The sequence below is a fragment of the Anabrus simplex genome, chromosome 7, assembly GCF_040414725.1.
Source record: "Anabrus simplex isolate iqAnaSimp1 chromosome 7, ASM4041472v1, whole genome shotgun sequence".
NCBI classification, from domain to species: domain Eukaryota; kingdom Metazoa; phylum Arthropoda; class Insecta; order Orthoptera; family Tettigoniidae; genus Anabrus; species Anabrus simplex.
The window spans coordinates 248,474,398-248,542,571 of NC_090271.1; the positions used below are offsets into that span (position 1 = coordinate 248,474,398).

Below are 68,174 nucleotides of genomic sequence, written 5' to 3' on the forward strand. Positions count from 1 at the left end.
GATTCAGACCTTGACAATTCTGAGCTACAAGCCCCTAGGTTACAAATTTACAATTGAAAGTGGTATTATTTAGTTAGGGGGCAGAAATCACCTAATTCAAGAGCACTTGCTCCCTAAATTACAATATATATCTTCCCAAAGGCACACTTTACTGTTACAAAACTTTTACAAAAATCTAACAGGCTCTCCGCTTTCCCGGCCTACTCAAGGCAACATTACATGAAAATCTGACAATGTCTGGCCTCTCAAGGCACTATTTACAAATTGAAATATTATTACACAGAAGTATCTCGTACCCAACCTACAGTGCCTTTGCGAAAAAATAACAGGATAAATAAACTGCCCGAACACAAACTGAATGGAAGCGAACACTGCGCTCCAGATAACGAAACATTAAAGCCTGTAGGGCTCTCGGGTGATGAAACTGGGGCTATTCCCAAACTACTGAGATGGCTCGAATGGAAATAACTTTAATACATGACCGAAACGAAAGGTTACGAAAACGTAGTCACCTCAAACCAAGATGAAGGGGAGCGCGAGATGGTAACTCACTCTCTATCCCCGATTTACAGTTAAAACTTAGTGAAAATTTTACATTAGCCAAAAGAAGATTTACATTTTAGAAACGTTTGTTACATAGTTAAAGATTCGGACCTTCCCCTCGAATAAAGCTGCGGAGGTAACAAGGAAGATAGAATTTACGTGGCCATTACCTTATAGATGTTCTGCTGACCGAAGAAAGAGGCGGTTCCGCCTCCTGCCTTAACACGCACACTTATCAAGACGGCTATAATTTACAAGGAAACATGAAAAGCCGCAGTTTATATACCCCCAGGGAAGTTTCGAGAGGATTCTGGGCTAATCCGTACACACCCTCTCAATTTTATTGGTTAAGTTCAAAAGTTACACTCAAAATCAAACATGAAGCCTGTGTGTGATAGGTTGAAAATAAATTACAGGAATGTTTGATTGGCTAGATTCAAAACGGGCGGAAAGAAAAAGAAGTGTTGCCAACCCAAAAATATATGAATATAGATTCAGTTATGGAAAACCTAGGAATATGAAACTTCTTTAAGTTATAAGTTCTTCCACCTTGCACCAGAGTGCATGATCAGAGTTTTTTTGGTAGTGACATCTGTGGAAAAATGTCGAAACTTTTGATATATAGAAAAAAAACAAGAAAAAAAAACAAGGAGAAATTCAACAGCTTAGAAAACTTCACAATAACACAATTCCTCAATATTTTAGTAGGGACATCTTCTGATTAAAGTTTCAACTTCGTGTAGTATCAGTTTCACATTTTGATCGATAGAGGAGTTTTTTTTTTGTTTTTTTTTTTGCTAGGGCTTTACGTCGCACCGACTCAGATAGGTCTTATGGCGACGATTTGTTAGAAAAGGCCTAGGAGTTGGAAGGAAGCTGCCGTGGCCTTAATTATGGTACAGCCCGAGCATTTGCCTGGTGTGAAACCACGGAAAACCATCTTCAGGGCTGCCGATAGTGGGATGCGAACCTACTATCTCCCGGATGCAAGCTCACAGCCGTGCGCCTCTACGCGCACGGCCAACTCGCCCGGTAGGAGTTTATTAGGGCGGTTACTTCAAATAAGCGGTGTTGAGGTGTACCTCTCGGTACAGCTACCATAAATAATGAATTCAATATGCTACTCACGGTATTACACCATTTGAAGAACATTTTGAGCACTCTTTATTCAATAAGTGAAAGTGTAATTCTTTAATAATGATGAAATGTAACATTAGAAAAAACCTAGTCATCATTAATCATTAAACGCTGTTATAAATTTAACGTGACTTTGTTCAACATCAACACTACCGAGCACGTTGACCGTGCTGTTAGGGTCGAGCCGCTGTGAGCTTAGGTTAGGGAGATAGTGGTTTGGAATCCCACAGCCTGCAGTCCTGAAGATGGCTTCCTCTGGTTTCCCAATTTTCATATTAGTCAAATGATGGGGCAGTACTTTAATTAATTCCACGCAATCTTCCTTCCCTCACCTAACTCTTTCCTATCCTATCGCTGCCATAAGACCTATCGGTGTCGATGCGAAGTACAGAAAAATCATCATCACTATTATTACGTGTTACCAGTTGTTTCAGAAACAGCAACAGAATTCTCTCTCTAAAATATATTTGGAAGTTTCTATTAAAAATAATCTTTTTGTGGCGATTCATTTCTTATATCTCAAAATGAACATATATAAATTATAGTTCCTTTAGTTGTCTGCAGGATTTCTATTTCTTTCAATCCGTTTACGCTAAGAGTAAGGTTTTCCCTCGGACTAAGCGAGGGATCCCACCTCTACCGCCTTTACGGCAGTATACAAGAGCATGAGATATTGGGAAGGGATACAAGTGGGAAGGAGGAACAGTGCCTCACCCAGGTAGCCTCACCTGCTATGCTGAACAAGGTCCTTGTGGGGGGATGTGAAGATTGGAAGGGATAGATAAGGAGGAGGGAAGGAAGCGGCCCTGGCCTTAAATTTGGTACTATCACGGCATTTTCCTGGAGGAGAAGTGGGACACCACGGGAATTGAACCCTCTCTGATCAACTGAACTCCCGAGGCTGCGTGAACTCCGTTCCAGCCCTCGTACCACTTTAAAATTTCGTGTCAGAGCCGGGAATCGGACCCGGGCCTCCGGGGGTGGCAGCTAATCATGCCAACCACTTCACCACAGATGCAGACAATCATTTTATTAGTATCTTTATTATAATACAGTGTACTTCCTTAAGGAAATTCTTAAATGCAATCCTTATAGGTCGGGCCTGTTTTCCTGTGCTGTAGTCAGAAGCGTAATCTTAAACAGTTTCATTCATTTTAGTATAAGTCGAGTGTGAGGCGGTGATGGATGAGCACCCGGTTTCACACAAGCAAGATGAAGAACTTGGGAGGCAGCCAGCCGGGCTTGCGAGAGACAAGTTTATTTTACTAGCAAGCACACCCCGTCCGTTTCCGTAGTGTAGTGGTTATCACGTGCGCCTCACACGCGCAAGGTCCCCGGTTCGATCCCGGGCGGAAACAATATATTTTTAACTTCCTTATGACAAAATGCTTGTTTCAATTCTCGATATGAATGATGAATTTGAAATAGGAGAGCGCTCCTGTTCCCAATACGTTTCTTCTCTGGTACTTCTGGGTGGAAGCGTATTTACAGACAACCTTCCTAACTAATAGACGGAAAAATTATGTTTTTTTAGTTATTTGTGTAGTCACTATGTGTTTCGTTACTTCCGTATGTTAGGGTTTGGGGTATATTTTTTCCTGGTTTTTGGTAAACAAATGCTCATAAAACACAGAATGTAATCATGTCATAACAGCATTCCTGACGTTACCATGAACAAATAATTATACATGCTGTTCATGGTTTTCCAACATTTTTTAAAATAGTGTTATTGGCTTTGCGTCCCACTAACTACTTTTATGATTTTCGGAGACGCTGATGTGCCGCAATTTAGTCCCGCAGGAGTTATTTTACGCTCCGCTAAATCTAACATGGCGAGGCTGACGTTTTTGAGCCAGTATCGAACAAGCCAAGCTGGGGTCAGAAGACCAACACCTCAACATTCTGAGCCACTCAGCGCGGCTTTCAAATATTTAAAGGAAATTTTTGATCACTCATTTATTTAGTAAATGAAAGTAAAATTCCTTAATAATGGTGCAATATAACATATTTAAACATCGTAGTCATAATTTATTATTATATTTTATTAACACAATAACGTGACATTTTCAATACCATCACTATTATTGCGTGTTCCCTGTTGCTTCATAAACAGAAACTGGACTACTCTCTCTAAAAGGTATTTGGAAGCTTCTATCATAAAGAATTTTGTTCGTGGCGCATTCGTTCCATATACAGTATCTACAAATATACAATTATTTTCTTTAAGTGTCGATAGGATTTACTGGCACGCAAAATAATTCCTTCCCGACTGTCTACCAGGAAGAGGCTGACGAAGTTGAGCACCATAAAAATCTATCAGTAGCTGGCACACCCGGATTATTGTGTTCCATTCCCAGTTCTGCCTCCGAAGTGGGTGGGGGCGGTAGAATAAAACCCAGGGTATCACTTTATTGTCATAAGAGGGGTTCGTAAATAGGGAGAGTGCATTGGCTGTCATGGGACACTTAGCTGAGTCCTGCCATTTCTTCCACTTGCTTGGGCCATTTTTGTCACTTTCCTTTAGACTATCCGACATCCCTTCGCAACTCTTTTATTATTTTCCAAACCCAACGGACTTAGGTTAGTTTGCGAAGCCTAGGGTGTCTTTCACTTTCACCCCCTTCGTGATCCTGGTCATTCTTTGGCGGGATCTTCCTTTTCCGAAGTGCCGGATCACTTCCTTTTTGCCCCTTTGATAAGTGTTAATAGAGGATTGTCGTCCGGTCGTACTTCGTCTTAAAACAATAATCACACCACCAAAAAACAAACGGCTCTGACACGAAATTTGAAAAGTGTTATAAAGAGTGGAAAGGGGTCCACTCAGCCTCGTTAACTGAGTAGAGGGAGTTCGATTTCCACCACAGCCATCCTCGAAGTGGTTCTGTATGATTTCTCACTTCTCCTCCAGGCGAACGCCGGGATGGTACTTCACTTAAGGCCACTGCTACTTCCTTCCCTCTCCCTTGCCTAACACTATTTTTTTACGTTGGGCCCCCGTAGCCCGCTCCCCCGGCGTGGCAATCGACACAATCTACATTGCCTCCGACATGCTATTAGTTCTAAGTAGAAAGAGATAGCAGGGAGAGTGGGAAGTGATACAAGGACTATCTGCCTGTTTCCATGTTAAACACGTTACCAGGCGATTTTGTATTGGTAGGATGGTGTTAAGGTATGGTATTGAAGGGTCAGGGAAAAACCACATAGGCATAAAATAGAAAGAGCCTACATGTAAAACCAGACATCTTTTGATAGCACATGCAAGGATGTGGGCTGGAAAAGTCCAGATGTTTTGTTAGTTAGGAGTATGAGTCGTGCAATCATAACCATTTACCTAGCTTTTGTCAATTAGTATGGGGAATCAGTCCTTCTTGTCACTGCCTGGTGCGGCTAGGGTCCGCTGGCGTCTGGACTTTGGGCCACAGGTTAGTCCCTTGGTCCAGCAGCCAGCAGTCCCTGGTGCCAAGTCTCCTTTTAAGGAGAAGGGGAGTAGTGCCAAGCCTTACTTATTGTAAGGGGCATCCTCTTTCTCGCCTGACGACGTCCCTTCTTTGCGGTGTTGTTGGCACACACTTGTCTCTGTAACTATATACACATATATACACTTATCCTATTATATATACATTAGTACTTTTCCTCTGGAGAGTGCGGGTGTTTTTCCGCTCTCGTGTCCTCTAAAACAAGTTGAAATCTTCCTATCCTCGCACAAGGCACCTGTTCAGCACAGCACATGAGGCCGCCTGGACGACGTACTGGCCCTCCCCTCCGGTTGAACCTTCGACCCAAAGTCTCACGCTCCAGGACACTGTCCTTGAGGCGAAAGAGGTGGGATCCCTCACTGAGTCCGAGGGAAAAACCAACCCTGGAGTGTAAACAGATTAAGAAGAAGAAGAAGAACAAGGAGAAGAGGTGGATCTGTCTTTCCTGTGCTCTACTCACTATGTAACCTTCAAGAATCGCTTTCATTTAGGTGTAAGTGGAACGCAGCTGTCAGGTTATCGCTGAGCACTCGGTATCACGCAACATGGTTGAAGAACTAGGAAGGCATTCAGGCTTGAGAGACACCAAGGGTTCAGTGCCATTTCCTCCAAGTGCCATTTCGTCCAGCAACAAATTTCCTTGAAAAACGTGTCATTTCGTCCAGCTCGGTTTTACAAATTATCATACAAGTTTATGAGTGCCATCTCGTCCAGACGAAATGTTGACAAGGGTTGAGGCAGTGCAGGTAGTCAGAGGTCAATGACCCCTGTGCTTACTTGTACAATCACAGGTTGTGATATATCCACAACTGGTTGTGGGATTTCACATCCACCCCTGCTGTGAAATTCCATTTCTCCCCTTCCCACCTTTGTTTATGAACAGATACTTCATTCGTTCGAATGATCTCTATGAATTAATATCTTTGTTAATTATGGAGTTTTCAACCACCACAAGGGACCAACCTAGTTTATTACTTAACGGGTATCGGTATACGGTTAAGAATGAGAAGTGCGGTGAAGTTTTGTGGCGTTGTGTTAACCGTTCTGGAAAAGTGTTGACTATAAACCGTGAAATTATTAAAGAAGAGATCCATAATACGTATGTTCCTGATGTGGCTGCACAAGAAGTCCACAAGGCTATGGCACAGGGAAAGATGATGATGATGATGATGATGATGATGCTTTTTGTATAAGGGGCCTAACATCTATTTCACCGGCCCCTGATGGTACGAAATGAAATGACAAATTAAAAGCCCAAAAACATCCACTGATCACAATTCAGAACATGAGGACGAAGATTGGATGGATGGATGGATGCTAATCACAAACCTATTTGGTACCCAACATAGTAATACTACGCGCAAGTAAAAGCGACCCATGGTGTTCCCCACGTGGTGGTACTAAACGCAAATATTTCATGGTTCTAATTTGATCATCCCTTGGTTTCCGCTTTTAGTCGCCTCTTACGACAGGAAGGGGATACCATGGGTGAATTCTTTGTCTGCGTCCCCCACCCACAAGGGGTGCACCGGGAAAGAAAGAGCCCACGAAGGAACTGATAAATCCATTTCACAGGTAGGTTTATATTTTTTATTTGTGACAATATTTATGCCCCAGACTCTAGGACTGCGCCCCACTTCCTTCTAAATAGGCATATATTAATTTAAATTGAGTTTGAACTCCTTGCAAATCCTGAGGCTGAAGGCCGAAGGAAGTAAACTAGCGAAGCGAGTTTACATTCTGCGAGTGATCTTGCTCGACAGACAGACAGAAATTGAGATAAATTTCGATTCGGCCTCTACGATGTGTAATACATGAAATTATGCCAAAATTTCACTATTCCAAGTAATATACAGACATAACTCTTATTTTATTTATATAGATAGTATAGTTAGTTCCTTTTGGTTTCAGATTTTTTACGACGAATTCAAACCTCTTCTACAATCCGGATTTGAACTAGTTACCAGAATTCCTCAGTTATATAACTGCAAGTCTTCTCTGCATAGACAGCGAAGGGATGCTCAGGGAATTGAGGCTGAACCCAATCATCGAGATGAAGTTGAGTTGGATTCAGAACGTTTGAATATGGCAGATGGAAATAATTTCTTACTAGCTGACGACTGTGATGGTGAGCGGATACTTATTTTTGCCAGTTCCACAGAAAAAACTGCATTAAGAGAAAATAAGATTTTTTCCATGGATGGCACCTTTAAGAGTGTTAGCAAACAATTTTCTCAGTTATACGGTACACCATCCATGTAGATTTAGGAAGCACTGTGGAAGAAACAAACGTAACCCCCGTAGTTTTCTCATTACTTCCTGACAAGAGAAAATCAATTTACATTCACCTGTTTAACGCCATTCTTCGGGTGATTCCAGACTGGTCCCCTGAGACAGAAACCGCAGATTTCGAAGCTGGAGTGATCGAGGCAATCGACATTGTATTTCCTGCTGCAGAATTTCATGGGTGCTTTTTTCATTTTTCACAAAGTCTATGGAGGAATGTACAAAACCTTGGGCTTGCCAAAGATTACAACACACGCCAGGAAATACGAGACTCCGTGAGAATGTGCGCTGCTCTGGCCTTTTTAAAGACGACAGATGTGGAGGAAGGCTGGCTACACATCCACAGTGTTGCTGTAGCACATGAGAAACTCAATAAGGTTTCTGACTATTTCATTGACCATTGGTTAGAAAACCCTCATTTCCCAATTGATGCATGGAATTGTACCGGAAGGCGGCATCGTACCAACAACGCTGTGGAAGGATGGAACCTTCGCTTGAATGCAATCGTAGGCAAACCACACCCTCGAATAAAACACCTAATTATGACACTAAAGAAAGAAGCAGAATATTCTGCCAGGATAATTATCAGGATTGACCTAAATTTAGAATGTCTAAAGAGGAGAAACAAGTACATTGTAATGAACAACACAATAGAAAGAGCCATTGAAAAAATTGGAGAAGTCACGAGAATTTGAAAAGTTTTTGAGGAACGTCTTCAAGATAATTAAAATGGATTAAGAGGGACAAAAAAGTTACTGATTTGCATCATCGGACAACGCATTAGCTGCTGCATACATTGTACTCACTGTATATATTTGTAAATAGACACAAAACTTGACAAGGCTGAAAGGCCGCTTTACCGAACTCGATAGCTGCAGTCGCTTAAGTGCGGCCAGTATCCAGTAATCGGGAGATAGTGGGTTCGAACCCCATGTCGGCAGCCCTGAAAATGGTTTTCCGTGGTTTCCCATTTTCACACCAGGCAAATGCTGGGGCTGTACCTTAATTAAGGCCACGCCCGCTTACTTCCCATTCCTAGGCCTTTCCTGTCCCATAGTCACCATAAGACATATCTGTGTCGGTGCGACGTAAAGCAAATAGCAAACAAAAAAGGCCGTTTTTTGCATTGGCAGATTTGGTTTGTGTTTTTATTCAAATCTTTGTAGTAATGTGAAAATTGGCTGAACGTGACTTCATAACAGTCTCCAGGAACGCAGTTAATAGTGAGTATATTGTCTTATATTTAATTCCGTTAGGAATTTCTTGTCCCGTTAACTACTTTTTAATAATAAGTCCGATTTTGATGACTGAGGTGTCAAATTAAAGGGAACTTTCCATAGATGTTTTGAAAGGACATTATTTCCCTAAATTCCCTTAGGGCTACCTCCCCAAAGCCCTTCAAAGTCCCCATGTAATTTTTATGAACCAGAGGAGCGAGTAACGTCCATTATTACAAACATTACAAAATTACTTATTTCTAACAAGGAACGCAATGAAATGGAACAGTTATTGTAGATCTGTCAAACTGTCAATCATAGGTGTTTGGACGAAATAGCACTAGTGGGCTGGTAGAGAGTTAACCACCTGCCTCTGTTCGTGGAATTTGGACGAAATGGCACTTGGACGAAATGGCACCTGGACGAAATGGCACGACACGACGCCAAGTTCCACCATTTACTGTAAGTGTGCCAACTACGGTTTCCGTAGTTTAGTGGTTATCACGTGCGCCTTACAAGCGCAAAGTCCCCGGTTCCGTCCCGGGAGGAAACAAAGTAATTTTTGACTTTTTTGTGGAAACCTGCTTGTTTCAATTCTCGAGATAAATGGTGAATTTGAAAGAGGTGAGCACTCCTATTCGCAACATATTTCGTCTCTGGTGCATCTGGGTGGAAGTATAGTTACAGACGAGCTTGCTAACTAATAATGGGAGGAAATTAAGGAGTTTTTATTATTATTATTTGTAAAAGCACTATGTGTTACATACTTCCATGTTTTAGGGTCTGGAATATATTTTTCCTATTTTTAGTATATAACTTAAACAATTCATCAAATGCATTGAATGCAGTTATGTCATTACGGCATTCCGGATATTAGCATAAATAATGATTTAATATGCTGCTCATAGTATTATATCATTTAAAGAAAAATTTTGAGCACTCTTTATTCAATAAGTGAAAGTGTACTTTTTTTTTTTTTTTTTTGCTAGTTGTTTTACGTCGCACCGACACAGATAGGTCTTTTGGTGACGATGGGACAAGGAAAAGCTAGGAGTGGGAAGGAAGCGGCCGTGGCCTTGAATAAGGTACAGCCCCAGCATTTCCCTGGTGTGAAAATGGGAAACCACGGAAAACCATTTTCAGGGCTGCCGACAGTGGGGTTCGAACCTACTAAAGTGTAATTCTTAAATAATGATGAAATGTTACATTAGAAACCCCTAGCCATCATTATTGTACGGTATTATAAATTTAACGTGACATTGTTCAACATCAACACTACCGAGCACGTTGACCATGCTGTTAGGGTCGAGCCGATGTGAGCTTGCATTCGGGAGATAGTGGTTTGGAATCTCACTGCCGGCAGTCCTGAAGATGGCTTCCTCTGGTTTCCCAATTTTCAAATTAGGCAAATGATGGGGGCAGTACTTTAATTAATTTCACGCACTCTTCCTTCCATCTCCTAGCTCTTTCCTATCCTATCGCCGCTATAAGACGTATCTGTGGCGATGCAAAGTATAGAAAAACATCATCACTATTATTACGTGTTCCCAGTTGTGTCAGAAACAGCAACAGAATTCTCTCTCTAAAATGTATTTGGATGTTTCTAATAAAAAAACTTTTTGTGGCGATTCATTTCTTATATCTCAAAATAAACATATATAAGTTAGGGCCTATAGTTTCTTTAGTTGTCTGTAGGGTTTCTTTCTCTTATCAATCCGTTTACGCTAAGAGTTAGGTTTTCCCTCGAACTAAGCGAGGGATCCCACCTCTACCGCCTTTACGGCAGTATACAGGAGCATGAGATATTGGGAAGGGATACAAGTGGGAAGGAGGAACAGTGCCTTACCCAGGTAGCCTCACCTGCTATGCTGAACAAGGTTCTTGTGGGGGATGTGAAGATTGGAAGGGATAGATAAGGAGGAGGGAAGGAAGCGGCCCTGGCCTTAAATTTGGTAATATCACGGCAATTTCCTGGAGGAGACGGCGGAAACCACGGGAATTGAACCCTCTCTGATTAACTGACCTCCCGAGGCTGCGTGAACTCCGTTTCAGCCCTCATATCACTTTTCAAATTTCGTGGCAGAGCCGGGAATCGGACCCGGGCTTCTGGGGGGTGGCAGCTAATCATGCCAACCACTACATCACAGATGCGAACATTCATCTTATTAGTTTCTTCAATATAATACAGTGTATTTCGCTAAAACAATTCTTAAATGCCATCTTTCTCTGTGGTGTAGTGGTTAGCGTGATTAGCTTCCACCCCCGGAGGCCCGGGTTCGATTCCCGGCTCTGCCACGAAATTTGAAAAGTGGCGCGAGGGCTGGACGGGGTTCACTCAGCCTCGGGAGGTCAGCTGAGTAGAGGTGGGTTCGATTCCCACCTCAGCCATCCTGGAAGTGGTTTTCAGTGGTTTCCCACTTCTCCTCCAGGCGAATGCCGGGATGGTACCAAACTTAAGGCCACGGCCTCTTCCTTCCCTCTTCCTTCCCTCTTCCTTGCCTATCCCTTCCAATCTTCCCATCCCTCCACAAGGCCCCTGTTCAGCATAGCAGGTGCGGTGACCTGGGCGAGGTACTGGTCATACTCCCCTGTTGTATCCCCCGACCAAGAGTCTGAAGCTCCAGGACACTGCCGTTGCGGCGGTAGAGGTGGGATCCCTCACTGAGTCCGAGGGAAAAGCCGAACCTGGAGGGTAAACAGATGATGATGATGATGATGATGATGATGATGATGATGATGATGAAATGCAATCTTTAGAGGTCGGGCCTGTTTTCCTGTGCTGTAGTCAGAAGCGTAATCTTAAACAGTTTCATTCATTTTAGTATAAATCGAGTGTGAGGCGGTGATGGATGAGCACCCGTTTTCACACAAGCTGGATGAAGATCTTGGGAGGCAGCCAGGCGGGCTTGCGAGAGAAGTTTATGTTACTGGCAAGCGTACCCCACGTTTCCGTAGTGTAGTGGTTATCACGTGCGCCTCACACGCGCAAGGTTCTCGGTTCGATCCCGGGCGAAAGCACAATATGTCTTTATCTTCCTTATGAGAAAATGCTTGGTTATATTCTCGATATGAATGATGAATTTGAAATAGGAGAGCGCTCCTGTTCCCAATACGTTTCTTCTCTGGTACATCTCGGTGGAAGGGTATTTACAGAAAATCTTGCTAACTAATAGACGGAAAAAATATGTTTTTTTAGTTATTTGTGTAGTCACTATGTGTTACGTTACTTCCATATGTTAGGGTTTGGGGTATATTTTTTCCTGGTTTTTGGTAAACAAATGCTCATAAAACACACAATGTAATCATGTCATTACAGCATTCCTGACGTTACCATGAACAATTAATTACACCAGCCAACATGATTTTGCGGTTAAGTAGAAAATATGTAATTATTATGGAAATCGCTGCCCTGATTCCGAAAATGATGCTATTTTTTTCCTATCACGTCTAGTTTTGAAGCAATTAGGTGTTTTAGTATCTGCATGAATTCGTAAGATGTAATGTTGAGAGATGTTCTCGCGCAACTTTTTTTAGAATACAATTATGTGATTTGATTTGTTATTGTTTGCATTTGTCCGCCTCTGTGGTGTAGTGGTTAGCGTGATTAGCTGCCACCCCCGGGGGTCCGGGTTCGATTCCCGGCTCTGCCACGAAATTTGAATATTTGTACGAGGGCTGGAACGGGGTCCACTCAGCCTCGGGATGTCAACTGAGTAGAGGTGGGTTCGATTCCCACCTCAGCCATTCTGGAAGTGGTTTTCCGTGGTTTCCCACTTCTCCTCCAGGCGAATGCCGGGATGGTACTTCACTTAAGGCCACGGCCATTTCCTTCCCTCTTCCTTGCCTATCCCGTCCAATCATCCCATTCCTCCACAAGGCCCCTGTTCCGCATAGCAGGTGAGACCGCCTGGGCGAGGTACTGGTCATTCTCCCCAGTTGTCTCCCGGCCCAAGAGTCTGAAGCTCCGGGACACTGCCGTTGCGGCGGTAGAGGTGGGATCCCTCACTGAGTCCGAGGGAAAAGCCGAACCTGGAGGGTAAACAGTTGATGATGATGATTGTTTGCATTTTATTATAGGTTTTTTGCTCTCTAAATGTATGTAGGATTGAAGATAAGACAGTTGAGAGTTTGTCTTTCATCTTAGACGACTTGAATAATCCGACGTGTTAAAAGCCCCAGGCCTTATGCAATGTTTATGATGGAATGATAAAGCAGTTTCCTTTCAAAGATAACAGTCCGAAAGTATTATATTCAAGAAGATGAACTTGTATTTTGTACGGATGTTTCAAATCTTCTATGTCGATTGGGAGAGAAATAGTATGATCCTAGTAACTGGCGTGTTTTTATTGACTCTTCCAAAATAAGTTTTAAGGCTGTTTTGCTTCGTAATACAAATGTTCTGGCATCCGTCCACTTGCACACTCCGCATAAATGTCTGAAACATACGAGACCTTAAATTTGGTGCTTGAAAAAATTAAATATCATGAGCATGGGTGTAAAATTTGCGGTGATTTGAAGATCATTGGATTGTTGCTTGGACAACAAAAAGGCTATACGAAATTTCCCTGTTTCCTATGCGAATGGGATAGCAGGGCACGGTCTAAACATTGGGATACAGTGAATTGGACAGAAAGGAAACAACTACAACCAGAATCCAAAAGTATCTTGAATGTAAATCTTATTGACCGTGAAAAAATTCTACTTCTACCCTTGCACATCAAATTTGGATTGATGAAACTGTATATCGAGGCATTACATAAAAGTAGCCTATGCTTCCAATATTTATCCACTAAATTTCCCTCATTATTAGATGCAAAAATCAAAGAAGGCGTATTGGATGGACCACAGATTCGTAAACAGATGAAGGATAAAATTTTCACAGACACGATGACTAGAATTGAGAAAGAGGCATGGAACGCATTCAAAGATGTAATGACTAAATTCCTTGGCAACATTAAGGACCCTCAATACAAAGAAATTGTAAGGAAAATGTGAGTAAAGTTTAAGGAACTCGGTTGTAATATGAGCCTTAAGCTTCATTTCTTAGCTTCGCATCTCGATTATTTCCCTCTAAATTTAGGAGCTATCAGTGAAGAACAAGGTGAAAGGTTTCACCAGGATCTCAAAGATGCAAAACGACGCTATCAGGGACGTTGGGATGTGAATATGATGGCCGATTACTGTTGGTTGATTACACGGGACGACCCTTCTAGAGATCATTCAAGAACTTCAAAAACCCGGAAATTCCACGGAAAACGGGAAAAGACAGAGGTGTGAATCTAACCTGCACATAATGTAAGTAACAAAATTATTTATGTTTAATCATGTAATTTTTATTCAGGGTACGGTTATATTAATTTAAAAGCAACTGTACAGTCGAAACTAAAGAGGCGCTTTATGCTTCAGTTTCACGAATTTCAATATACATTAAAATATAATACATACTATCTACTTGCTTACAAAGCAGCATTTACACTGACTGACAGAGCAAATGCAACACCAAGAAGGAGTGGTTCGAAAGGGATGAAAGTTGGGGGAAAAAACAGAGACGGCACGGACGAATAATTGATGTTTATTTCAAACCGATGTGCAGGTTACACAATGCGCACGGCATCGACTCAGTAGGATGTAGGACCACCGCGAGCGGCGATGCACGCAGAAACACGTCGATGTACAGAGTCAATAAGAGTGCGGATGGTGTCCTGAGGGATGGTTCTCCATTCTCTGTCAACCATTTGCCACAGTTGGTCGTCCGTACGAGGCTGGGGCAGAGTTTGCAAACGGCGTCCAATGAGATCCCACACGTGTTCGATTGGTGAGAGATCCGGAGAGTACGCTGGCCACGGAAGCATCTCTACACCTCGTAGAGCCTGTTGGGAGATACGAGCAGTGTGTGGGCGGGCATTATCCTGCTGAAACAGAGCATTGGGCAGCCCCTGAAGGTACGAAGGTACGGGAGTGCCACCGGCCGCAGCACATGCTGCACGTAGCGGTGGGCATTTAACGTGCCTTGAATACGCACTAGAGGTGACGTGGAATCATACGCAATAGCGCCCCAAACCATGATGCCGCGTTGTCTAGCGGTAGGGCTCTCCACAGTTACTGCCGGATTTGACCTTTCTCCACGCCGACGCCACACTCGTCTGCGGTGACTATCACTGACAGAACAGAAGCGTGACTCATCGGAGAACACGACGTTCCGCCATTCCGTCATCCAAGTCGCTCTAGCCCGGCACCATGCCAGGCGTGCACGTCTATGCTATGGAGTCAATGGTAGTCTTCTGAGCGGACGCCGGGAGTGCAGGCCTCCTTCAACCAATCGACGGGAAATTGTTCTGGTCGATATTGGAACAGCCAGGGTGTCTTGCACATGCTGAAGAATGGCGGTTGACGTGGCGTGCGGGGCTGCCACCGCTTGGCGGCGGATGCGCCGATCCTCGCGTGCTGACGTCACTCGGGCTGCGCTTGGACCCCTCGCACGTGCCACATGTCCCTGCGCCAACCATCTTCGCCACAGGCGCTGCACCGTGGACACATCCCTATGGGTATCGGCTGCGATTTGACGAAACGACCAACCTGCCCTTCTCAGCCCGATCACCATACCCCTCGTAAAGTCGTCTGTCTGCTGGAAATGCCTCCGTTGACGGCGGCCTGGCATTCTTAGCTATACCCGTGTCCTGTGGCACACGACAACACGTTCTACAATGACTGTCGGCTGAGAAATCACGGTACGAAGTGGGCCATTCGCCAACGCCGTGTCCCATTTATCGTTCGCTACGTGCGCAGCACAGCGGCGCATTTCACATCATGGGCATACCTCAGTGACGTCAGTCTACCCTGCAATTGGCATAAAGTTCTGACCACTCCTTCTTGGTGTTGCATTTGCTCTGTCAGTCAGTGTATGTGTATTCAATGCATGAAAAATATGATTACGTTTTGCAAGCTGAAATTTACATTAATACATCAAATTTAATCAATACTAAGTACCTATCAACAATTTTACGTAAGAACAAAATATCATTTTGTAAAATTGCCACCAAACCAGACGTGATTCGCCAAAACTAATATTTTTCTCGAATTCTGCGTTAAGAAATTCACAAAACTCACCTAGTTTCGTTTTTACCGCCCAAAAAAGTTTTATTTATAGGCTAGTGTTACACATGCTGTTCATGGCTTTCCAACATTTTTAAAAATAGTGTATTGGCTTTGCGTCCCACTACCTACTTTTATGATTTTTGGAGACGCTGATGTGCGTGATTAAGTCCCGCAAGAGTTCTTTTACGCTCCACTAAATCTGACATTACGAAGCTAACGTATTTGAGCCAGGATCCAACACGCCAAGCTGGGGTCAGAAGGCCAGCACCTCAACACTCAGCGCGGCTTTCCAATATTTAAAGGAAATATTTGATTACTCATTTATTTAGTAAATGAAAGTAAAATTGCTTAATAATGGTGTAATATAATATATTATCGCGTACTTTCAAGGAGATATATCACGATAGTATTTGCACGACCATGGGTAGTTTAAACACCAAAACCAAAAGAAGGTCGTAGCAACACGTGGAAGATATTAGGGCCCACCATGGTCAGGTGGATAAAGAAAAAAAAAGTTTACTACTAAGTAAAAGAAGTTAATACTGACTAAAATAAAACAACAGACTTAAGTTAAACAGGAACTTTAATAGTATGAAAGAAAGGTTGACACAAATCAACTAATAAGTCCTGCATATAAGACACAGGGAAGATTAAATTAAATTAGGAAGCCTTGGACATCAAGTTAGATTCAAATTAAAATCAAAAGAAACTGCTTTCACTATTCAAATCGTAAGATAAATCTGGAATATTTTTCAGGGTAAATTAGGAAACGTAGTACTCAAGGAAAGTTCCAACCCTAAGATCTTGGTTTGACTACACTATGGTAGTAGAGTAGAAAAATGCTTTTGTATGACTACTTCAGAAGTTTATCAACATAAATCAGAAAAGCCAAGTTACAGATCCCAAAATAGCACCAAGAGCAGAACAGGCGCACGTAATTAAAATAAAACATAGAGGAGAAATTAGAAACAAAAGCCACCAAGTAAACTAATTATCTAGTTTAAAATGTTAATACTTTAGAACACCAATAACCGCAGAAATACGAAGCACGAACTCCGATTCACATACCCAACCAGAACAAAAAAACACTCAACTCACGTCATATGTCCACCAGCAACAGTCGTATCAGACGTCAAATGTCAAACTATAATAATTACATTCACCAACCAAGGGTTGTGAATGTAACCAAGGTAACCGGTCACATGACCAAGAAAATGGCTACCCTTACAAGATAATGAACCAAAGCTAGAACCAGTCATTCGAAAACAATTTTTCTACTCGTACATTCTCCATTTTCTCACAATGCTTCGTATAGTAAGATATTAAAGATTTTCCAGACAGGATTAATGCATAATACCCCTTTTTAAAATTAAGACGTACTCTCGAAGGTATAGTAGAAGTATGGAGACGAACTTGTCACAAAATCTTTGAATACATTAATTTTCGTATTAAAAGAATATCTCTAGAGTGGTTAACAACCTAAAATCATTCTATGAATAATTACATAAAGGCCCCACGAAGGTTTATAACATATTCACAATAAAGATAACCAACAATTCAGTCTCTTTGGTAAATCGAATTTTTCACTAACAGTGATAATTGAATTTTACTTAGTACAACTTAGGTGTAGATATACCCGACGACACGGAACAGTTCGCTGATAATTACTGTTATCACATCCATATTCTTCCAGGATCAAACGAAGATTGTAGTTACTTACAGTTTCCCAAGTTGACAAATAAAATACATCAAAACCGACTGGTGACTATCACCACACGGCGATAGAATTACCCCGGATCAAAAGGGTACATTTTCCACCTTTTTTCCTCTGCTAATATATCATTTAAAGATGCAACAGCAAGAGCAAGATTTTTCTTCTTCTATCCTCCATTCAGAAAAAAAAGATGGCGACCGAAAATATGGTCGTGTAGAGGAACAATACAGTACAAGTTAAGTTGGGTACATGCTACAAGAGGGCAGCACAATACATGTCTTGAAGTTCACTGGAGGCTACTGTCTGCGGGAGGCACCAGTACAACTAGCTCTTTGCAGAATGATAATGTGGCTTATTTTAAATGCCCTTAGACTGTCCAATTTCCGTCAGAGCCTCCCCCTCCAAAAGATCAACATAGGGCTGGCCTCAGCAACAGACAATAGTGGTGGAAAATCTTTAAATTTTTAGTGAGATTTAAGGTTCCTACTTAGCGTTTGTAGAAGGGACGAAGATGCAGGTTGGAATAAGAGCACAGAGAAACCCATGTAGACCAGAATCTTCCACAGTTAGCAAATTGTTCGGAATTCATCGGAGTTCAATAGGTAAATGTTGTAACCACGAACACACATCTTGATATTAGATACACAATTTTGAAAGTTTTCTCCTCATAAAATGATACCAAATCCCATACTAAATCGTTCTACCAAAAGAAAGCAAGGTTACCTCTTTTTAAATGATACAGATAAATGCATACGTTAATCAAACCTTTGGGGCTTATACTGTAGAGAAAGGCATGATTCACATTTTTAAAAAATTTTACATACACCCAGGAAGAAATAGTAAACAAGTAACCCAAGAAATTAGTGCATAAAAATCATTTAACCAAAGGGAAACAAGAAGCATCATGGCCATCGCTACATCATCAGGCATCCAACCACACCATGTAAGTTACCAACAGAGGAATCAAGGAGATTCAAAATAAACCCCAAAGAAGGACTCCAAGAAAGGAGTTACATAGGAAACCAAGAAAAAATTACCCCAGAAAATAATACATAGACCAAGGACAGGTCTCAAACAAATTCAATTAAATAGAAAACAAAGAAAGTTAAAATATACTTTGAGCATAATAGCACAAGCACTACCAATCAGTGAGTTTAAATGGTCAATATTTCAAAATCTTGGTTGTACAACCAACACTGCATAATCATTTCAAAACTTGGATCAACATCTCACGGGTTCAAGGCATCACAAACAGGAAGGGAAAAGAGAAAAGGATACAACTCAACCAATAGAAGAAAAACACAGAAAGCACAGAATTCAGATCAATGCCAATTCCATGACTATCAGATAAACCATTTTCAAGCAAGAGAAACTTCGAGCCGATCAGTTGGAGATCTTTTTCAAATCAAGATGGTAGGGCTGCGCATAGTCGGTCCTCGACAACAGATCACCCAAGACATACCAAGCAAGAATAGTTTACAGATTAACAGCAAACACTCCTCTGAGCATAATAAAGAACATGGAATTAACAGGACAGAAACGGAGCTTAAAAAAAAACTCAGGAGGGAATACAATCCGGAATCTAATAACCAACCTATTATATGGCATCAATAAATAATTCATCCCACAATGGCACATCCAATCAAATCAAAAGGCAAAGATAAGACCTCAGATTAGATAACCAAGAAGGAAGATAAGGAGCGATGTCCTACACAACGTACACTACCGGATGTCCCTTACAGAACCACTGGGAAAAGAAAACGCCATAGAGTGGCACATAACATAAATAGAACCATGTAGTAAAACAAAGCAAACTCAAAATTACGTCGGATTAGCAGGTAACGCAGAGAAACGTGAGATGAAGCAACCAAGTACACGATACCAAGAAGAAATAAATAGCAAGACAAGTTAATTCACTATGAGTTGCAGATACACCTCTTAATTCCTCCCAAAATCTACTGAGACACAGAGGTACAATTAAAGGTAACACACTCCCATACCAAAGTGCCATAGCTACTAGATACTTGACACAATACTCATAGGAAGACCACAGATAAGACACATGGGTTAACTCATTAGAGTTTAAAAGATAAACATCTTCCACACCATGATCTTCAGCCATAATTCCATCTCAATAAACATTAAATTAGAATTACTCCACCGAAACATCATAAATCAATGCCCTTAGGCACACCGATTAGGTCCAAGACGATACATGCTTCTGAAAAGATCCCATTAGCAAAACCAAAATAACACTAACAACCAGTAGATAGGTAAATTACATAACACCAGCAGTGATCTGCAACTCAAGAATGAAAACAAACCCTAGATACCACTAAGGTTGAAAGTTAAGGAAATTCAACAACCATACTCAAGTAGTGCACAACCCAATTCCATTACACCAGAAGTAGATATTAGAATTCCAATATAGTTTCCACCCAAGTAAGGAATGTAAATACATTTACCAGATAAAAAAGATTAGGGAAAGTTTCACGCTTAGAACAAAACCCAGAAGTGGTTCACAAGGCTAACCAAGGAGAAAACACAAGGTCATTGTGCTATAGGTAAGTACAAGGTATTAGTATGTAGGAAATGAAGCTCGATTAAGACACACAGAGTCCATGCACTAGGCAAACGAACCATTATCTCCACCACTAACCAACCATACAACATCAAAGCTAATAACCACTCCAAAATAAACAACATACGACGTCACTCGAATCACTACCAATCCCACACACTCACACCCACACAATGAAAAGATGACAGATGGAAATCTTTCACACAGTAAACACACACGATTCGTATCACCACAACTACTCTTCAGGATAGCAATGATCAAGTCACATCGCGATAAATTAATCTGGTGTTCAACATTCAATGCGGAAACAATCAGGACATGATTCCTTAGGTTAAATTACCCACCTGATGGATAGAAACTATCTGAGAAGTACAATTAGCAAGGTAAACACCATAAATTACTAAAATGGTAATTCGGAAGTACACCACACAAGCATCAGTTTTCAAAAAATAAAGATGATAATTTGGGAAATAACACAAGAACACTAAAACAGAGAAGATTACCAAAAATTTACGAGTTACAAGTTCCCAATCAGAAAATCATCAATAAGTTACCAAATGAACCATCCGAAAATACTTAACACAAGGTAAATAATAAATTCACTCACCAATTAGTAGTATGCAAAACAACTTCAACAGAGGGTGTTAATTCTCCACCCACGTTACACTTAACAAAAGGTTTCAACAAGAAAAATTACCAATTAACCAGGTTTAATTTGAGAAAGGTGAACACGCCTAATACGTTTAGCAATTGGATCACTGACTAAGACGGATACCGGAGTTAGAAACTGCAACAAGGTACAGGGCCCTTGATACCTTGGGGCAAGTTTAGCAGAAAACTTATGGACAGCCTTGCTGATGGGGTAACACTTTACATAGACCTGATCACCAACTTTCAATTCTGATGACTTTCTGTCTTTATCATACCTATTTTTAACCTTTTCGTAGGACACAGCCAAATTTTTCTTCGCCTCATCCCAAATCTTTTGGACATCTTTAGGTTTAGAGAATTCAGGCAACAGATCTTCAATAGACAACAGATTAGACATAGGAGAATATGGAGTACACCAGAACATAAGATCCATAGGTGTCTTCCGGTGAGATTCATGAGTAGCACAGTTGAAGGCGTGGGCCAGCCAATGCAAACAAGAATCCCATTTGCATTGGTTGTCGTGATGATATGCAATCAGAGCAGATCTTAAATTTCTATTTAACCTTTCAGCATATGAAGGGTTCGGATAATAGGGGGTGGTAGTAACGTGGGAGATGGACAACTCAAATAGATATTTCCTGAAGGAATTACTAGTGAAGGAACTAGCATTGTCCGAAACCAGAAACTTGGGAGGACCGAAGGATGAGAAGATGGAATTTAGGCAGTTAATAGAAGTACGGGAGTTGGTGGACCGGGTAGGGAATATCCAGCAAAATCTAGAGAAAGCATCAATACATACAAAGATATGGGTGTTTCCTAGGGAAGAGCGGGGGAAAGGTCCTACGTAGTCTATAAACAACCGTTCCATGGGGTGAGAGGCTTGGGAAGATGACAGCAATCCAATTCTGTTGTTCAAGTTAGGCTTACTAATGCCACAAGATTGACAAGATTTGATCATCGTTCTAATGTCATGATCCATTTTCTTCCAAATGAAAAACTGCCGGATCTTTTGCCTGGTTTTGTAAGTACCTAGATGGCCACCAATGAGTGAAGTGTGATAGTACTTAAAAATGATGGGTACAAGAACCTTTGGAACAACGATTTTTAAGTTACGGTCCTTCCGACCCTTACAACAAAGGACACCTTTAGACAAAGAATAGGGTCTTACTTCCGTACCATCATTAATTGCGTCTATGATCTTCTTCAATTCAGGATCCGACTCCTGATGATCTTCGAACTCATGATACAATAGAGGAAAGTCTGAAAGGATTGCGCCGACACCAACAGCATTGACTTCAAGTTCTCCCACATTAGGATTCAGTTCAGACTCGTCATTCCCTTCGAACATTCTACTTAAGCAATCTGCAATGACATTCTCAGAACCCCTAATATGACGAACGTTGAACTTGAAAGAAGAGATACGGAGCGCCCACCTGGTTATCCTTCCGGTTCTTTTGGGCCTATTTAGCAACCAAGAAAGAGCCTGATTGTCTGTTTCCAACTCGAAATTCACATGCTCAATGAATGGTCTAAACTTTTCAAGAGCGAACAAGACTGCAAGACATTCTAGTTCATAGACAGAGTACTTACTTTCCAAACTATTAAGAGTTCTAGATACATAGGCAATAGGTCTACGCTCACCATCATACTCCTGCAAGAGTACCCCGGCAATAGCCTTATTGGAAGCATCGGTTTGCACAACAAATCGCTTGTTAAAGTCAGGAATTGCCAACACCGGAGCATTGGTCAAGGCAGCTTTCAGAGAATCGAAGGCTACTTGTTGGGCGTTACCCCAGGTGAACTTCACACCTTTACGTCTAAGACAATTCAAGGGAGCAGCAATTTCTGCAAAATTTGGAATGAATTTCCGAAAAAAAATTGACCATACCAATGAAGCGGGCAACACCTTTAACGTCCCTAGGAGGTTTGAAGTCCCTGATACCTTGAGTTCTAGACTGATCTATGGAGACACCATCTGAGGAAACTACATGCCCCAGGAAGGACATGCTAGGCTGTGCGAAGGCAACCTTAGATAGCTTGACAGTAAGTCCAGCCTTCTTCAGGCGTACCAAAACTTCCCTAATATGTTCTAGATGTTCTTCGAAGGTGTTTGAAAAAATTACGACATCGTCCAAATAATTATACACAAACTTGAACTTTATGTCCGACAGAATGGAATTTAGCAGCCTCGACAACACAGCTGCTCCACAGCTCAGACCGAACGGCAGTCTCAGGAACTCATACAGGTTCCAGTCGGTAATAAAGGCAGTTAGGGGAATGGATCTCTTAGAAAGGGGGACCTGGTAGTACGCTTGGTTCAAGTCCAGAACGGTGAAGAACTTCGCTCCAGAAAACCATCCGAAACAAGTGTGGAGATCAGGCAAAGGAATCGATTGGAGTACTATCTTACTATTTAGGGCTCGATAGTCTATCACAGCACGGAAACCACCAGAGGACTTGGGCACTAAGAACACCGGAGAGGCATATGGAGAGGTAGAAGGTCTGATAACACCATCCTTTTCCATCTGTTCCACAATTTTCTTCAATTCTAGCATACGTGGCGGAGACAGACGATACGGAGGAGATCTGACCGGTTGATGATCTAACAACTCAATGTCATATTCTAGGACATCAGTCAACCCTAATTTACTAGTTAAGACTTCCGGAAATTCTTTACAGAGGTTTCGCACTTGTTCAGCTTCAATTTCCCCTAGATGCCTCAGATCAAGGCATTTCAGATCACTATCCTCGACAGGAGACGGGTAACCTACACACGAAGAAATGGGTATCTTCAACGGAGCATCAACCAAAGCAAATTTAACGTCTGGAGAAAATTTAAAAAAGAAATTCCTACTCTGTAAGTCTAACACTAGACCTACGCTAGACAGAAAATTCGAACCAAGAATTACGTTACAAGTCAAATTAGGCGTTACTAAACATCTGACCTTCCAGGTGAATCTGCCAATCCTCAACTTAACCTTGACTGAACCTAAAATTTTCAAAAACTGAGAGTTAGCAGTAACGCATTTGACTTTCGTAGATTCCAATTCCGGCAATTTACATGGGGATTTCATTTTATAGTACCATGTCGAATTAATTAGGCACACCACACTTCCGGTATCAAGTAAAGCGTTTACTGGTTCATTATTGATTTCTACGGAAGTACAAGTACCTTGGGAGGGAACATGAACAGAAATCTTGTTACACTGATGCGGGCAAATAAATTTTTCAGACGTCCAAGGATTTTCAATGCTAGGCCTGTTACATTCTAACTTGTCTTCTAGTCATTGATTATTACTCTGAACTGACAAAGGACAGTTTTTCTTCACATGTTGTTTGGATCCACAGGAATAGCAACCACCAGAATGACGTTTAACAACTGGACAAGTGTTCCTCAAATGACCCCTAGAACCACAGTTAAAACATTTGCGAACATTTCCATCCTTAGCAACTGAAGAGACAGTAGGATTATCAGGTCTAACAGGAGGAGGAAGGTTGACAGGTCTGGTAGAGTCACCATGTTTGACGTCCTCAGCGAATGAGCATGCCTCTTCCAGTTCTCGGAAATTGGTGGGACATCGGGTTAAAGAGAGGTAGGACCGATACGAGGGTGATATGCCTTTTAAAATCCTAGCCACCATCTCGCTTTCCTGAACAGAGATCATAAATACCTTGCAGTAAAATCTCAAGTCCAACACATAAGACAACAAATTTTCATGTAAAAACTGAGTTCTGAAACAGTGTTTGGGAATTAAGCTTTGGAGAGCAAGAGATGGAATGAACTTCCCTAGTACCAGCTCATGGAAAGCATTGATGGATAGGTTCCGTGATATAGCTTCCGAAATCTCTCTTTTCAAAATCCCTTCACAGTGAGGGAATAGAGCACGAAAAATACCCAAATCGTCCACAGAATAAACATTAGCTGACTCCGTCAGCTCCACAAGAAATCTTAAAAACCTGATACTTTCCTCAATAGAGTTAACAGAAAAATTATTTACTCCTTTAAAAATCTCCTTCAAACAATTAGGAGATGACGCAGAATTAACTCGAGTTAGCAAGCTTTCCAGAACAGAAGTTGTGATCCCACAGTTACATGGGTTATGAGGAGAGGATACAAAAGTATTTGGAGAAGGTTCAGACGAAGGCGTGATGGAGTTAACTTTCTCAGAAATTCCCATATTACTAACATCTTTATTGATCAACAAAAGGTCAAGTTCGGCTGAAATGCCCGAAACAATAGTTATTAACTTGATACATTCTGTCATAATTTCGTCCTCAGGCTTAACAGCAAGAATGTCCTGGATGCGCCCAAGATAGTGATGAGCTCTGGCTTTTAACCTGTTCACTTGAGCTCTCGAAGGAGGTAATTCGGAAAATTCTTCCCTAATAACGTTAATTTCTTGCAACGAGTCACATATCACACTTAAAAATTCCCCACACTTAGTTCGATCAAAAATAGACAGGTCAATGGGAACATGAACATTTGCTGTCAGTAAGGCAGCACACTCTCCTATGGTACCAGGTACCTCTAAATTCCGGATCGATAGTTCATATATCAACTCAGCCTTTCGAAGCTGATAGGGAAAAATCACAGTACGAGACATAGTTTTTGGGTAAGGAACACCGAAACAAAGATTACGCCCAATACACACTTCCTTCGCTAAGCTTATTTCCACTAAGGAACAGGCCGATCAATACCCCCAAAGAAAGGTTATGAGTGACGCATAAGAGCCTTCAGGCACCGAGAAAACAATAAGAGATCCAGTAACCTTTACTTCCCGGTTAATTTAGGGTATGCCAAACCCATAGAATCATCAAACACAAGACAGAAAGACACAGATGCACGCCAAGACAAATTACAGTGTGAGATGTTTTCACCTTTCTTCGTGCAAATAAAATTCTCAGTTACAGGACCGAGAAATTACTAAGAGAAAATCAAATAAAATAACTCACCGGTTGTCAGCCTTATGATTAGATCAAAGCAAATTTCCAGCAGCAAGCTAGCATACCAAGCTCCCAAGCCAAAGAATCAGGAATACATAACCCTCAGATACCTCACACAGCAGCGATGGGCTCCCCCAAGATGACAAAATGCACATGGAACAGAAATATATTTGCATTAACACAAGTCGGATCTTGCCTTCCTCTTTACAACTAAGCACTTTCAAAATGTACCTTGTTAATATTTTAGTCAGTATTCAAGAATTCTCAAGATAGGTAAAAAAAACCACTAACAGTTTACTAAGAGGGAAATAGAATCACAGAGAAAATTAAAATTCAAACAAAACAAAAGAACCACGCGAACTGATACCAAAAACACTATCGCGTACTTTCAAGGAGATATATCACGATAGTATTTGCACGACCATGGGTAGTTTAAACACCAAAACCAAAAGAAGGTCGTAGCAACACGTGGAAGATATTAGGGCCCACCAAGGTCAGGTGGATAAAGAAAAAAAAGTTTACTACTAAGTAAAAGAAGTTAATACTGACTAAAATAAAACAACAGACTTAAGTTAAACAGGAACTTTAATAATATGAAAGAAAGGTTGACACAAATCAACTAATAAGTCCTGCATATAAGACACAGGGAAGATTAAATTAAATTAGGAAGCCTTGGACATCAAGTTAGATTCAAATTAAAATCAAAAGAAACTGCTTTCACTATTCAAATCGTAAGATAAATCTGGAATATTTTTCAGGGTAAATTAGGAAACGTAGTACTCAAGGAAAGTTCCAACCCTAAGATCTTGGTTTGATTACACTATGGTAGTAGAGTAGAAAAATGCTTTTGTATGACTACTTCAGAAGTTTATCAACATAAATCAGAAAAGCCAAGTTACAGATCCCAAAATAGCACCAAGAGCAGAACAGGCGCACGTAATTAAAATAAAACATAGAGGAGAAATTAGAAACAAAAGCCACCAAGTAAACTAATTATCTAGTTTAAAATGTTAATACTTTAGAACACCAATAACCGCAGAAATACGAAGCACGAACTCCGATTCACATACCCAACCAGAACAAAAAAACACTCAACTCACGTCATATGTCCACCACCAACAGTCGTATCAGACGTCAAATGTCAAACTATAATAATTACATTCACCAACCAAGGGTTGTGAATGTAACCAAGGTAACCGGTCACATGACCAAGAAAATGGCTACCCTTACAAGATAATGAACCAAAGCTAGAACCAGTCATTCGAAAACAATTTTTCTACTCGTACATTCTCTATTTTCTCACAATGCTTCGTATAGTAAGATATTAAAGATTTTCCAGACAGGATTAATGCATAATACCCCTTTTTTAAATTAAGACGTACTCTCGAAGGTATAGTAGAAGTATGGAGACGAACTTGTCACAAAATCTTTGAATACATTAATTTTTGTATTAAAAGAATATCTCTAGAGTGGTTAACAACCAAAAATCATTCTATGAATAATTACATAAAGGCCCCACGAAGGTTTATAACATATTCACAATAAAGATAACCAACAATTCAGTCTCTTTGGTAAATCGAATTTTTCACTAACAGTGATAATTGAATTTTACTTAGTACAATTTAGGTGTAGATATACCCGACGACACGGAACAGTTCGCTGATAATTACTGTTATCACATCCATATTCTTCCAGGATCAAACGAAGATTGTAGTTACTTACAGTTTCCCAAGTTGACAAATAAAATACATCAAAACCGACTGTTGACTATCACCACACGGCGATAGAATTACCCCGGACCAAAAGGGTACATTTTCCACCTTTTTTCCTCTGCTAATATATAATTTAAAGATGCAACAGCAAGAGCAAGATTTTTCTTCTTCTATCCTCCATTCAGAAAAAAAAAGATGACGACCGAAAATATGGTCGTGTAAAGGAACAATACAGTACAAGTTAAGTTGGGTACATGCTACAAGAGGGCAGCACAATACATGTCTTGAAGTTCACTGGAGGCTACTGTCTGCGGGAGGCACCAGTACAACTAGCTCTTTGCAGAATGATAATGTGGCTTATTTTAAATGCCCTTAGACTGTCCAATTTCCGTCAGAAGATTTTAAACATCGTAGTCATAATTTATCATTATATGGTATTAACACAATAACGTGACATTTTCAGTATCATCACTATTATTGCGTGTTCCCTGTTGCGTCATAAACAGAAACTGGACTACTCTCTCTAAAAGGTATTTGGAAGCTTCTATCATAAAGAATTTTGTTCGTGGCGCATTCGTTCCATATACAGTATCTACAAATATACAATTATTTTCTTTAAGTGTCGATAGGATTTACTGGCACGCAAAATAATTCCTTCCCGACTGTCTACCAGGAAGAGGCTGACGAAGTTGAGCACCATAAAAATCTATCAGTAGCTGGCACACCCGGATTATTGTGTTCCATTCCCAGTTCTGCCTCCGAAGTGGGTAGGGGCGGTAGAATGAAACTCAGGGTATCACTTTATTGTCATAAGAGGGGTTCGTAACTAGTTAGAGTGCGTTGGCGGTCATAGGACACTTAGATGAGTCCTGCCATTTCTTCCACTTTCCTTTAGACTATCCGACATCCCTTCGCAAACTCCTTTATTATTTTCCAAACGCAACGCTGTTATGTTAGGTTGCGAAGCCTAGGGTGTATTTCACTTTCACCCCCTTCGTGATCCTTGTCTTTCTTTGGCCGATGTATTCCTTTTCCGAAGTGCCAGATCACTTCCGTTTTCCCCCTTTGATAAGTGTTAATAGAGGATTGTCGTCCGGTCGTACTTCGTCTTAAAACAATAATCACGCTACCAAAAACAAACGGCTCTGCCGCGAAATTTGAAAAGTGTTATAAGGAGTGGAAAGCGGGCCACTCAGCCTCGTTATGTTAACTGAGTAAAGGGAGTTCGATACCCACCACAGCCGTCCTCGAAGTGGTTCTCTATGATTTCTCACTTCTCCTCCAGGCGAATGCCGGGATGGTACTTCACTTAAGGCCACTGCTACTTCCTTCCTTCTCCCTTGCCTAACCCTTGATTTTTTTTTACGGGGGGGCCTCCGTAGGCCGCTCCCCCGGCGTGGCAATCGACACAATCTAAATTGCCTCCGACATGCTATTAGTTCTAAGTAGAAAGAGATAGCAGGGAGAGTGGGAAGTGATACAAGGACTATCTGCCTGTTTCCACGTTAAACACGTTACCAGGCGATTTTGTATTTGTAGGATGGTGTTAAGGTATGGTATTGAAGGGTCAGGGAAAAACCACATAGGCAGAAAATGGAAGGAGCCTACATGTAAAACCTGACATCTTTTGATAGCACATGCAAGGATGTGGGCTGGAAAAATCCAGAGGTTTTGTTAGTTAGGAGTATGTGACATGCAATCATAACCATTTACCTAGCTTTTGTCAATTATTATGGGGAGTCAGTCCTTCTTGTCACTGCCTGGTGCGGCTCGGGTCCGCTGGCCTCTAGACTTTGGGCCACAGGTTAGCCCCTTGGTCCAGCAGCCAGCAGTCCCTGGTGCCAAGTCTCCTTTTAAGGAGAAGGGGAGTAGTGCCAAGCCTTACTTATTGTAAGGGGCATCTTCTTTCTCCCTTGATGACGGCCCTTCTTCGCGGTGTTGGTGGCACACACTTGTCTCTCTAACTATATACACATATATACACTTATCCTATCATATATACATTAATACTTTTATTCTGTAGAGTGCGGGCCGCTTTTCCGCTCTCGTGTCCTGTAAAACAAGTTGAAATCATCCTATTCCCGCACAAGGCGCCTGTTCAGCACAGCACATGAGGCCGCCTGGACGACGTACTGGCCCTCCCCTCCGGTTGAACCTTCGACCCAAAGCCTCGCGCTCCAGGACATTGCCTTGAGGCGAAAGAGGTAGGATCCCTCACTGAGTCCGAGGGAAAAACTAACCCTGGAGCGTAAACAAATTAAGGAGAAGAAGAACAAGGAGAAGAGATGGATCTGTCTTTCCTGTGCTCTACTCACTATGTAACCTTTAAGAATCGCTTTCATTTAGGTGTAAGTGGAACGCAGCTGTCAGGTTATCGCTGAGCACTCTTTATCACGCAACATATTTGAAGCAACTAGGAAGGCATTCCGGCTTGAGAGACACCAAGTTCCGCCATTTACTGTAAGAGGGCCAACTCTGGATTCCGTGGTGTAGTGGTTATCACGTGCGCCTTACAAGCCCAAGGTCCCCGGTTCGATCCCGGGTGGAAAAAAAGCAATTTTTGGCTTTTTGTGGAAACCTGCTTGTTTCAATTCTCGAGATAAATGGTGAATTTGAATGAGGTGAGCACTCCTATTCGCAACATATTTCGTCCCTGGTGCATCTGGGTTGAAGTATAGTTACAGACAAGCTTGCTAACTAATAAAGGGAGGAAATTAAGGAGTTTTTATTATTATTATTCGTAAAAGCACTATGTGTTACATACTTGCATGTTTTAGGGTCTGGAATACATTTTTCCTTTTTTTAGTATATAACTTAAACAATTCATCAAATGCACTGAATGCATTTATGTCATTACGGCATTCCGGATATTAGCATAAATAATGAATTCAATATGCTGCTCATGGTATTATACCATTCATAGAAAAAATTTGAGCACTCTTTATTCAATAAGTGAAAGTGTAATTCTTTAGTAATGATGAAATGTAACATTAGGAGAACCCTAGCCATCATTAATCATTGCACGGTATTATAAATTTAACGTGACATTGTTCAACATGAACACTACCGAGCACGTTGACCATGCTGTTAGGGTCGAGCCGCTGTGAGCTTGCATTCGGGAGATAGTGGTTTCGAATCTCACTGCCGGCAGTCTTGAAGATGGCTTCCTGTGGTTTCCCAATTTTCAAATTAGGCAAATGATGGGGCAGTACTTTAATTAATTTCACGCACTCTCCCTCCCATCTCCTAGCTCTTTCCTATCCTATCGCCGCCATAAGACGTATCTGTGGCGATGCGAAGTATAGAAAAACATCATCACTATTATTACGTGTTCCCAGTTGTTCCAGAAACAGCAACAGAATTCTCTCTCTAAAATGTATTTGGAAGTTTCTACTAAATGTAATCTTTTTGTGGCGATTCATTTCTTATATTTCAAAATGAACATATATAAGTTATAGTTCCTTTAGTTGTCTGTAGGGTTTCTTTTTCTTCTCAATCCGTTTACGCTAATAGTTAGGTTTTCCCTCGGACTAAGCGAGGGATCCCACCTCTACTGGTTTACGGCATTATACAGATATTGGGAATGGATACAAGTGGGAAGGAGGAGCAGTGCCTCACCCAGGCAGTCTCACCTGCTATGCTGAATAAGGTCCTTGTGGGCGGATGTGAAAAAATGAAATATCGTATGGCTTTTAGTGCCGGGATATCCCAGGACGTGTTCAGCTCGCCAGGTGTAGGTCTTTCTATTTGACACCCGTAGGTGACCTCCGCGTCGTGATGAGGATGAAATTATGATGAAGACAACACATACACCCAGCCCCCGTGCCATTGGAATTAACCAATTAAGGTTAAAATCCCCGACGCGCCCGGGAATCGTACCCGGGACCCTCTGCACCGAAGGCCATTACGCTGACCGTTCAGCCAACGAGTCGGACGGGGGACGTGATGATTGGAAGGGATAGACAAGGAGGAGGGAAGGAAGCGCCCCTGGCCTCAAATTTGGTACTATCACGGCATTTTCCTGGAGGAGAATTCGGAAACCACGGGAATTGAACCCTCTCTGATCAACTGACCTCCCGAGGCTGCTTGAACTCCGTTCCAGCCCTCGTACCACTTTTCAAATTTCGTGGCATAGCCGGGAATGGGACCCGGGCCTCTGGGGGTGGCAGCTAATCATGCCAACCACTACACCACAGATGCGAACATTCATCTTTTTAGTATCTTTATTATAACACAGCGTATTTCTCTAAGGAAATTCTTAAATACAATCCTTAGAGGTCGGGCCTGTTTTCCTGTGCTGTAGTCAGAAGCGTAATCTTAAACAGTTTCATTCATTTTAGTATAAGTCGAATGTGAGGCAGTGATGGATGAGAACACGGTTTCACGCAAGAAGGATGAAGAACTTGGGAGGCAGCCAGCCGGGCTTGCGAGAGACAATTTATTTTACTGGCAAGCATAACCCGTCCGTTTCCGTAGTGTAGTGGTTATCACGTGCGCCTCACACGCGCAAGGTCCCCGGTTCGATCCCGGGCGGAAACACAGTATGTTTTTAACTTCCTTATGAGAAAATGCTTGTTTCAATTCTCAATATGAATGATGAATTTGAAATAGGAGAGCGCTCCTATTCCCAATACGTTTCTTCTCTGGTACATCTCGGTGTAGTCTTATTTACATAACTAATGGAAGGAAAAATTATGTTTTTTAGTTATTTGTGTAGTCACTATGTGTTTCGTTACTTCCATATGTTAGGGTCTGTGGTATATTTTTTCCTGGTTTTTGGTAAACAAATGCACATAAAACACACAATGTAATCATGTCATTACAGCATTCCTGACGTTACCATGAACAAATAATTATACATGCTGTTCATGATTTTCCAACATTAAAAAAATAGTGTATTGGCTTTGCGTCCACTAACTACTTTTATGATTTCTGGAGACGCTGATGTGCGTGATTAAGTCCCGCAGGAGTTATTTTACGCTCCACTAAATCTAACATGGCGAGGCTGACGTTTTTGAGCCAGTATCGAACATGCCAAGCTGGGGTCAGAAGACCAACACCTCAACATTCTGAGCCACTCAGCGCGGCTTTCAATTATTTAAAGGAAATATTTGATCACTCATTTATTTAGTAAATGAAAGTAAAATTCCTTAATAATGGTGCAATATAACATATTTAAACATCGTAGTCATAATTTATTATTATTTTGTATTAACACAATAACGTGACATTTTCAATATCATCACTATTATTGCGTGTTCCCTGTTGCTTCATAAACAGAAACTGGACTACTCTCTCTAAAAGGTATTTGGAAGCTTCTATCATAAAGAATTTTGCTCGTGGCGCATTCGTTCCATATACAGTATCTACAAATATACATTTATTTTCTTTAAGTGTCGGTAGGATTTACTGGCACGCAAAATAATTCCTTCCCGACTGTCTACCAGGAAGAGGCTGACGAAGTTGAGCACCATAAAAATCTATCAGTAGCTGGCACACCCGGATTATTGTGTTCCATTCCCAGTTCTGCCTCCGAAGTGGGTGGGGCGGTAGAATAAAACCCAGGGTATCACTTTATTGTCATAAGAGGGGTTCGTAACTAGGGAGAGTGCATTGGCGGTCATGGGACATTTGGCTGAGTCCTGCCATTTCTTCCACTAGCTTGTGCCATTTTTGTTACTTTCCTTTAGACTATCCGACGTCCCTTCGCAACTCTTTTATTATTTTCCAAACCCAACGGTGTTAGGTTAGTTTGGGAAGCCTAGGGTGTCTTTCACTTTCACCCCCTTCGTGATCCTTGTCTTTCTTTGGCGGGATCTTCCTTTTCCGAAGTGCCGGATCACTTCCGTTTTCCCCCTTTCATAAGTGTTAATAGAGGATTGTCGTCCGGTCGTACTTCGTCTTAAAACAATAATCACACCACCAAAAAACAAACGGCTCTGACACGAAATTTGAAAAGTGTTATAAAGAGTGGAAAGGGGTCCACTCAGCCTCGTTAACTGAGTAGAGGGAGTTCATTTTCCACCACAGCCATCCTCGAAGTGGTTCTGTATGATTTCTCACTTCTCCTCCAGGCGAACGCCGGGATGGTACTTCACTTAAGGCCACTGCTACTTCCTTCCCTCTCCCTTGCCTAACACTATTTTTTTACGTTGGGCCCCCGTAGCCCGCTCCCCCGGCGTGGCAATCGACACAATCTACATTGCCTCCGACATGCTATTAGTTCTAAGTAGAAAGAGATAGCAGGGAGTGTTGGAAGTGATACAAGGACTATCTGCCTGTTTCCATGTTAAACACGTTACCAGGCGATTTTGTATTGGTAGGATGGTGTTAAGGTATGGTATTGAAGGGTCAGGGAAAAACCACATAGGCATAAAATAGAAAGAGCCTACATGTAAAACCTGACATCTTTTGATAGCACATGCAAGGATGTGGGCTGGAAAAGTCCAGATGTTTTGTTAGTTAGGAGTATGTGTCGTGCAATCATAACCATTTACCTAGCTTTTGTCAATTAGTATGGGGAATCAGTCCTTCTTGTCACTGCCTGGTGCGGCTCGGGTCAGCTGGCGTCTGGACTTTGGGCCACAGGTTAGTCCCTTGGTCCAGCAGCCAGCAGTCCCTGGTGCCAAGTCTCCTTTTAAGGAGAAGGGGAGTAGTGCCAAGCCTTACTTATTGTAAGGGGCATCTTCTTTCTCGCCTGACGACGTCCCTTCTTTGCGGTGTTGGTGGCACACACTTGTCTCTGTAACTATATACATATATATACACTTATCCTATTATATATACATTAGTACTTTTCCTCTGGAGAGTGCGGGCGTTTTTCCGCTCTCGTGTCCTGTAAAACAAGTTGAAATCTTCCTATCCCCGCACAAGGCACCTGTTCAGCACAGCACATGAGGCCGCCTGGACGACGTACTGGCCCTCCCCTCCGGTTGAACCTTCGACCCAAAGTCTCACGCTCCAGGACACTGTCCTTGAGGCGAAAGAGGTGGGGTCCCTCACTGAGTCCGAGGGAAAAATCAACCCTGGAGTGTAAACAGATTAGGAAGAAGAAGAAGAACAAGGAGAAGAGGTGGATCTGTCTTTCCTGTGCTCTACTAACTATGTAACCTTTAAGAATCGCTTTCATTTAGGTGTAAGTGGAACGCAGCTGTCAGGTTATCGCTGAGCACTCGGTATCACGCAACATAGTTGAAGAACTAGGAAGGCATTCAGGCTTGAGAGACACCAAGCGTTCAGTGCCATTTCGTCCAAGTGCCATTTCGTCCAGCAACAAATTTACTTGAAAAACGTGCCATTTCGTCCAGTTCGGTTTTACAAATTATCATACAAGTTTATGAGTGCCATCTCGTCCAGACGAAATGTTGACAAGGGTTGAGGCAGTGCAGATAGTCAGAGGTCAATGACCCCTGTGCTTACTTGTACAATCACAGGTTGTGGGATATCCACAACTGGTTGTGGGATTTCACTTCCACCCCTGCTGTGAAAAACCATTCCTCCCCTCCTCACCTTTGTTTATGAACAGATACTTCATTCGTTCGAATGATCTCTATGAATTAATATCTTTGTTAATTATGGAGTTTTCAACCACCACAAGGGACCAACCTAGTTTATTACTTAACGGGTATCGGTATACGGTTAAGAATGAGAAGTGCGGTGAAGTTTTGTGGCGTTGTGTTAACCGTTCTGGAAAAGTGTTGACTATAAACCGTGAAATTATTAAAGAAGAGATCCATAATACGTATGTTCCTGATGTGGCTGCACAAGAAGTCCACAAGGGTATGGCACAGGAAAGATGATGATGATGATGATGATGATGATGATGATGATGATGATGCTTTTTGTTTAAAGGGGCCTAACATCTAGGTCTCTGGCCCCTAATGGTACGAAATGAAATGACAAATTAAAAGCCCAAAAACATCCACTGATCACAATTCAAAACGTGAGGACGAAGATTGGTTGGATGGATGGATGGATGGATGGATGGATGGATGGATGGATGGATGGATGGATGGATGGATGGATGGATGGATGGATGGATGGATGGATGGATGGATGGATGGATGTGAATTAAAAACGATCAGTGGAACCGACCCACAGTGCCTCACATGCACGGAAGCTGGCGTATAACAATAGTATTACTGACCAAGGGACTTCTTCTATAGCACAATACTGAATCGATGATACATGTAGTCGAAAGGGGTCCAAAATCCAAGCCAGCGGCCCCTCACAATGGTACTTATCGCTAGGAAAGTAGAACCATGGTATTTGTCATGTTGCGGTACTAATCAAGACTAGCGTAGACTCGCGGTATTCCACACAGTATGGTACTACTCACAGGTAATGAAATTCGCACATGTATTACAGACCTACGTTATTTCGCACATTGCGGCGCCATTTACAGGCAACGCAAACCTATGGTGTTCATCACATAAGGGTACTAACCACAGGGACTCGTACTATCCCGTGGTGTTCCTCATATAGTGCTACTAATCACAAGTGCTGTAAAAGCCGTCGCGCTCTCGTTTGCTACTAATCACAAACCTATTTGGTACCCAACATAGTAATGCTACGCGCAAGTAAAAGCGACCCATGGTGTTCCCCAAGTGTTGGTACTAATCGCAAGTAGTTTCATGGTTCTAATTTGATCATCCCTTGGTTTCCTCTTTTAGTCACCTCTTACGACAGGCAGGGGATACCATGGGTGAATTCTTTGTCTGCGTCCCCCACCCACAAGGTTTGCACAGGGAAAGAAAGAGCCCACGAAGAAACTGATAAATCCATTTCACAGGTAGGTTTATATTTTTTATTTGTGACAATATTTATGCCCCAGACTCTAGGACTGCGCCCCACTGGCTTCTAAATAGGCATATATTAATTTAAAATGAGTTTGAACTCCTTGCAAATCCTGAGGCTGAAGGCCGAAGGAAGTAAACTAGCGAAGCGAGTTTACATTCTGCGAGTGATCTTGCTCGACAGACAGACAGACAGAAATTGAGATAAATTTCGATTCGGCTTCTACGATGTGTAATACATGAAATTATGCCAAAATTTCACTATTCCAAGTAATGCACAGACATAACTCTTATTTTATTTATATAGATAGAATAGTTAGTTCCTTTTGGTTTCAGTTTTTTTACGACGAATTCAAACCTCTTCTACAATCCGGATTTGAACTAGTTACCAGAATTCCTCAGTTATATAACTGCAAGTCTTCTCTGCATAGACAGCGAAGGGATGCTCACGGAATTGAGGCTGAACCCAATCATCGAGATGAAGTTGAGTTGGATTCAGAACGTTTGAATATGGCAGATGGAAATAATTTCTTACTAGCTGACGACTGTGATGGTGAGCGGATACTTATTTTTGCCAGTTCCACAGAAAAAACTGCATTAAGAGAAAATAAGATTTTTTCCATGGATGGCACCTTTAAGAGTGTTAGCAAACAATTTTCTCAGTTATACACCATCCATGTAGATTTAGGAAGCACTGTGGAAGAAACAAACGTAACCCCCGTAGTTTTCTCATTACTTCCTGACAAGAGAAAGTCAATTTACATTCACCTGTTTAACGCCATTCTTCGGGTGATTCCAGACTGGTCCCCTGAGACAGTAACCGCAGATTTCGAAGCTGGAGTGATCGAGGCAATCGACATTGTATTTCCTGCTGCAGAATTTCATGGGTGCTTTTTTCATTTTTCACAAAGTCTATGGAGGAATGTACAAAACCTTGGGCTTGCCAAAGATTACAACACACGCCAGGAAATACGAGACTCCGTGAGAATGTGCGCTGCTCTGGCCTTTTTAAAGACGACAGATGTGGAGGAAGGCTGGCTACACATCCACAGTGTTGCTGTAGCACATGAGAAACTCAATAAGGTTTCTGACTATTTCATTGACCATTGGTTAGAAAACCCTCATTTCCCAATTGATGCATGGAATTGTACCGGAAGGCGGCATCGTACCAACAACGCTGTGGAAGGATGGAACCTTCGCTTGAACGCAATCGTAGGCAAACCACACCCTCGAATAAAACACCTAATTATGACACTAAAGAAAGAAGCAGAATATTCTGCCACGATAATTATCAGGATTGACCTAAATTTAGAATGTCTAAAGAGGAGAAACAAGTACATTGTAATGAACAACACAATAGAAAGAGCCATTGAAAAAATTGGAGAAGTCACGAGACATTGAAAAGTTTTTGAGGAACGTCTTCAAGATAATTAAAATGGATTAAGAGGGACAAAAAAGTTACTGATTTGCATCATCGGACAACGCATTAGCTGGTGCATACTGCACCCGCTCAAAGCCTGAGTCCCAACCAGCATTTATCTCAGGGAGTGTTACGGTCCGAATCTATCGCAACTCATAAACAATAAAAAAATATTTTGAGATATAAGATCTCAAACTAAATGTAAGGGCGCCATCCAATCAGTACTACAGGGTTGAACGGGACACTCTAATCTTTAACTTTAAGGCTCATCATAAAACACACAAATTATATACATTCAGATCAAAGGGAAATTATGAAGGCTCCATCCTAGGAATGGGGACGGATATTTAAACGGTCACCAAGGGTTTACTATTCTACAAGAACAAGAACCTGGAACTATTTCCTTGCAAATGCTAAAGGAGCATTTTATTTAAGTAAACAACTGAAATTTTACACACAATCAAAATCTGTTGACCCTTGATTTGCCGGTAATTTGGCAAATTATTCCTGAAAATGATTACCTAATATTTGTCACTTTTGACCACCCTTCCATTTTGGTGGTAGAACCGTTGATATCTGAAGGTATCAGATTTACCTTCGTTAACACCATGACCATATTTGCTCATGGACCAAATACCTGTTGGCTAAGTAGGCGCGATCACATGGACCATGTTATCGCCTCCACTTTGATTGAGATGAGACCAACCCGGGAAACTACAAACTCTCCCCGGGTTCCTAACCAAGATATGCTAATCGTTAGTTGAAGGAAGACGACAAAGGGACTCTAACCTTATGGTCCAGATGTAGGGATTTGCCTTCATTTTACACATATTAACTTAACTTATTACTTACAACCAATTGACATTATTACGTTAATTCGCCAGCTGACTTCCCTAGTATCATACATCATCAGCATCCGAAATAAAAAGAAAAAAAAATATTTTTTAAATATTATTATTATTATTATTATTATTATTATTATTATTATTATTATTATTATTATTATTATTGTCATTATGTTTCGTGGAGATCATGATTATCGTAACCCGTAATCATCCTCGGAATAAAATTTCAACTTTTCGCGATTTTTATTTTCATTTGAAATAAATAAAAGTAGCTTCTTTGATTATTCTTCTTCTCCTTCTTCAAATATTCTCATTATATTTATTATTAGTTAAAATCTCAAATTTTTCATTTCAACTCCCAACATCATTATTATGTCCAAATTAAAAAAAAGTAAATTCTTATTCAAAAAAAGTAGTTTTTTATATTTATTATTATTATTAATTTTAAAAAAAATTAATTTCGCCTGTTATACGGTAGTCCACTCTTAATATGTTTAACGCATAACCCCTTTTACAATTCCGATTTAGTTTGGCACTAATCAATCCAGATACGATTTACTTGGATTATTATTATTATTATTATTATTATTAATTTTAAAAAATTAATTTCGCCTGTTACACGATAATCCCCTCTTAATATGTTTCACGCATAACCCCTTTTACAATTCCGATTTATTTTGGCACTAATTAATCCAGATATGATTTACTTGGAATATTATTATTATTATTATTATTATTAATTAAAAAATTAATTTCGCCTGTTACACGGTAATCCACTCTTAATATGTTTAACGCATAACCCCTCTTACAATTCCGATTTATTTTGGCACTAATCAATCCAGATATGATTTACTTGGAATATTATTATTATTATTAATTAAAAAAAATAATTTCGCCTGTTACACGGTAATCCACTCTTAATACGTTTAACGCATAACCCCTTTTACAATTCCGATTTATTTTGGCACTAATCAATCCAGATATGATTTACTTGGAATATTATTATTATTATTAATAGTATTATTATTCTTTCGAGAATCTTTATTTTTATTCCCCATCTTTATAATTTAGTCATATACGTTCTCTCCCAAACAGAAATCGCCAAGATCCGAATTCACATCGGTCGGGACATAATAGTTTTCGGACCCGCAACCTTATTTTCGTACTGTCGTCAATTCATGGAGACCATATGCTCCTAAGACAATTATCAAATCCCATAACACCTCGCAGTTGGGCAAATACCTCCAATCTCTGCAAGTGTTAAATTATTCCTTCCTTTTCCATTTTGAAGTCCATTTATCCATTGGAACTCTTCAAAACATTTTCACAAATTAACCCTCGGTGTGTGGACTCTATTCTGCCACTCAAGACACCGGTATATAAATACAACCTCTATGTGGGCCTTAAGATCCATCTATTTCTTCATCAACATCAGTACAATTCACTTTCATTTCGGGCCGGATTTCTGTCCCACAAAACTCCAAATCTCAACTTTTGGCTCAAATCCCTCTGGATCTCAAACATAGCGCGACCATATTATAAAAGTGCCTATCTCGTTTCTACCAAATTTATTTATGATTATTATGGAGTCCAAAAACGTTAAATCAAAAATTAATGTTAAATCTGGATTCACTTGCACAAATTATAATTATTCACGGCACATGTGATCTCCACATTAAAATTACTTTAATTTGCAATCATTCTATCCAACTAGGCCCGTGCCTTTATTCTCAAAGATTATTATTAAACACGCCTTTACACATTACCAAATTAATTTATTACTCCGACACTTCTACAGATTATTATTATTTGACCACTGGCGAACTTCGCGATATTTACAAACAAATCAATGGACTTCATTCCGTCCCACAACAATTTAAATCACTTGGCAATCCTACCTCTGGATTATCTTAACAACATGCCTTAATATCTATAAAAATTCCGATAACGGAAAAACACTTTGGAAGCACTTCTAAATGAATATTTACATTATATTTACGTGAAACGTGCTCCATATCATATCAAACAACTCAAGCACTTGAATGAACAACTCAACCCTACTATACTCTATTTAATAATCAAAATTATGATGAGTGCTCGATCTAATCTACATATTAATTTGTCCCTTTGTCTATCTATCTTTGAATTTATACGAGCCGAAAACGGCTCGTTTCACAATCAAGTTACCATGATAAATTAATATGATTTCCTCCCCCTAACGATAGCAATCTATAAATATGTTAGAAGGTACTCAACTCTACCATTGTAGTCTGCTAAAACCGGACGAGAAGCCATAGCCCCTCCGGTTTTTAGCAATGCATTCCACTGGTATTCATGCCAGCTTGAAGAATTAATCCTTGACCCTTTTCAACTTTACACATTTTGAATAAAAACAAATAAATTAACTGGTGCACTTTGGAATAATTTCCACCCTAAATTCTATTCACAAATTTTACACTCTCGGCCTTGTATCTAGCCCACTTAATGTAGATATACATTCTTCATTCCTTTCCCGGACACTAGGAACATGGGATACATCGGGTTTCCCTTTACAACGGCCCGTGCGCGCACTTGAATTTCCCGTCTCACGTTCGTGTAGCTGACCAGGTATCAGTTTTGAATCGACTGTTTAATAGGTGACATAAACACTCGTGACCGTTCTCATGTAACGCACTTCCTAATCTGTTGGTAGAATCTCACACTCCGTAAGTTAGGCTTTACTGAGTCCTGTCTATTTGAAACACTTCATACTAGTAGACTGCTCAAGACTGTAATATGAGCTACATCACGTCATGAATCACTGTACTATGTAACAATATAATACTTCGAACCCTACTCCACGAGTAAGTACACACTCGCACCTTTGGCGTAATCACGGCTCGAACGCTTTGTCAAAAGTAGTTACGCACCGCTGGCGTGGTGACCGCCCGAACACTTTGTCAGAAGTACTTGCGCACCACTGGCGTGGTGACCGCTCGAACACAATATCAGAAGTACTTGCGAGTCCTTGTCTACGACCTCATATTTATACTTGTATCCCCTCTCTTCCGAGTTCAACGGGGGTCATCTTGGGACGCACAGTCCCGATATCTTCATACGACCCTTTGCGGTTTGGCCCGTGGCTTTAATATATGATCCAATGATGTAATTATGTTCTCAAATGCTCTATACCAATTCTCAACTATTATCGTTCGCTGGTAATGGATATATTCGCGAATTCAGCTGCCGTATCCCGGCTCGGGGTTTCGCGCTCTTTTGTGGCTTCCTTTGACTTCAGCCAATCAGCGAATAGCGTCCATGAATTCTCAGAATTACACCATGCAATCTCCCGCAATTATTAACTTTATATGAGTTTTATGGTATAGTAAGGCTCCTAAATTCCACTTTATTCTGAATCGATATTTCACTTCTTTCTATCAGTTTAATCCACGGAGTTAGCCTCGCTAGTGCTTCATACAATACGAAGTTGTCGCCTTGCTTTGGTCAAGTGAATTTTTCCATTGGTCCACCTTAACCACGTGACCGGGAAGGCTCATATTTTTTTCTTCCATTGCCAACCCCGCTTTCAACTATCGCTAGTTACATGGAGATACCCCTACGTCATTTCTCAGAAATTTGCACTCGGCTCTCGGCGCTGTTGCTACTACCAAGACTGCCCGGGGCTAGGAAAACTTTGGCAACAAGTTATCCTCTCTCTTTCCTCGTTGTTACAATTTCTGAGAAACCTAATTCTGTCACTCATTGTGTTTGTTAATCTCACTGGAGACAGCAGTCTGTGGTATGGTGAAACATGCCCTCTCGGCCTGGCCTGTTCTTACTGTATGTACAGTAAGATACTACTTATTCTGACAATGAAATATATATTCCTCAATAATTCATCATAATTACAATTGCATGACGCTTATCACACCCCCACCAGGGTGCAATACATTGTACTCACTGTATATATTTGTAAATAGACACAAAACTTGACAAGGCTGAAAGGCCGCTTTACCGAACTCGATAGTTGCAGTCGCTTAAGTGCGGCCAGTATCCAGTAATCGGGAGATAGTGGGTTCGAACCGCATGTCGGCAGCCCTGAAGATGGTTTTCCGTGGTTTCCCATTTTCACACCAGGCAAATGCTGGGACTGTACCATAATTAAGGCCACGCCCGCTTCCTTCCCATTTCTAGGCCTTTCCTGTCCCATAGTCACCATAAGACATATGTGTCGGTGCGACGTAAAGAAAACAGCAAAAACAGCATTGACAGATTTGGTTTGTGTTTTTATTTAAATCTTTGTAGTAATGTGAAAATTGGCTGAACGTGACTTCATAACAGTCTCCAGGAACGCAGTTAATAGTGAGTATATTGTCTTATATTTAATTCCGTTAGGAATTTCTTGTCCCGTTAACTCATCATCATCATCATCTGTTTACTCTCCAGGGTCGGCTTTTCCCTCGGACACAGCGAGGGATCCCACCTCTACCGCCTCAAGGGCAGTGTTCTGGAGCTTCAGACTCTTGGTCGGGGATACAACTGGGGAGAATGACCAGTACCTCGCCCAGGCGGCCTCACCTGCTATGCTGAACAGGGGCCTTGTGGAGGGATGGGAAGATTGGAAGGGATAGGCAAGGAAGGAAGCGGCCGTGACCTTATGTTAGGTACCACGGAAAACCACTTCCAGGATGGCTGAGGTGGGAATCTAACCCACCTCTACTCAGTTGACCTCCCGAGGCTGAGTGGACCCCGTTCCAGCCCTAATACCACTTTTCAAATTTAGTGGCAGAGACGGGAATCGAACCCGGGCCTCCGGGGGTGGCAGCTAATCACGCTAACCACTACACCACAGAGGCGGACTCTTGTCCCGTTAACTACTTTTTAATAATAAGTCCGATTTTGATGACTGAGGTGTCAAATTAAAGGGAACATTCCATAGATGTTTTGAAAGGACATGATTTCACTAAATTCCCTTAGGGCTCCCTCCCCAAAGCCCTTCAAATTCCCCATGTAATTTTTATGAACCAGAGGAGCGAGTAACGTCCATTATTACAAACATTACAAAATTACTTATTTCTAACAAGGAACGCAATGAAATGGAACAGTTATTATAGATCTGTCAAACTGTCAATCATAGGTGTTTGGACGAAATAGCACTAGTGGGCTGGTAGAGAGTTAACCACCTGCCTCTGTTCGTGGAATTTGGACGAAATGGCACTTGGACGAAATGGCACCTGGACGAAATGGCACGACACGACGCCAAGTTCCGCCATTTACTCTAAGTGTGCCAACTACGGTTTCCGTAGCGTAGTGAATATCACGTGCGCCTTACATGCGCAAAGTCCCCGGTTCGGTCCCGGGCGAAAACAAAGTAATTTTTGGCTTTTTGGTGGAAACCTGCTTGTTTCAATTCTCGAGATAAATGGCGAATTTGAAAGAGGTGAGCACTCCTATTCGCAACATATTTCGTCTCTGGTGCATCTGGGTGGAAGTATAGTTACAGACGAGCTTGCTAACTAATAAAGGGAGGAAATTAAGGAGTTTTTATTATTATTATTTGTAAAAGCACTATGTGTTACATACTTCCATGTTTTAGGGTCTGGAATATATTTTTCCTTTTTTTAGTATATAACTTAAACAATTCATCAAATGCACTGAATGCATTTATGTCATTACGGCATTCCGGATATTAGCATAAATAATGAATTCAATATGCTGCTCATGGTATTATATCATTTAAAGAAAAATTTTGAGCACTTTTTATTCAATAAGTGAAAGTGTAATTCTTAAATAATGATGAAATGTAACATTAGAAATCCCTAGCCATCATTAATCATTGTACGGTATTATAAATTTAACGTGACATTGTTCAACATCAACACTACCGAGCACGTTGACCATGCTGTTAGGGTCGAGCCGCTGTGAGCTTGCATTCGGGAGATAGTGGTTTGGAATCTCACTGCCGGCAGTCCTGAAGATGGCTTCCTCTGGTTTCCCAATTTGCAAATTAGGCAAATGATGGGGCACTACTTTAATTAATTTCACGCACTCTTCCTTCCATCTCCTAGCTCTTTCCTATCCTATCGCCGCCATAAGACGTATCTGTGGCTATGCGAAGTATAGAAAAACATCATCACTATTATTACGTGTTCCTAGTTGTTTCAGAAACAGCAACAGAATTCTCTCTCTAAAATGTTTTTGGATGTTTCTACTAAAAAAATCTTTTTATGGCAATTCATTTCTTATATCTCAAAATAAACATATATAAGTTTGGGCCTATAGTTTCTTTAGTTGTCTGTAGCGTTTCTTTTTCTTCTCAATCCGTTTACGCTAAGAGTTAGGTTTTCCCTCGAACTAAGCCAGGGATCCCACCTCTACCGCCTGTACGGCAGTATACAGGAGCATGAGATATTGGGAAGGGATACAAGTGGGAAGGAATAACAGTGCCTCACCCAGGTAGCCTCACCTGCTATGCTGAACAAGGTTCTTGTGGGGGGATGTGAAGATTGGAAGGGATAGATAAGGAGGAGGGAAGGAAGCGGCCCTGGCCTTAAATTTGGTACTATCACGCCAATTTCCTGGAGGAGACGGCGGAAACCACGGGAATTGAACCCTCTCTGATTAACTGACCTCCCGAGGCTGCGTGAACTCCGTTCCAGCCCTCGTACCACTTTTCAAATTTCGTGGCAGAGCCGGGAATCGGACCCGGGCTTCTGGGGGGTGGCAGCTAATCATGCCAACCACTACATCACAGATGCGAACATTCATCTTATTAGTTTCTTCACTATAATACAGTGTATTTCGCTAAAACAATTCTTAAATGCAATCTTTCTCTGTTCAGCATAGCAGGTCGGTGACCTGGGCGAGGTACTGGTCATACTCCCCTGTTGTATCCCACGACCAAGAGTCTGAAGCTCCAGGACATTGCCCTTGAGGCGGGGTAGGTGGGATCCCTCGCTAAGTCCGAGGGAAAAACCGAACCTGGAGGGTAAACAGATGATGATGATGATGATGATGATGATGATGATGATGATGATGAAATGCAATCTTTAGAGGTCGGGCCTGTTTTCCTGTGCTGTAGTCAGAAGCGTAATCTTAAACAGTTTCATTCATTTTAGTATAAATCGAGTGTGAGGCGGTGATGGATGAGCACCCGTTTTCACACAAGCTGGATGAAGATCTTGGGAGGCAGCCAGCCGAGCTTGCGAGAGAAGTTTATGTTACTGGCAAGCATAACCCGTTCGTTTCCGTAGTGTAGTGGTTATCACGTGCGCCTCACACGCGCAAGGTCCCCGGTTCGATCCCGGGCGGAAACACAATATGTCCTTTTCTTCCTTATGAGAAAATTGTTGATTATATTCTTGATGTGAATGATGAATTTGAAATAGGAAAGCGCTCCTGTTCCCAATACGTTTCTTCTTTGGTACACCTCGGTGGAAGGGTATTTACAGACAAACTTGCTAACTAATAGACTGAAAAATTATGTTTTTTTAGTTATTTGTGTAGTCACAGTCCGCCTCTGTGGTGTAGTGGTTAGCGTGATTAGCTGCCACCCCCGGAGGCCCGGGTTCGATTCCCGGCTCTGCCACGAAATTTGAAAAGTGGTACGAGGGCTGGAACGGGATCCACTCACCCTCGGGAGGTCAACTGAGTCAACCTCAGCCATCCTCGAAGTGGTTTTCCGTGGTTTCCCACTTCTCCTCCAGGCGAATGCCGGGATGGTACCTAACTTAAGGCCACGGCCGCTTCCTTCCCTCTTCCTTGCCTATCCCTTCCAATCTTCCCATCCCTCCACAAGGCCCCTGTTCAGCATAGCAGGTGAGGCCGCCTGGGCGAGGTACTGGTCATACTCCCCAGTTGTATCCCCCGACCATGCTTCTGAAGCTCCAGGACACTGCCCTTGAGGCGGTAGAGGTGGGATCCCTCGCTAAGTCCGAGGGAAAAGCCGAACCTGGAGGGTAAACAGATGATGATGATGATGATGATGTGTAGTCACTATGTGTTACGTTACTTCCATATGTTAGGGTTTGGGGTATATTTTTTCCTGGTTTTTGGTAAACAAATGCTCATAAAACACAGAATGTAATCATGTCATTACAGCATTCCTGACGTTACCATGAACAAATAATTACACTAGCCAACATGATTTTGCGGTAAAGTAGAAAATATGTAATTCTTATGGAAATCGCTGTCCTGATTCCGAAAATGATGCTATTTTTTTCCTAACAGGTCTAGTTTTGAAGCAATTAGGTGTTTTAGTATCTGCATGAATTCGTAAGATGTAATTTTGAGAGATGTTCTCGCGCAACTTTTTTTAGAATACAATTGTGTGATTTGATTTGTTATTGTTTGCATTTGTCCGCCTCTGTGGTGTAGTGTTTAGCGTGATTAGCTGCCACCCCCGGAGGTCCGGGTTCGATTCCCGGCTCTGCCACGAAATTTGAATATTGGTACGAGGGCTGGAACGGGGTCCACTCAGCCTCGGGATGTCAACTGAGTAGAAGTGTGTTCGATTTCCACCTCAGCCATTCTGGAAGTTGTTTTCCGTGGTTTCCCACTTCTCCTCCAGGCGAATGCCGGGATGGTACTTCACTTAAGGCCACGGCCGTTTCCTTCCCTCTTCCTTGCCTATCCCTTCCAATCTTCCCATCCCTCCACAAGGCCCCTGTTCCGCATAGCAGGTGAGACCGCCTGGGCGAGGTACTGGTCATTCTCCCCAGTTGTCCCCCTGGCCCAAGTGTCTGAAGCTCCGGGACACTGCCCTTGCGGCGGTAGAGGTGGGATCCCTCACTGAGTCCGAGGGAAAAACCGAACCTGGAGGGTAAACAGTTGATGATGATGATTGTTTGCATTTTATTATAGGTTTTTTGCTCTCTAAATGTATGTAGGATTGAAGATAAGACAGTTGAGAGTTTGTCTTTCATCTTAGACGACTTGAATAATCCGACGTGTTAAAAGCCCCAGGCCTTATGCAATGTTTATGATGGAATGATAAAGCAGTTTCCTTTCAAAGATAACAGTCCGAAAGTATTATATTCAAGAAGATGAACTTGTATTTTGTACGGATGTTTCAAATCTTCTACGTCGATTGGGAGAGAAATAAGTTTTAAGGCTGTTTTGCTTCATAATACAAATGGTCTGGCATCCGTCCACTTGCACACTCCACAAAAATGTCTGAAACATACGAGACCTTAAATTTGGTGCTTGAAAAAATTAAATATCATGAGCATGGGTGTAAAATTTGCGGTGATTTGAAGATCATTGGATTGTTGCTGGGACAACAAAAAGGTTATACGAAATTTCCCTGTTTTCTATGCGAATGGGATAGCAGGGCACGGGGTAAACATTGGGATACAGTGAATTGGACAGAAAGGAAACAACTACAACCAGAATCCAAAAGTATCTTGAATGTAAGTCTTATTGACCTTGAAAAAATTCTACTTCCACCCTTGCACATCAAATTTGGATTGACGAAACTGTATGTCGAGGCATTACATAAAAGTAGCCTATGCTTCCAATATTTATCCACTAAATTTCCCTCATTATTAGATGCAAAAATCAAAGAAGGCGTATTTGATGGACCACAGATTCATAAACAGATGGATAAAATTTTCACAGACACGATGACTAGAATTGAGAAAGAGGCATGGAACGCATTCAAAGATGTAATGACTAAATTCCTTGGCAACATTAAGGGCCCTCAATACAAAGAAATTGTAAGGAAAATGTTAGTAAAGTTAAAGAACTCGGTTGTAATATGAGCCTTAAGCTTCATTTCTTAGCTTCGCATCTCGATTATTTCCCTCTAAATTTAGGAGCTATCAGTGAAGAACAAGGTGAAAGGTTTCACCAGGATCTCAAAGATGCAAAACGACGCTATCAAGGACGTTGGGATGTGAATATGATGGCCGATTACTGTTGGTTGATTACACGGGACGACCCTTCTAGAGATCATTCAAGAACTTCATAAACCCGGAAATTCCACGGAAAACGGGAAAAGACAGAGGTGTAAATCTAACCTGCACATAATGTAAGTAACAAAATTATTTATGTTTAATCATGTAATTTTTATTCAGGGTACGGTTATATTAATTTAAAAGTAACTGTACAGTCGAAACTAAAGAGGCGCTTTATGCTTCAGTTTCACGAATGTCAATATACATTAAAAATATAATACATACTATCTACTTGCTTACAAAGCAGCATTTATGTGTATTCAATGCATGAAAAATATGATTACGTTTTGCAAGCTGAAATTTACATTAATACATCAAATTTAATCAATACTAAGTATCAACAATTTTACGTAAGAACAAAATATCATTTTGTAAAATTGCCACCAAACCAGACGTGATTCGCCAAAACTAATATTTTTCTCGAATTCTGCGTTAAGAAATTCACAAAACTCACCTTGTTTCGTTTTTACCGCACAAAAATGTTTTATTTTGCAGGCTAGCGTTACACATGCTGTTCATGGCTTTCCAACATTTTAAAAAATAGTGTTATTGGCTTTGCGTCCCACTAACTACTTTTATGATTATTGGAGACGCTGATGTGCGTGATTAAGTCCCGCAAGAGTTCTTTTACGCTCCACTAAATCTAACATTACGAAGCTGACATATTTGAGCCAGGATCCAACATGCCAATCTGGGTGATTAAGTCCCGCAAGAGTTCTTTTACGCTCCACTAAATCTAACATTACGAAGCTGACGTATTTCAGCCAGGATCCAACATGCCAGGCTGGGGTCAGGAGGCCAGTACCTCAACATTCTGAACCACTCAGCGCGGCTTTCAAATATTTAAAGTAAATTTTTGATCACTCATTTATTTAGTAAATGAAAGTAAAAATCCTTAATATTGGTGCAATATAACATATTTAAACATCGTAGTCATAATTTATTATTATATTGTATTAACACAATAACGTGACATTTTCAATATCGTCACTATTATTGCGTGTTCCCTGTTGCTTCATAAGCAGAAACTGGACTACTCTCTTTAAAAGGTATTTGGAAGCTTCTATCATAAAGAATTTTGTTCGTGGCGCATTCGTTCCATATACAGTATCTACAAATATACAATTATTTTCTTTAAGTGTCGATAGGATTTACTGGCACGCAAAATAATTCCTTCCCGACTGTCTACCAGGAAGAGGCTGACGAAGTTGAGCACCATAAAAATCTGTCAGTAGCTGGCACACCCGGATTATTGTGTTCAATTCCCAGTTCTGCCTCCGAAGTGGGTGGGGCGGTAGAATAAAACCCAGGGTATCACTTTATTGTCATAAGAGGGGTTCGTAACTAGGGAGAGTGCATTGGCGGTCATGGGACACTTAGCTGAGTCCTGCCATTTCTTCCACTTTCCTTTAGACTATCCGACATCCCTTCGGAAACTCCTTTATCATTTTCCAAACGCAACGGTGTTAGGTTAGGTTGCGAAGCTTAGGGTGTCTTTCACTTTCACCCCCTTCGTGATCCTTGTCTTTCTTTGGCCGATGTATTCCTTTTCCGAAGTGCCAGATCACTTCCGTTTTCCCCCTTTGATAAGTGTTAATAGAGGATTGTCGTCCGGTCGTACTTCGTCTTAAAACAATAATCACGCTACCAAAAACAAACGGCTCTGCCACGAAATTTGAAAAGTGTTATAAGGAGTGGAAAGCGGCCCACTCAGCCTCGTTATGTTAACTGAGTAAAGGGAGTTCGATTCCCACCACAGCCGTCCTCGAAGTGGTTCTCTATGATTTCTCACTTCTCCTCCAGGCGAATGCCGGGATGGTACTTCACTTAAGGCCACTGCTACTTCCTTCCTTCTCCCTTGCCTAACCCTTGATTTTTTTTTTTACGGGGGGGCCTCCGTAGGCCGCTCCCCCGGCGTGGCAATCGACACAATCTAAATTGCCTCCGACATGCTATTAGTTCTAAGTAGAAAGAGAGCAGGGAGAGTGGGAAGTGATACAAGGACTATCTGCCTGTTTCCACGTTAAACACGTTACCAGGCGATTTTGTATTTGTAGGATGGTGTTAAGGTATGGTATTGAAGGGTCAGGGAAAAACCACATAGGCAGAAAATAGAAGGAGCCTACATGTAAAACCTGACATCTTTTGATAGCACATGCAATGATGTGGGCTGGAAAAATCCAGAGGTTTTGTTAGTTAGGAGTATGTGACATGCAATCATAACCATTTACCTAGCTTTTGTCAATTATTATGGGGAATCAGTCCTTCTTGTCACTGCCTGGTGCTGCTCGGGTCCGCTGGCGTCTAGACTTTGGGCCACAGGTTAGTCCCTTGGTCCAGCAGCCAGCAGTCCCTGGTGCCAAGTCTCCTTTTAAGGAGAAGGGGAGTAGTGCCAAGCCTTACTTATTGTAAGGGGCATCTTCTTTCTCCCTTGATGACGGCCCTTCTTTGCGGTGTTGGTGGCACACACTTGTCTCTCTAACTATATACACATATATACACTTATCCTATCATATATACATTAATACTTTTCTTCCGTAGAGTGCGGGCCGCTTTTCCGCTCTCGTGTCCTGTAAAACAAGTTGAAATCATCCTATTCCCGCACAAGGCGCCTGTTCAGCACAGCACATGAGGCCGCCTGGACGACGTACTGGCCCTCCCCTCCGTTTGAACCTTCGACCCAAAGTCTCACGCTCCAGGACATTGCCTTGAGGCGAAAGAGGTGGGATCTCTCACTGAGTCCGAGGGAAAAACTAACCCTGGAGTGTAAACAGATTAAGGAGAAGAAGAACAAGGAGAAGAGATGGATCTGTCTTTCCTGTGCTCTACTCACTATGTAACCTTTAAGAATCGCTTTCATTTAGGTGTAAGTGGAACGCAGCTGTCAGGTTATCGCTGAGCACTCGGTATCACGCAACATATTTGAAGCAACTAGGAAGGCATTCCGGCTTGAGAGACACCAAGTTCCGCCATTTACTGTAAGAGGGCCAACTTTGGATTCCGTAGTGTAGTGGTTATCACGTGCGCCTTACACGCGCAAGGTCCCCGGTTCGATCCCGGGATGAAACAAAGCATTTTTTGGCTTTTTTGTGGAAACCTGCTTGTTTCAATTCTCGAGATAAATGGTGAATTTGAAAGAGGTGAGCACTCCTATTCGCAACATATTTCGTCTCTGGTGCATCTGGGTGGAAGTATAGTTACAGACAAGCTTGCTAACTAATAAAGGGAGGAAATTAAGGAGTTTTTATTATTATTATTTGTAAAAGCAAAATGTGTTACATACTTGCATGTTTTAGGTTCTGGAATACATTTTTCCTTTTTTTAGTATATAACTTGAACAATTCATCAAATGCATTGAATGCATTTATGTCATTACGGCATTCCGGATATTAGCATAAATAATGAATTCAATATGCTGCTCATGGTATTATACCATTCATAGAAAAATTTTGAGCACTCTTTATTCAATAAGTGAAAGTGTAATTCTTTAATAATGATGAAATGTAACATTAGAACAACCCTAGCCATCATTAATCATTGTACGGTATTATAAATTTAACGTGACATTGTTTAACATCAACACTACCGAGCACGTTGACCATGCTGTTAGGGTCGCGCAACTGTGAGCTTGCATTTGGGAGATAGTGGGTTGGAATGCCACAGCCGGCAGTCCTGAAGATGGCTTTCTATGGTTTCCCAATTTTCAAATTAGGCAAATGATGGGGAAGTACTTTAATTAATTCCACGCACTCTTCATTCCATCTCCTAGCTCTTTCCTATCCTATCGCTGCCATGAGACGTATAAGTGGCGATGCGAAGTATAGAAAAACATCATCACTATTATTACGTTTTCCCAGTTGTTTCAGAAACAGCAACAGAATTCTCTCTCTAAAATGTATTTGGAAGTTTCTACTAAATGTAATCTTTTTGTGGCGATTCATATTTCAAAATGAACATATATAAGTTATAGTTCCTTTAGTTGTCTGTAGGGTTTCTTTTTCTTCTCAATCCGTTTACGCTAATAGTTAGGTTTTCCCTCGGACTAAGCGAGGGATCCCACCTCTACTGGTTTACGGCAGTATACAGATATTGGGAAGGGATACAAGTGAGAAGGAGGAGCAGTGCCTCACCCAGGCAGTCTCACCTGCTATGCTGAATAAGGTCCTTGTGGGCGGATGTGAAAAAATGAAATATCGTATGGCTTTTAGTGCCGGGATATCCCAGGACGTGTTCAGCTCGCCAGGTGTAGGTCTTTCTATTTGACACCCGTAGGTGACCTCCGCGTCGTGATGAGGATGAAATGATGATGAAGACAACACATACACCCAGCCCCGTGCCATTGGAATTAACCAATTAAGGTTAAAATCCCCGACGCGGCCGGGAATCGTACCCGGGACCCTCTGCACCGAAGGCCATTACGCTGACCGTTCAGCCAACGAGTCGCACGGGGGACGTGATGATTGGAAGGGATAGATAAGGAGGAGGGAAGGAAGCGCCCCTGGCCTTAAATTTGGTACTATCACGGCATTATCCTGGAGGAGAATTCGGAAACCACGGGAATTGAACCCTCTCTGATCAACTGACCTCCCGAGGCTGCGTGAACTCCGTTCCAGCCCTCGTACCACTTTTCAAATTTCGTGGCAGAGCCTGGAATGGGACCCGGGCCTCTGGGGGTGGCAGCTAATCATGCCAACCACTACACCACAGATGCGAACATTCATCTTTTTAGTATCTTTATTATAACACAGCGTATTTCTCTAAGGAAATTCTTAAGTACAATCCTTAGAGGTCGGGCCTGTTTTCCTGTGCTGTAGTCAGAAGCGTAATCTTAAACAGTTTCATTCATTTTAGTATAAGTCGAATGTGAGGCAGTGATGGATGAGAACACGGTTTCACGCAAGAAAGATGAAGAACTTGGGAGGCAGCCAGCCGGGCTTGCGAGAGACAATTTATTTTACTGGCAAGCATAACCCGTCCGTTTCCGTAGTGTAGTGGTTATCACGTGCGCCTCACACGCGCAAGGTCCCCGGTTCGATCCCGGGCGGAAACACAGTATGATTTTAACTTCCTTATGAGAAAATGCTTGTTTCAATTCTCAATATGAATGATGAATTTGAAATAGGAGAGCGCTCCTATTCCCAATACGTTTCTTCTCTGGTACATCTCGGTGTAGTCTTATTTACATAACTAATGGACGGAAAAATTATGTTTTTTAGTTATTTGTGTAGTCACTATGTGTTTCGTTACTTCCATATGTTAGGGTCTGGGGTATATTTTTTCCTGGTTTTTGGTAAACAAATGCACATAAAACACACAATGTAATCATGTCATTACAGCATTCCTGACGTTACCATGAACAAATAATTATACATGCTGTTCATGGTTTTCCAACATTTTTTAAAATAGTGTATTGTCTTTGCGTCCCACTAACTATTTTTATGACTTTCGGAGACGCTGATGTGCGTGATTAAGTCCCGCAGGAATTATTTTACGCTCCACTAAATCTAACATGGCGAGGCTGACGTTTTTGAGCCAGTATCGAACATGCCAAGCTGGGGTCAGAAGACCAACACCTCAACATTCTGAGCCACTCAGCGAAGCTTTCAATTATTTAAAGGAAATATTTGATCACTCATTTATTTAGTAAATGAAAGTAAAATTCCTTAATAATGGTGCAATATAACATATTTAAACATCGTAGTCATAATTTATTATTATATTGTATTAACACAATAACGTGACATTTTCAATATCATCACTATTATTGCGTGTTCCCTGTTGCTTCATAAACAGAAACTGGACTACTCTCTCTAAAAGGTATTTGGAAGCTTCTATCATAAAGAATTTTGCTCGTGGCGCATTCGTTCCATATACAGTATCTACAAATATACATTTATTTTCTTTAAGTGTCGGTAGGATTTACTGGCACGCAAAATAATTCCTTCCCGACTGTCTACCAGGAAGAGGCTGACGAAGTTGAGCACCATAAAAATCTATCAGTAGCTGGCACACCCGGATTATTGTGTTCCATTCCCAGTTCTGCCTAGGAAGTGGGTGGGGGCGGTAGAATGAAACCCAGGGTATCACTTTATTGTCATAAGAGGGGTTCGTAACTAGGGAGAGTGCATTGGCGGTCATGGGACACTTAGCTGAGTCCTGCCATTTCTTCCACTTGCTTGTGCCATTTTTGTTAATTTCCTTTAGACTATCCGACGTCCCTTCGCAACTCTTTTATTATTTTCCAAACCCAACGGTGTTAGGTTAGTTTGCGAAGCCTAGGGTGTCTTTCACTTTCACCCCCTTCGTGATCCTTGTCTTTCTTTGGCGGGATCTTCCTTTTCCGAAGTGCCGGATCACTTCCGTTTTCCCCCTTTCATAAGTGTTAATAGAGGATTGTCGTCCGGTCGTACTTCGTCTTAAAACAATAATCACACCACCAAAAAACAAACGGCTCTGACACGAAATTTGAAAAGTGTTATAAAGAGTGGAAAGGGGTCCACTCAGCCTCGTTAACTGAGTAGAGGGAGTTCATTTTCCACCACAGCCATCCTCGAAGTGGTTCTGTATGATTTCTCACTTCTCCTCCAGGCGAACGCCGGGATGGTACTTCACTTAAGGCCACTGCTACTTCCTTCCCTCTCCCTTGCCCAACACTATTTTTTTACGTTGGGCCCCCGTAGCCCGCTCCCCCTGCATGGCAATCGACACAATCTACATTGCCTCCGACATGCTATTAGTTCTAAGTAGAAAGAGATAGCAGGGAGTGTTGGAAGTGATACAAGGACTATCTGCCTGTTTCCATGTTAAACACGTTACCAGGCGATTTTGTATTGGTAGGATGGTGTTAAGGTATGGTATTGAAGGGTCAGGGAAAAACCACATAGGCATAAAGTAGAAAGAGCCTACATGTAAAACCTGACATCTTTTGATAGCACATGCAAGGATGTGGGCTGGAAAAGTCCAGATGTTTTGTTAGTTAGGAGTATGTGTCGTGCAATCATAACCATTTACCTAGCTTTTGTCAATTAGTATGGGGAATCAGTCCTTCTTGTCACTGCCTGGTGCGGCTCGGGTCAGCTGGCGACTGGACTTTGGGCCACAGGTTAGTCCCTTGGTCCAGCAGCCAGCAGTCCCTGGTGCCAAGTCTCCTTTTAAGGAGAAGGGGAGTAGTGCCAAGCCTTACTTATTGTAAGGGGCATCTTCTTTCTCGCCTGACGACGTCCCTTCTTTGCGGTGTTGGTGGCACACACTTGTCTCTGTAACTATATACATATATATACACTTATCCTATTATATATACATTAGTACTTTTCCTCTGGAGAGTGCGGGCGTTTTTCCGCTCTTGTGTCCTGTAAAACAAGTTGAAATCTTCCTATCCCCCCACAAGGCACCTGTTCAGCACAGCACATGAGGCCGCCTGGACGACCTACTGGCCCTCCCCTCCGGTTGAACCTTCGACCCAAAGTCTCACGCTCCAGGACACTGTCCTTGAGGCGAAAGAGGTGGGATCCCTCACTGAGTCCGAGGGAAAAATCAACCCTGGAGTGTAAACAGATTAAGAAGAAGAAGAAGAACAAGGAGAAGAGGTGGATCTGTCTTTCCTGTGCTCTACTAACTATGTAACCTTTAAGAATCGCTTTCATTTAGGTGTAAGTGGAACGCAGCTGTCAGGTTATCGCTGAGCACTCGGTATCACGCAACATAGTTGAAGAACTAGGAAGGCATTCAGGCTTGAGAGACACCAAGCGTTCAGTGCCATTTCGTCCAAGTGCCATTTCGTCCAGCAACAAATTTACTTGAAAAACGTGCCATTTCGTCCAGTTCGGTTTTACAAATTATCATACAAGTTTATGAGTGCCATCTCGTCCAGACGAAATGTTGACAAGGGTTGAGGCAGTGCAGGTAGTCAGAGGTCAATGACCCCTGTGCTTACTTGTACAATCACAGGTTGTGGGATATCCACAACTGGTTGTGGGATTTCACATCCACCCCTGCTGTGAAAAAACATTCCTCCCCTCCCCACCTTTGTTTATGAACAGATACTTCATTCGTTCGAATGATCTCTATGAATTAATATCTTTGTTAATTATGGAGTTTTCAACCACCACAAGGGACCAACCTAGTTTATTACTTAACGGGTATCGGTATACGGTTAAGAATGAGAAGTGCGGTGAAGTTTTGTGGCGTTGTGTTAACCGTTCTGGAAAAGTGTTGACTATAAACCGTGAAATTATTAAAGAAGAGATCCATAATACGTATGTTCCTGATGTGGCTGCACAAGAAGTCCACAAGGGTATGGCACAGGAAAGATGATGATGATGATGATGATGATGATGATGATGATGATGATGATGCTTTTTGTTTAAAGGGGCCTAACATCTAGGTCTCTGGCCCCTAATGGTACGAAATGAAATGACAAATTAAAAGCCCAAAAGCATCCACTGATCACAATTCAAAACGTGAGGACGAAGATTGGTTGGTTGGATGGATTGATGGATGGATGGATGGATGGATGGATGGATGGATGGATGGATGGATGGATGGATGGATGGATGGATGGATGGATGGATGGATGGATGTGAATTAAAAACGATCAGTGGAACCGACCCACAGTGCCTCACATGCACGGAAGCTGGCGTATAACAATAGTATTACTGACCAAGGGACTTCTTCTATAGCACAATACTGAATCGATGATACATGTAGTCGAAAGGGGTCCAAAATCCAAGCCAGCGGCCCCTCACAATGGTACTTATCGCTAGGAAAGTAGAACCATGGTATTTGTCATGTTGCGGTACTAATCAAGACTAGCGTAGACTCGCGGTATTCCACACAGTATGGTACTACTCACAGGTAATGAAATTCGCACATGTATTACAGACCTACGTTATTTCGCACATTGCGGCGCCATTTACAGGCAACGCAAACCTATGGTGTTCATCACATAAGGGTACTAACCACAGGGACTCGTACTATCCCGTGGTGTTCCTCATATAGTGCTACTAATCACAAGTGCTGTAAAAGCCGTCGCGCTCTCGTTTGCTACTAATCACAAACCTATTTGGTACCCAACATAGTAATGCTACGCGCAAGTAAAAGCGACCCATGGTGTTCCCCAAGTGTTGGTACTAATCGCAAGTAGTTTCATGGTTCTAATTTGATCATCCCTTGGTTTCCTCTTTTAGTCACCTCTTACGACAGGCAGGGGATACCATGGGTGAATTCTTTGTCTGCGTCCCCCACCCACAAGGTTTGCACAGGGAAAGAAAGAGCCCACGAAGAAACTGATAAATCCATTTCACAGGTAGGTTTATATTTTTTATTTGTGACAATATTTATGCCCCAGACTCTAGGACTGCGCCCCACTGGCTTCTAAATAGGCATATATTAATTTAAAATGAGTTTGAACTCCTTGCAAATCCTGAGGCTGAAGGCCGAAGGAAGTAAACTAGCGAAGCGAGTTTACATTCTGCGAGTGATCTTGCTCGACAGACAGACAGAAATTGAGATAAATTTCGATTCGGCTTCTACGATGTGTAATACATGAAATTATGCCAAAATTTCACTATTCCAAGTAATGTACAGACATAACTCTTATTTTATTTATATAGATAGTATAGTTAGTTCCTTTTGGTTTCAGATTTTTTACGACGAATTCAAACCTCTTCTACAATCCGGATTTGAACTAGTTACCAGAATTCCTCAGTTATATAACTGCAAGTCTTCTCTGCATAGACAGCGAAGGGATGCTCAGGGAATTGAGGCTGAACCCAATCATCGAGATGAAGTTGAGTTGGATTCAGAACGTTTGAATATGGCAGATGGAAATAATTTCTTACTAGCTGACGACTGTGATGGTGAGCGGATACTTATTTTTGCCAGTTCCACAGAAAAAACTGCATTAAGAGAAAATAAGATTTTTTCCATGGATGGCACCTTTAAGAGTGTTAGCAAACAATTTTCTCAGTTATACACCATCCATGTAGATTTAGGAAGCACTGTAGAAGAAACAAACGTAACCCCCGTAGTTTTCTCATTACTTCCTGACAAGAGAAAGTCAATTTACATTCACCTGTTTAACGCCATTCTTCGGGTGATTCCAGACTGGTCCCCTGAGACAGTAACCGCAGATTTCGAAGCTGGAGTGATCGAGGCAATCGACATTGTATTTCCTGCTGCAGAATTTCATGGGTGCTTTTTTCATTTTTCACAAAGTCTATGGAGGAATGTACAAAACCTTGGGCTTGCCAAAGATTACAACACACGCCAGGAAATACGAGACTCCGTGAGAATGTGCGCTGCTCTGGCCTTTTTAAAGACGACAGATGTGGAGGAAGGCTGGCTACACATCCACAGTGTTGCTGTAGCACATGAGAAACTCAATAAGGTTTCTGACTATTTCATTGACCATTGGTTAGAAAACCCTCATTTCCCAATTGATCCATGGAATTGTACCGGAAGGCGGCATCGTACCAACAACGCTGTGGAAGGATGGAACCTTCGCTTGAACGCAATCGTAGGCAAACCACACCCTCGAATAAAACACCTAATTATGACACTAAAGAAAGAAGCAGAATATTCTGCCACGATAATTATCAGGATTGACCTAAATTTAGAATGTCTAAAGAGGAGAAACAAGTACATTGTAATGAACAGCACAATAGAAAGAGCCATTGAAAAAATTGGAGAAGTCACGAGACATTGAAAAATTTTTGAGTAACGTCTTCAAGATAATTAAAATGGATTAAGAGGGACAAAAAAGTTACTGATTTGCATCATCGGACAACGCATTAGCTGGTGCATACTGTACCCGCTCAAAGCCTGAGTCCCAACCAGCATTTATCTCAGGGAGTGTTACGGTCCGAATCTATCGCAACTCATAAACAATAAAAAAATATTTTGAGATATAAGATCTCAAACTAAATGTAAGGGCGCCATCCAATCAGTACTACAGGGTTGAACGGGACACTCTAATCTTTAACTTTAAGGCTCATCATAAAACACACAAATTATATACATTCAGATCAAAGGGAAATTATGAAGGCTCCATCCTAGGAATGGGGACGGATATTTAAACGATCACCAAGGGTTTACTATTCTACAAGAACAAGAACCTGGAACTGTTTCCTTGCAAATGCTAAAGGAGCATTTTATTTAAGTAAACAACTGAAATTTTACACACAATCAAAATCTGTTGACCCTTGATTTGCCGGTAATTTGGCAAATTATTCCTGAAAATGATTACCTAATATTTGTCACTTTTGACCACCCTTCCATTTTGGTGGTAGAACCGTTGATATCTGAAGGTATCAGATTTACCTTCGTTAACACCATGACCATATTTGCTCATGGACCAAATACCTGTTGGCTAAGTAGGCGCGATCACATGGACCATGTTATCGCCTCCACTTTGATTGAGATGAGACCAACCCGGGAAACTACAAACTCTCCCCGGGTTCCTAACCAAGATATGCTAATCGTTAGTTGAAGGAAGACGACAAAGAAACTCTAACCTAATGGTCCAGATGTAGGGATTTGCCTTCATTTTACACATATTAACTTAACTTATTATTTACAACCAATTGACATTATTACGTTAATTCGCCAGCTGACTTCCCTAGTATCATCCATCATCAGCATCCGAAATAATAAGAAAAATAAAAAAATATATTTTAAATATTATTATTATTATTATTATTATTATTATTATTATTATTATTATTATTATTATTATTATTATCATTATGTTTCGTGGAGATCATGATTATCGTAACCCGTAATCATCCTCGGAATAATATTTCAACTTTTCGCGATTTTTATTTTCATCTGAAATAAATAAAAGTAGCTTCTTTGATTATTCTTCTTCTCCTTCTTCAAATATTCTCATTATATTTATTATTAGTTAAAATCTCAAATTTTTCATTTCAACTCCCAACATCATTATTATGTCCAAATTATAAAAAAGTAAATTCTTCTTCAAAAAAAGTAGTTTTTTATATTTATTATTATTATTAATTTTAAAAAAATTTAATTTCGCCTGTTACACGGTAGTCCACTCTTAATATGTTTAACGCATAACCCCTTTTACAATTCCGATTTATTTTGGCACTAATCAATCCAGATAGGATTTACTTGGATTATTATTATTATTATTATTATTATTATTATTATTATTATTATTATTATTATTATTAATTTAAAAAAATTAATTTCGCCTGTTACACGGTAATCCCCTCTTAATATGTTTAACGCATAACCCCTTTTACAATTCCGATTTATTTTGGCACTAATCAATCCAGATATGATTTACTTGGAATATTATTATTATTATTATTATTAATTAAAAAATTAATTTCGCCTGTTACACGGTAATCCACTCTTAATATGTTTAACGCATAACCCCTCTTACAATTCCGATTTATTTTGGCACTAATCAATCCAGATATGATTTACTTGGAATATTATTATTATTATTATTAATTAAAAAATTAATTTCGCCTGTTACACGGTAATCCACTCTTAATATGTTTAACGCATAACCCCTCTTACAATTCCGATTTATTTTGGCACTAATCAATCCAGATAGGATTTACATGGATTATTATTATTATTATTATTATTATTATTAATTTGAAAAAATTAATTTCGCCTGTTACACGGTAATCCCCTCTTAATATGTTTAACGCATAACCCCTTTTACAATTCCGATTTATTTTTTCACTAATCAATCCAGATATGATTTACTTGGAATATTATTATTATTATTATTATTATTATTATTATTATTATTATTAATAGTATTATTCTTTCGAGAATCTTTATTTTTATTCCCCATCTTTATAATTTAGTCACATACGTTCTCTCCCAAACAGAAATCGCCAAGATCCGAATTCACATCGGTCGGGACATAATAGTTTTCGGACCCGCATCCTTATTTTCGTACTGTCGTCAATTCATGGAGACCATATGCTCCTAAGACAATTATCAAATCCCATAACACCTCGCAGTTGGGCAAATACCTCCAATCTCTGCAAGTGTTAAATTATTCCTTCCTTTTCCATTTTGAAGTCCATTTATCCATTGGAACTCTTCAAAACATTTTCACAAATTAACCCTCGGTGTGAGGACTCTATTCTGCCACTCAAGACACCGGTATATAAATACAACCTCTATGTGGGCCTTAAGATCCATCTATTTCTTCATCAACATCAGTACAATTCACTTTCATTTCGGGCCGGATTTCTGTCCCACAAAACTCCAAATCTCAACTTTTGGCTCAAATCCCTCTGGATCTCAAACATAGCGTGACCATATTATAAAAGTGCCTATCTCGTTTCTACCAAATTTATTTATGATTATTATGGAGTCCAAAAACGTTAAATCAAAAATTAATGTTAAATCCGGATTCACTTGCACAAATTATAATTATTCACGGCACATGTGATCTCCACATTAAAATTACTTTAATTTGCAATCATTCTATCCAACTAGGCCCGTGCCTTTATTCTCAAAGATTATTATTAAACACGCCTTTACACATTACCAAATTAATTTATTACTCCGACACTTCTACAGATTATTATTATTTGTCCACTGGAGAACTTCGCGATATTTACAAACAAATCAATGGACTTCATTCCGTCCCACAACAATTTAAATCACTTGGCAATCCTACCTCTGGATTATCTTAACAACATGCCTTAATATCTATAAAAATTCCGATAACGGAAAAACACTTTGGAAGCACTTCTAAATGAATATTTACATTATCTTTACGTGAAACGTGCTCCATATCATATCAAACAACTCAAGCACTTGAATGAACAACTCATCCCTACTATACTCTATTTAATAATCAAAATTATGATGAGTGCTCGATCTAATCTACATATTAATTTGTCCCTTTGTCTATCTATCTTTGAATTTATACGAGCCGAAAACGGCTCGTTTCACAATCAAGTTACCATGATAAATTAATATGATTTCCTCCCCCTAACGATAGCAATCTATAAATATGTTAAAAGGTACTCAACTCTACCATTGTAGTCTGCTAAAACCGGACGAGAAGCCATAGCCCCTCCGGTTTTTAGCAATGCATTCCACTGGTATTCATGCCAGCTTGAAGAATTAATCCTTGACCCTTTTCAACTTTACACATTTTGAATAAAAACAAATAAATTAACTGGTGCACTTTGGAATAATTTCCACCCTAAATTCTATTCACAAATTTTACACTCTCGGCCTTGTATCTAGCCCACTTAATGTAGATATACATTCTTCATTCCTTTCCCGGACACTAGGAACATGGGATACATCGGGTTTCCCCTTACAACGGCCCGTGCGCGCACTTGAATTTCCCGTCTCACGTTCGTGTAGCTGACCAGGTATCAGTTTTGAATCGACTGTTTAATAGGTGACATAAACACTCGTGACCGTTCTCATGTAACGCACTTCCTAATCTGTTGGTAGAATCTCACACTCCGTAAGTTAGGCTTTACTGAGTCCTGTCTATTTGAAACACTTCATACTAGTAGACTGCTCAAGACTGTAATATGAGCTACATCACGTCATGAATCACTGTACTATGTAACAATATAATACTTCGAACCCTACTCCACGAGTAAGTACACACTCGCACCTTTGGCGTAATCACGGCTCGAACGCTTTGTCAAAAGTAGTTACGCACCGCTGGCGTGGTGACCGCCCGAACACTTTGTCAGAAGTACTTGCGCACCACTGGCGTGGTGACCGCTCGAACACAATATCAGAAGTACTTGCGAGTCCTTGTCTACGACCTCATATTTATACTTGTATCCCCTCTCTTCCGAGTTCAACGGGGGTCATCTTGGGACGCACAGTCCCGATATCTTCATACGACCCTTTGCGGTTTGGCCCGTGGCTTTAATATATGATCCAATGATGTAATTATGTTCTCAAATGCTCTATACCAATTCTCAATTATTATCGTTCGCTGGTAATGGATATATTCGCGAATTTAGCTGCCGTATCCCGGCTCGGGGTTTCGCGCTCTTTTGTGGCTTCCTTTGACTTCAGCCAATCAGCGAATAGCGTCCATGAATTCTCAGAATTACACCATGCAATCTCCCGCAATTATTAACTTTATATGAGTTTTATGGTATAGTAAGGCTCCTAAATTCCACTTTATTCTGAATCGATATTTCACTTCTTTCTATCAGTTTAATCCACGGAGTTAGCCTCGCTAGTGCTTCTTACAATACGAAGTTGTCGCCTTGCTTTGGTCAAGTGAATTTTTCCATTGGTCCACCTTAACCACGTGACCGGGAAGGCTCATATCTTTTTCTTCCATTGCCAACCCCGCTTTCAACTATCGCTAGTTACATGGAGATACCCCTACGTCATTTCTCAGAAATTTGCACTCGGCTCTCGGCGCTGTTGCTACTACCAAGACTGCCCGGGGCTAGGAAAACTTTGGCAACAAGTTATCCTCTCTCTTTCCTCGTCGTTACAATTTCTGAGAAACCTAATTCTGTCACTCATTGTGTTTGTTAATCTCACTGGAGACAGCAGTCTGTGGTATGGTGAAACCTGCCCTCTCGGCCTGGCCTGTTCTTACTGTATGTACAGTAAGATACTATTTATTCTGACAATGAAATATATATTCCTCAATAATTCATCATAATTACAATTGCATGACGCTTATCACACCCCCACCAGGGTGCAATACATTGTACTCACTGTATATATTTGTAAATAGACACAAAACTTGACAAGGCTGAAAGGCCGCTTTACCGAACTCGATAGTTGCAGTCGCTTAAGTGCGGCCAGTATCCAGTAATCGGGAGATAGTGGGTTCGAACCGCATGTCGGCAGCCCTGAAGATGGTTTTCCGTGGTTTCCCATTTTCACACCAGGCAAATGCTGGGACTGTACCATAATTAAGGCCACGCCCGCTTCCTTCCCATTTCTAGGCCTTTCCTGTCCCATAGTCACCATAAGACATATGTGTCGGTGCGACGTAAAGAAAACAGCAAAAACAGCATTGACAGATTTGGTTTGTGTTTTTATTTAAATCTTTGTAGTAATGTGAAAATTGGCTGAACGTGACTTCATAACAGTCTCCAGGAACGCAGTTAATAGTGAGTATATTGTCTTATATTTAATTCCGTTAGGAATTTCTTGTCCCGTTAACTCATCATCATCATCATCTGTTTACTCTCCAGGGTCGGCTTTTCCCTCGGACACAGCGAGGGATCCCACCTCTACCGCCTCAAGGGCAGTGTTCTGGAGCTTCAGACTCTTGGTCGGGGATACAACTGGGGAGAATGACCAGTACCTCGCCCAGGCGGCCTCACCTGCTATGCTGAACAGGGGCCTTGTGGAGGGATGGGAAGATTGGAAGGGATAGGCAAGGAAGGAAGCGGCCGTGGCCTTATGTTAGGTACCACGGAAAACCACTTCCAGGATGGCTGAGGTGGGAATCGAACCCACTTCTACTCAGTTGACCTCCCGAGGCTGAGTGGACCCCGTTCCAGCCCTAATACCACTTTTCAAATTTAGTGGCAGAGACGGGAATCGAACCCGGGCCTCCGGGGGTGGCAGCTAATCACGCTAACCACTACACCACAGAGGCGGACTCTTGTCCGGTTAACTACTTTTTAATAATAAGTCCGATTTTGCTGACTGAGGTGTCAAATTAAAGGGAACATTCCATAGATGTTTTGAAAGGACATGATTTCACTAAATTCCCTTAGGGCTCCCTCCCCAAAGCCCTTCAAAGTCCCCATGTAATTTTTATGAACCAGAGGAGCGAGTAACGTCCATTATTACAAACATTACAAAATTACTTATTTCTAACAAGGAACGCAATGAAATGGAACAGTTATTATAAATCTGTCAAACTGTCAATCATAGGTGTTTGGACGAAATAGCACTAGTGGGCTGGTAGAGAGTTAACCACCTGCCTCTGTTCGTGGAATTTGGACGAAATGGCACTTGGACGAAATGGCACCTGGACGAAATGGCACGACACGACGCCAAGTTCCGCCATTTACTCTAAGTGTGCCAAGTACGGTTTCCGTAGCGTAGTGAATATCACGTGCGCCTTACATGCGCAAAGTCCCCGGTTCGGTCCCGGGCGAAAACAAAGTAATTTTTGGCTTTTTGGTGGAAACCTGCTTGTTTCAATTCTCGAGATAAATGGCGAATTTGAAAGAGGTGAGCACTCCTATTCGCAACATATTTCGTCTCTGGTGCATCTGGGTGGAAGTATAGTTACAGACGAGCTTGCTAACTAATAAAGGGAGGAAATTAAGGAGTTTTTATTATTATTATTTGTAAAAGCACTATGTGTTACATACTTCCATGTTTTAGGGTCTGGAATATATTTTTCCTTTTTTTTAGTATATAACTTAAACAATTCATCAAATGCACTGAATGCATTTATGTCATTACGGCATTCCGGATATTAGCATAAATAATGAATTCAATATGCTGCTCATGGTATTATATCATTTAAAGAAAAATTTTGAGCACTCTTTATTCAATAAGTGAAAGTGTAATTCTTAAATAATGATGAAATGTAACATTAGAAATCCCTAGCCATCATTAATCATTGTACGGTATTATAAATTTAACGTGACATTGTTCAACATCAACACTACCGAGCACGTTGACCATGCTGTTAGGGTCGAGCCGCTGTGAGCTTGCATTCGGGAGATAGTGGTTTGGAATCTCACTGCCGGCAGTCCTGAAGATGGCTTCCTCTGGTTTCCCAATTTGCAAATTAGGCAAATAATGGGGCACTACTTTAATTAATTTCACGCACTCTTCCTTCCATCTCCTAGCTCTTTCCTATCCTATCGCCGCCATAAGACGTATCTGTGGCTATGCGAAGTATAGAAAAACATCATCACTATTATTACGTGTTCCTAGTTGTTTCAGAAACAGCAACAGAATTCTCTCTCTAAAATGTTTTTGGATGTTTCTACTAAAAAAATCTTTTTGTGGCAATTCATTTCTTATATCTCAAAATAAACATATATAAGTTTGGGCCTATAGTTTCTTTAGTTGTCTGTAGCGTTTCTTTTTCTTCTCAATCCGTTTACGCTAAGAGTTAGGTTTTCCCTCGAACTAAGCCAGGGATCCCACCTCTACCGCCTGTACGGCAGTATACAGGAGCATGAGATATTGGGAAGGGATACAAGTGGGAAGGAATAACAGTGCCTCACCCAGGTAGCCTCACCTGCTATGCTGAACAAGGTTCTTGTGGGGGGATGTGAAGATTGGAAGGGATAGATAAGGAGGAGGGAAGGAAGCGGCCCTAGCCTTAAATTTGGTACTATCACGGCAATTTCCTGGAGGAGACAGCGGAAACCACGGGAATTGAACCCTCTCTGATTAACTGACCTCCCGAGGCTGCGTGAACTCCGTTCCAGCCCTCGTACCACTTTTCAAATTTCGTGGCAGAGCCGGGAATCGGACCCGGGCTTCTGGGGGGTGGCAGCTAATCATGCCAACCACTACATCACAGATGCGAACATTCATCTTATTAGTTTCTTCACTATAATACAGTGTATTTCGCTAAAACAATTCTTAAATGCAATCTTTCTCTGTTCAGCATAGCAGGTCGGTGACCTGGGCGAGGTACTGGTCATACTCCCCTGTTGTATCCCACGACCAAGAGTCTGAAGCTCCAGGACATTGCCCTTGAGGCGGGGTAGGTGGGATCCCTCGCTAAGTCCGAGGGAAAAACCGAACCTGGAGGGTAAACAGATGATGATGATGATGATGATGATGATGATGATGATGAAATGCAACCTTTAGAGGTCGGGCCTGTTTTCCTGTGCTGTAGTCAGAAGCGTAATCTTAAACAGTTTCATTCATTTTAGTATAAATCGAGTGTGAGGCGGTGATGGATGAGCACCCGTTTTCACACAAGCTGGATGAAGATCTTGGGAGGCAGCCAGCCGAGCTTGCGAGAGAAGTTTATGTTACTGGCAAGCATACCCCGTCCGTTTCCGTAGTGTAGTGGTTATCACGTGCGCCTCACACGCGCAAGGTCCCCGGTTCGATCCCGGGCGGAAACACAATATGTCCTTTTCTTCCTTATGAGAAAATTGTTGATTATATTCTTGATGTGAATGATGAATTTGAAATAGGAAAGCGCTCCTGTTCCCAATACGTTTCTTCTTTGGTACACCTCGGTGGAAGGGTATTTACAGACAAACTTGCTAACTAATAGACTGAAAAAATATGTTTTTTTAGTTATTTGTGTAGTCACAATCCGCCTCTGTGGTGTAGTGGTTAGCGTGATTAGCTGCCACCCCCGGAGGCCCGGGTTCGATTCCCGATTCTGCCACGAAATTTGAAAAGTGGTACGAGGGCTGGAACGGGATCCACTCACCCTCGGGAGGTCAACTGAGTCAACCTCAGCCATCCTCGAAGTGGTTTTCCGTGGTTTCCCACTTCTCCTCCAGGCGAATGCCGGGATGGTACCTAACTTAAGGCCACGGCCGCTTCCTTCCCTCTTCCTTGCCTATCCCTTCCAATCTTCCCATCCCTCCACAAGGCCCCTGTTCAGCATAGCAGGTGAGGCCGCCTGGGCGAGGTACTGGTCATACTCCCCAGTTGTATCCCCCGACCATGCGTCTGAAGCTCCAGGACACTGCCCTTGAGGCGGAAGAGGTGGGATCCCTCGCTAAGTCCGAGGTTAAAGCCGAACCTGGAGGGTAAACAGATGATGATGATGATGATGTGTAGTCACTATGTGTTACGTTACTTCCATATGTTAGGGTTTGGGGTATATTTTTTCCTGGTTTTTGGTAAACAAATGCTCATAAAAC

At 41.4% G+C, this 68,174-nt stretch overlaps 8 non-coding genes across 8 annotated transcripts; all 8 read left to right on the top strand.

The window, feature by feature from the left end:
- The first annotated feature begins 2,965 nt into the window (after window positions 1-2,965).
- TRNAV-CAC (transfer RNA valine (anticodon CAC)) lies at window positions 2,966-3,038 on the top strand. Its single transcript has one exon. It is a non-coding gene; the product is annotated as a tRNA-Val (tRNA).
- An 8,566-nt stretch (window positions 3,039-11,604) lies between these two features.
- Window positions 11,605-11,677, top strand: TRNAV-CAC (transfer RNA valine (anticodon CAC)). The gene has a single exon. It is a non-coding gene; the product is annotated as a tRNA-Val (tRNA).
- An 18,157-nt stretch (window positions 11,678-29,834) lies between these two features.
- Window positions 29,835-29,912, top strand: TRNAV-UAC (transfer RNA valine (anticodon UAC)). Its single transcript has one exon. It is a non-coding gene; the product is annotated as a tRNA-Val (tRNA).
- A 1,910-nt stretch (window positions 29,913-31,822) lies between these two features.
- Window positions 31,823-31,895, top strand: TRNAV-CAC (transfer RNA valine (anticodon CAC)). The gene has a single exon. It is a non-coding gene; the product is annotated as a tRNA-Val (tRNA).
- Window positions 31,896-45,638: 13,743 nt separating this feature from the next.
- TRNAV-CAC (transfer RNA valine (anticodon CAC)) lies at window positions 45,639-45,711 on the top strand. Its single transcript has one exon. It is a non-coding gene; the product is annotated as a tRNA-Val (tRNA).
- A 5,636-nt stretch (window positions 45,712-51,347) lies between these two features.
- On the top strand, window positions 51,348-51,420 carry TRNAV-UAC (transfer RNA valine (anticodon UAC)). The gene has a single exon. It is a non-coding gene; the product is annotated as a tRNA-Val (tRNA).
- A 1,908-nt stretch (window positions 51,421-53,328) lies between these two features.
- On the top strand, window positions 53,329-53,401 carry TRNAV-CAC (transfer RNA valine (anticodon CAC)). The gene has a single exon. It is a non-coding gene; the product is annotated as a tRNA-Val (tRNA).
- A 13,944-nt stretch (window positions 53,402-67,345) lies between these two features.
- Window positions 67,346-67,418, top strand: TRNAV-CAC (transfer RNA valine (anticodon CAC)). The gene has a single exon. It is a non-coding gene; the product is annotated as a tRNA-Val (tRNA).
- Window positions 67,419-68,174: the final 756 nt, after the last annotated feature.